Genomic DNA, 72,089 nt, shown 5'->3' on the forward strand with positions numbered 1-72,089 from the left:
CAGGTACAGGCTTATCAGTCCTGAAGTAGTTACAGACATCGGGGGAATTATAGAGAACGGGGATTACACTGATAGGGTTGGTATTTGAAGCTTACCAACGAGTTTACAGAGATAGGGAGGGTGTAGTGGCTGGGCACAACACAGTTGTCATGTTAGTTGTAGCGACAAGTTTACTGAGGGAGGGAGGTTTAAAGGGGCTTGATCAGTTCACAGAACCAGGGAAAATTGTAGGAATTGGAGGACCAGAGCTGCTGAGGATAGTAGGGCGGCAGGATTTCAGACTGTTAATGAGGGCTGTCAAGGCAGGTTTGCAGCATTCCCATCAGTTACACAGAGATGTGGAGTGCTGTTCTGGAGGAGGAAATCGAGAAGGTGGCAGATGCTGTAAAATACTACAAAGACAGGGCGTGGTAGTATTTGAGGTGATTACAGGGAGACGATGCATTGAAGAGTTGGAAAGAAGAAGAGTTTAAAGGGATAGGAACAGTTTAAGGAGTTAGAAGGATTTAAGGAACTGGAACAGATGTGTTCGCCTGTTTCCTTGCTGTATGATTCTATGACATGAAATTGATAGAGTCTTGGAGAGGGAATACGAAACAGGAAAATCCTAGGCAGCATTAATAGTCTGTCATGAGAGTACTGCCTTCAGCTCTGTTGCACTGATCCTCATTAAGACAGCACAGGCCTCGATCAATTCGTGGGAACTCCATATGCTTTCTCTGGAAGGCTCAGTACAGCAGAGCTGATCGTCGTCCTCTCACAAGTGGGTGGAGTTTGAGCCTGGGTTCTTACTGCTCTGTTCTCATCCTTCAGCACTGTGTCTACGTCATGGCTTGTGGGTAAATGTTTCGAGCGCTATAAATGCGCTCTGCCCTTTTGAATGTGAGTGATCTCACCTCGCTGCAGGATTTATTGCAGTCTCCATATCTCCTTGTCTTCTGGCTGACAAACTGCGTTCGATGAGGTGATGGGCAATACAGGAATTAGAAATTGAGTGTCAGGAACTTCCTGAGTAACGACAGTAGACAGAGAAATAGACAGAATGGGAAATTAGACTGAGGCAGTGAGGGTTACACATGGAGAACAGCACTGAGTCGAACTGAGATCTGGAAAATCAAAGTCTTCATCCCTGGCCTGTGATGCCTCGTCTCTTCAAGGCGAAGAATTCTGTTGGCTCAGGATCTGGAGTAGCTGCAAAAAGCTGCAGATAGAGATAGCAATTAGACCATCACAATGAAGGATCCTACATGGAGACATATTGATTGATATATCCATTTGCAGGAAGGTAACAGGATCAAACCACAGTCAGGAAGGACGGGTTTGATTCATGGTGCACTGGGATCAGTACTCAGGAATGAGGCAGCTATCAGTGGGATAGGCGATGGCCTCGTCTTACTCTCATTAGACTGTTCATCCAGAATTCAATGCCAATGTCAGGGATACCCATCTGAAAGCTCAATATCCTTCAAAGATGGAAATCTGTTATAGTCAGTTGGTCTGGCCTACATATGACTCCACGTCCTGATCAAGGAGTTGAATCTCAACTGCACTCTCAAATAATCGAGCAAGCTGCTCAGCTCAAGGACAGCTATGGGTTGGTATGAAATGCTGCCCTGCCATCAATGCTCACATTCCACGTATGAATTAAAACCTAAATCTGCTGGGGCCATAGTGCTGGCCAATCATGTCGGTAGGATTATAGCCAGGGCGTTAAACTCACAGAGAGGATTCTGAGACAGTGTTCAGGTAAAAGAAGCTTTCCAAGTTCAAACACAACATGTCAAGCATCGGAACAGCATGAGGATGTGAATGAAGACAAGCAGAAAGTAATAGGAAGGAAGAGTTTACCTCTCACTGTACATCAGCGAATTGGTTTGTGACAGGAAAGATTTGGAAAATATAAATTATAATTTTTATTTGAATGGAAAAATTCTCTGCAATAAGGTAGATGGACTTGTGGTATAGATATGAAAGAGATTTAGACAGCAGAGAGATACGGTTACAGAAGGAAGAAAAACTTGAACATTTCAATTTAATGGTACGCAACCTAGCGGGAACTCAGGCAAAATGGGAAAGCAGGAAGGGTAACCTGATAGTAGTGGGTAACAAAAGCATGACATAGATAATATTTGGTCTCAGATTTTGCAATAGAATCAGTGTAAATTCTGGCTACTACGTGTCAAAAACACAAGCAGGAGAACAGTTTTTTTTAATGGTGCCGTGCAGGATTTAATTTCCCATCGCTAGATTAAACAGGAATCGGTTGGAATTTTAAATAAAGATAGTATGATAAATTGGGGAGACATCAAACTTTGTATAATCTGGGACAATCACACTGGCAAGAGCGATCCTCGGGGAGGAGTTCAAAGAATATTTTTTGTCAGGGTTTCTGCAACTAGCTAAGAGCATAACTATTTCAGATCGACCGTTGGGTGATGAAGCTGAGTGAAGGAGTGATGTCACACTCAGCGAACCGACGGGAAATTGCAATACAGTGGAAGTCAAAGATATTGTGAATTTTTAAGTGACCGCTGAGCGCACCCAACCATCAGAAACAATGCCAATCCCCTGAAGTTTGAGAGAAGAACTGACCAAGCTAAACAGGGGAAACAGATCGATATAACTGGCTGTAAATGAACTGTGGAAAAGAATTGAAGGAACTGTTAAATATTAAAATATTCAACAAAATGACAAAATCTCAGCTGGACATTCCCACCTGTGCTTCTGAAATGTTTAGAAGACAAATAAACTAACAATTCTGAAGGAACCGTGGAAATATTTCTTAAATGGATTTCAAGGGGTGTCCTCTCAGGAGGAGTGTGGTAGGAAGAAGAAACTTTCTCGGGGTTTAATGAGATGAAAGGAACAAGGAGTGTTAAAGATGCTGAAGGTGGCGAGTGTGTTACAGAGAGTGGTAATGACCAGAACAGTGTCACAAAGCTAGTATGAATTGCTGCAGCTGCAAGTATTTGAAGAGGCAGCAATGAAAATATGTATTTATACTTGTTCATTCATGGATTGAAGAGTCTACTGGCTGGACCAGGGTTCTTTGTCCACAGAAAATAGCCCAGATGTGGCTCAGAGTCAGCCATATTTCTGTGGGTCTGGAGTGACATGTCAGCCAAACCAGGTAAGAATGTCAGATGCCCTTCCAAAGGGACGTACGCGGACCAGCTTAGATTTTTTTCAGATAATGAACAATGCTGTTATGGTGGCTCCACCAATGCCCTGTGCAGCCACAACATGACTTCCCAAGTCTTATTCTCAATGCTCATAACAATGAAGGTAAGCATCCAAACACCAGTTTCACCAGACTGTCCACATGTGACACAACTTTCAAAGAACTGTGTACTCCTTCTCTCTGTTTGACAAAACTACCCAGGGACCTAACATTAACTGGACAAGCTCCCCCTCCCTCCCCGGGTTGTTTTACCAGAATGCAAAACATGCATTTCTCCACCTGCTATTCTGAAACTCACTGGCCCAGGAGCACTGTTGATCACGAACTCTTAGATAATCATCTTCACTGCCCACATTACCACGAGTTTCAGTTTCACTCACAAATGTGATCAGCACTACACCTGTATTCTTATCCCAATCGTTTATATGAAAGATGCACAACAGTGGACCCAGCACCGAACCCCATGGCACACTGTTTATCACAGACCTGCAGTTTGGGCATCAACCCTCTATGAACATGCCCTGTCTCCTACCGTCAATCCAATTTTGTACCCAGGTGGTGAGTGCTTCCTGGTTATGTGTGATCTAGACTTGTTAATCAGCCTGTAATGCAAATCCTTGTCAAAGGTCTTCCTCAAGTTAATGTACATAACGACTACTGTTCTGCCTTGACCTATTATGTGGCTACAACCTCAAAAACTCAATCAGGTTTGAGAGACATTTTTCCCACAAAGCCATGCTGACTATCGCAACTCTGTCCTTGCCACTCCAAATGTATGAAGATCCAATTTCATGATCTTCTTCAACAACATACCCATCATACTGCTCTCTAGTGTCCGTCGATGATCAAAATTTCTTTTCAATGTGGCCTATAATTTCCACCCTAGCTTCTCGCAAGGTGCTGCGATACATCTGACCATGGCCCGATGTTTTTGCTACCTTTTTGCATTTAAAGATATTCAACGCCTCCAGCTTTCCAAAGTGAATTCTGTTTAAGACATCACTATTTTCCCAAGTTCCCGAGTTCTGATGTCTTTCTCCACAGTAAAACCTAATGCAAAACATTTGTTTTGGATCTCGCCCATGAAACAGTGATTCCACATAAACATCCTCATTGACCTTTCAGCGGCCCTATCCTCTCCCTAGCTAACCTTTAGCTCTTGTTGAAACTTGCCAACATGCTTCTGAATCTCCAAGTATCCCCATTCCTTCATTCTCTTCTGCACCATTATCTATTCTAACATTGGAGGTCACACTAAAATATAAAATCCAACAGATTTAAAAATATTTCCCTGTTATAAAACCATGAATCTCTCATTGTTTCTAAGGGACTAGTTATTGTTCATTGTCATCTCCTTTATAATATACTCTGCACGTTCCCAACTTACTGTCAGGCTAACACTGTTTGCTTTCAGACTAACTGCACAAAGGGTTTTGGGAGTCCTTGTGTATCAATGCGAAAAAGGTAGCTTACAGGTTCAGTAGGTAATAGAGAAGATAAACCAAATGCTGAAATTCAGTACAAATGGAATGGTGTCTAAAAGTAGGAAGGTCTTGCTAAAACTGTGCAAAATACGAGTCAGAGCGCACCGACAATATTCTGAAGAGTGTGAGTGTCCTAAAGAAAGATATTCCTGTATTGGATAGAGCCCAGAGAAGGTTCACTCGTCTGATCTTGGAGATGGAGCGATTTTCCAATGAAAAGAGACGGAGTAAGTTGAGTTTGAACCCATTAGTCTTTCGAAAAATGGGCGAGAAATTTTATGCAACATGCAAGATTCAAAGGGGCTTTGCCAGGATAGATGCTGGGAAGTGCGAAAATACAACAGTACAGTCCAGCAATAGGCCCTCAGCCCAACATGGCTGTGCTGACTCTGATGCTATTCTAAACTAATCTCATCTTCTGCACATGGTCCGTATCCCTTTACTCTCTTCCTGTTCATGTGTCTGTCTGAACGCCACTTCAAAACTTTGCAAACATTTTAGCTTCTACCACGTCCTGAGCAGCTTCCACCCTCTATGGAAAAAAAACTTGCCTCATCCATCTCATTTAATTTTTTTCACTCGCAAACTTAAACCAAGGCGGCCTAGTATTTGACATTGCCACATTGGAAAAAAGGTTACGACTATCCACACTATCCACGCCAATCCTAATGCTCTATACCTGCACTAGTTTGCCCCACAGCCTCCAACATTGTCGCAAAACAATCGACTTGTGATCAACCTCCTTATATTAAACACATTCTCATCAAAGCAACATTCTGGTAAACCACTACTGCACCCCTTCTAGAGCTCCATATGCTTCCTATTGTGTGGTGATGAGAACTATATGCAACATTCCAAACGTGGCCAATCTGATTTTTTATCAATTACAAATTGACATGCCAATGTGTCTACTCGATGCTGCCACACTCCTTCTTAATCAGTACATCCTGTTGTGTTGTTATGTTCAGGGAGCTATGGATTTCGTTTCAAGATCCCTCTGCATATCAAGGGTCTGGTCATTTACAGTATAATTTTCTCTTGCATTTGACTTAAAAAATACATCACCTCACAATTATCACGATGAAATTCAATTTTCTGTTTCTCCATCCAACGTTCCATTTGATCTATACATTGCTGCATCGTTTAAAAACTTCCTCACTTCCCACAATTTCATCAACTATCCATAATTAGTACATGCCTATTCAAATGTCTTCTGCAAAAGTGCTCATCTGACTGCTGAGAAATTCATCTTCGTCACAAATATAAATTCCAATCAGAAATCGCAGTACTGATCTTTATGAAACATCTCTGGCCACAGAGGTCCAATCAGAAATACACCCCTCCAGGTTCTGCTGTCTATTATGACCAACAAAATATTGCATCCAACTTACCAACGACCATGGATTGTGATTTGATCTTTCGGGCCAAACTATCGTGGCATAAGGTTTAGTAAAGCCCATGTAGGCACTATCCATAGCCTTACACTCAATAATTATCTTTGCCACTTCCTTTGGTTTTGCTTGTATGAAGATCTGCAACCAAAGGGCATAGAATCCCAGCAAGGGTGCACTTATTCAAGATCGAGGTGAGGAGGAATTTCTTCCCTCAAAGAATAGTGAATCTGTGAGAATTTCTTACTGCAGAAGGCTGGTGAGGCTGGGTCATTAAGTATATTTAGAATAACGATGGTCAGAGTTTAATTCATCAGGGAAACAAGGGCTACCTGGAAAATTCAGCAAAGTAGAGTTGGGGATTACCTGATCAGCAATGATCTGGTTGAATAGTGAAATATAATTGTTGGGCCAAAACGTCAAATTCGACTCCCACATCTGAGTGATCTAAATCATGTTTCACCTCGAAAAAAATGCACAATATTCTGCTTCTCTTTAAACAAAGCTCCTTTTCAATTAGATTATTAGGTATTTCTCAATACACAAAATTTGATATAGAATGGTCCATTCTCTTAATGGCTCATTGACAGGGTATTAATTAAGCTACCTCGTATACAGTTCAGGATTCCATTACAGCACTGATATTCATCAGTTATTTAGTCAAGATATAATGGACTCAAAACAGTTAAACCAATAGTAAGGCATATAGGAACTTTTAAACAGATAGGGAGGATTGTTGGGATTTGAAGAGGTTACACAGATCGGGAGTGATGTAGGGACTGGAGGAGATACACTCATAGGGATTGTTTTAGAGGCTGAACAATGTTAAGCAATAAGGGATTTGCATTGGCAATGCAGGATTCAGCACAGTGGATGATGTGGACCCGAATGAGGTTACATAGATAGCAATAGCTGTAGAATCTAGAGGAGATTGTAATGACTGGAGGAATTTACTCGAATAAAGAAAGTACGAGTGGTAGGCAGAATTAACAAACATGTAAAGGATTGTAGGGGCTGCAAGACGCTACAGAAATGCGAAGTATTGTATCAATTTGATGGTGTACACAGGCAGGAATGTCGTGGCAATTGGAGCAGCTCACCATGAAAGGGAGGGACACAGAGACATGAGATGTTATAGAATTGGGGAGGTTTGAAATCACTGTAATCATCAGGGACAGCGAGAGAGTTGTATGGTCTGGTGGAGACTGCACAGCTGGAAGAGATATAGGGACTTGATGAGGTTGTACATGCAAGTACGTTTGTTGGGACTGAAGATGGGAACAGAAATAGAGAGACCTGTGGGGGGTTACGGAGACATGGAGGGTGGTGGTTGGAAGTTCCTATTAGAGGGATTTTTATTGGAACTGCAAACCATGCCAGAGATAGGGAGGTTTGTAGGGGTTGGAGCCGTTTACAGAGGCAGTGAGAAATATAGCAATTGGACGATACAGTGATGGTGGGACCTGTAGGAGATACTAGAAATTGGAAGGACTGTAGATGCGGGAAGTGTACACAACCAAGGAGGATTGCAGGAATGTGAGGAGTTTACAGAGGTCGGGAAATTTGAGCATTCTCAGTAATTAGTGGTTCGGAGTACTGTCCAGACTGGGGGAGACTTCAGAATGGGAGAGGCACTGAGAAACACGAAAAGGTTGCAGAAAATAGAGGAACGCAAACATGTCACTCCGATGCTGTGCCAATGAGGGTCATCAGGAAGATATTTGTCCCCATTAAACTGTACAGATCCTCAGGGGGATGGGCCGGGTGGATGCTGAAGGGATGTTTCCTTCCTCTTATGGGAGAGAGACAAACAAGAAGACTCCATTTGACGAAGATAGAGAGCGGAAAAGTCATCTTGTTTTCAGTGGCTCAAACCGACTTTAGGTTTGTTCACACACAGTTAAAAGGAATACAATGAGATAGCAAAGAGCAAGGTCGTTTGGGACTGTTAGAGGTATGAGGCGAAGGCCAGGTTGGAAAGCCAAGGGGGAGTGAGAGGAAAGGGAGATGTTCAACAGCTGGAAGGGTTTACAGGAAGTGGACACTGTCAGGAGTGGAGACAATGACACGCTCACTCATGAGAGGGAGGTAACCAAAAGGCATAAGGTCAAATAAAACAGGAGGATTCCAAGCTCTGACCTGACATTTAATCAGTGAGCTGCTCTCACCCAGTCGAGAGCCCAAGCCCCACGTACATACAGCATGAGATTTCCCAGCTCCTGGTGCTCAGGGCCCGGGCACTCACCCCTTCACCACACGGTAGGTAGTTACAAACCTATACATTCTCCAGAAACACTGCGCCCTAGCCGACATAAACAGGTAAATTCACACGCTACCAACCAAAGACCATCGGCACTCCGTGGATATTCCTCTGTGTGATAGTCTTCCTCGAACAGCAGAATCCACGAAATTCCTCTGCACTTGTCAGAGTCAATGATAAAAGTTTCATTCTCTCAAAAACGGAAACTCCCCATTCCTGCATCTCAAAAAACTGTCAATTAAAAATAATGTAAAAATAAAGAGCATTCCGACTGAAGGTTTTTGAGGTGAGCTCTGGTAAGTCATGCAGATCGGGTAGTCATATAGAAGTACCAGGTTAGTATCAGGCACACAGATAGAATGGGCAAATAGATTCACATCTGAACTCACATATCCCAGCCTGGAATCTGTAGCTGTGCTCACCCATTCCAGTAAAGATCTCCAGAATTAGGGCAACAAGATCGGCTGAACGATCCGATCCAAAAAGATCTCTGTTCAAATTGTGACATCCTTCACGTTCCACAACTTATGCCCTGTCTCACCTTGCAGGTTCTAAGAATTCTGTTACTTTTAACCTTGTGAGAATCCACGTCCTTTCCAGCATTTGTATCATTCTCCCTTCTTACCTCCATAACATGGTCCGCATTCTGCAACTCTTCCTTCCCCTGCAATATTCTCTAGAAGGGGACTGGAGAGTGTTGGGAGCTACAGAAATAGGGAGAGATATCAGAATGCAAGGATTTTGCAGGTATTAGGAATATTGAAGTGGCAAAAGAGACTTCAATGATTTTGAGAGTTGCTGCTAATAAAGGAGGAAGGAGGAAGGTAGGGACCTGAGGAGGTTACACAGTTCATGAGTGTTTTGGGACTGGAGGAATTTACCAAATAGGGAGGTTTTAAGATTGAAGGATTCTGCAAGAAACCTTTACAGTGTTAAAGTCAGGATTCTTGGCAGTGTGGAGGAACAAGCAGATCTCGGTGTCCACATCCATCGATCACTCAAGTTTATGGGGTTCACTTTCCTTAACAAAAGGATTGTGTTTACGAGCTGCGAGGTTATGCTACAGCTCTATAGAGCACTGGTTAGACCACGTTTGGAAAACTGTGTTCAGTTCTGGTTGCCACATTGTGAGGAAAATATGAACACTTTCGAGAGGGTGCAGATGACTTTTGCCAGGATGCTGCCTGGACTGGAGGGCATGTCTTATGAAGGAACTGTTGATGATGCCAGGCCTTTTCTCATTGGAGCAAAGAAGGATGAGTAGTAATTTGATAGGGGTAATGAGAGGAACAGAGAGAGTAGATAGCCAGAGACCTCTTCCCATGGCAGAAATGGCTGTCGCAAGGGGACATAATTTTAAGGTAATTGAAAGTTTAGTTTAGATGATAGACGTAGCTGCTTTACACAGAGAGTGGTGGGTGTGTGGAATGCACGGACAGCGGTAGTAGATTCAAATACATTGGGGGCATTTAATCAACTCTTCGATCTGCACAGGCATGACAATGAAATTAATGGTCTGTAGGTTAGTTTAATTTTACAGTAGGATTAAAGGTCAGCACAATATCGAGGGCTGGAGGGCCGGTTGCGTGCTGTATTGTTCTATGTTTGAAATAGGGAGAATCACAATGACAGGAAGAGGTTTCGGAAAGCTGGAGAGAATTGGGTCTGAATGAAGACACAGGACTAGGAAGGCTTGCTCGGATTGTCGGAGGTAACAGAGACAGCAATGGGCTGATCTGGAGCAAACGACTCAGACTGGGAGAGTTGTGGAGACTGGAGGTGGTTTCACAGGAATGAAGGACCACAGAGCCACAGGAGGTTACAGAAACGTGGATAGCTGTAGGAAGCACAGGTGTTCATGGAAATGGGGAGATTGGGAGGGGTGGATCATTATTCAGGGATAAGGGTTTTGGTAGGACAGGGCTGGTTCACACAGGCAGGGACAGTTTAGGGAATGAAGTAGATTAGAGAGATAATGTGATTTGTATAGACTAGAAGAACAAACAAACATGTGGAAGGTAGTTTGGACTGAATATGCTTATTTACATAGGAAAGTTTATGTTCTGCCAGTTATTTAGATGTAGAGGGTTTGGCATTGAACAGGTTGTTTTTTCCAGGAGATAAGTACAGCAATTTTGGTTGGACACAGTTTCACAGATAAGGGAGATTAGTAACCTCCTCCAGTTTGGTCAAAGTGGGTAGGTTTGCAGGGGACGGTGATGTTTACACAGATAGGTGTGTAAGAGCTGGAAAAGGTTATGGAGATGAGTAGATAGATGGAGAGACTGGAGGAGATTACGTTGACGGTGGGGTGCTAGTGACGGGACAGTTACACAGATAGTGAGTCTTTTTGGAACTGGATCAAGTGAGTCACAGGCATTTGAGTGAGGTCGACAGATCACGAGTATGACAGAGACCTGAGTGGATTTTAGGGACTCCACATATTGATCGTGTCTATGAGTGGAAGAGGTTACATAGATATGGATAGCTTAAAGCTTTCTTTTTTTCCTGAACAGAGCCTCCACGTCCTTCATCAGCCAGGAATTCCTCAACTTGCCAGCTTTTTCCTTCACCCTAAAAGGGACGTATTGGCCCTTGATTCCTCATATTACACCTTTAAAAGACTTCTATTTGCCAGTAGTTCCATTTCTTTCAAAATGATTCAGTCAACCGATGACAGTTTATAATGCAGAGTTGCTGGTATTCGACTGGCGTAGGCAAAGTTAAAAATTAAAGGACACCAGGTTACAATCCAACAGATTTATTTGGAGGCATGAGCTTTTGGGGCGCGCATCTTCATCAGTTGGTTGTGGTGCACAAGGGAACCGTAAAGGCAACATGTCCAGTGAATACTGATCAATCGATATCGTGAGTTTGATGAATACATTAGAGTGCAGTAATAAACAGGTGAAGCCCTTCACAAGTATAGAGAGTGCAAGGGGACTGTGGAAAATGCGGGGCAAACAATGGCCATGAAATACATTTTACAGACACGATTGCAGAAATGCCACAAGGTATTTTATCAGTATAATTAAAGGAGGAGGATGCCTAGATGAAGAGTGGGGCCTGTTAGAAACAAAAGGGACAATCTGCATGGAGCCAGGGGAAGAAGGTGAGATCCTCAATGAATACTTCCTATCTGTATTCACACAGGCGAAAGACATTGTAGTCGGGATTTCAGTCGGGATGGTGAGGTTCTAGAACATGTTAATATCAATAAGGAGGTGGTATTAAATGTTTTAACAGGCATAAAGTTGGAAATATCCCCACTGCACAATGAAATGTATCCAGAATGCTATGGGAGGAAAGGGAGGAATTTTCTGTGGCAAAGGTGGGTATACATAATACTTTGCTGGCCACAGGTGAAGTGCCAAATTACTGGATGACAGCTAATGTGGTTGTTTTGTTCAAGAAAGGCAGCAGGGATAGGCCAGGTAATTACACAGCAGATAGTCTGACAACAGAGGGAGGAAAATTAGTATAAATAATTCTGTGGTGCAGGATGAATCAAGTTTTGGAATGGTAGGGGTCTGTTAGACATAGTCAGCATGAATTTGACAGAGGAAGGTCCTGTCTGATAAATTCAGCTGAGACATCTTTGAAATTACAATTGAAAATATTGACGAGGACAGCGACTCCAGTAAGGCCTTTGACAATGTCCCACCTGGAAGGCTGGCCCAAAATGGAAGAGCCGATGGGATCCAAGTCAAGTTGGTAAATTGGATCCAAAATTGGTGGAGGGATGTTTATGTGTTGAAATTCTTTCACCAATTGCTGTTCGTCTGGCATCTATTCAGGAACCATTGCTGTTTATTATATGCATTACTAAATTGGATGCTAACCACAAGGTATCGTTAGCAGGTTTGCAGATGACATGAAAAGTGAGGTGTTGTTCACAGTGAAGCGGATGGTGTCAGAATACAGCCTGATTGTTGAGGCTGGGACAGAACTTCAAGGGAATAATTTAAATAGACAAGGCTGGCAAGAACACATCAGAAAACGAGGAAAACTCATCAATTAAACTGCAATTACGTAGATGTAAAATGCCTGCAATTCAGGCAGATGAAATCACCACATGGATGGGAACATGGGACTGGAATATCAAAGGAATTACAGAACAACAGCTGAGGTAGGGACAGCCAAGCAGCTCAATGTTCCGGAATAAATCTACAACCTGAAGGAAAAAAAGAGAAGATAAGAGAGGTGGGGGAGTGGAGTTTTTGATCAGTGAAAACATCACTGCAGCACTTCAAGGGGATATTCCTGTGGACCATCCAGTGAAGCTATATTAATGAAACGGAGAAATAAGCATGAGTCATCATTTTGATATGACTGTATTCCAGGCCCGCAACAGTCAGCAGGAAATTGAGCAGCAAATATGTCTTGAGGTCTCAGGTATGTGTAAGTATGATAGGATTGTAACTTTCCAAACCTCCACTGGCACTGCCAGCGTGTTCAGAGCTTGGATGGGTTTGACATGTTCAGGGTATTCAAGTAACAAGGTAGGGAAAGGGTCTGAAGTGTTAGTGGGGAAAATAGCTATGGAAAGGGACTGGTGTGCTCCACAAGTGAAAGATCAAAATTGGCCTTGCTTCAATCCAGATGTTATTAGACAAGACATTCAAACATTGATTCATGGAGGCTACTATCAGGTAAAGGACGTCTGGCAAGTGGGATGCTTTCAAAAGAGAGATAACATGAGAGTTCAGGGCAAGCATATTCCTGTTAGTGAGAAGGACAACGCTGACACAAGTAGGAAACACTGAATGAAAAGTGATATCGAGGCTCCGGCCAAGAAAAAAAGGGGCAAATGTCATATATTGCCAGCTGGGTTAAGTGAATCCCTTGAAGAACTTTATTGGTGTAGTAATGCACGGAAATCAGGAGGGCCCAAAGGGGACCTGAGAGAGCTTTGGCAGATAACCCTCAGGACAATCCAAAGGGATTCTGCATGAATATGAACAACAGAAGATGAACTTGGCACCGAATGTGACCCCTGAAAGACCAATGGGAACGACTATTAATGGGTAAGATCCTAAAAGAAAATTTCACGTCAGAACTTACTGTGGCGAAAGACTGGTGAATGTGGATATAAACAGTGATGTATTCAAAGCAGTTTACGTTGGAGGACAGAAGGTGCTGGATGTTTTAAAACGCATTCAAAATAGACGAACACCTGGGAACTTATCAAGTGTGTTCAAGGACATTGTGTGAAGCTAGGGAATCACTTACCGCCATGGGTGGTGACCTGGAAGCCTGGATGGTGACTAATGTGCCAGTATTTAAGAAAGGCTGTGAGGGAAAGCGATGTACAAAAACACCAATTAGCTTGATGTCAGTGGTGTGAATGTTTTTGGAAGCGATTCCGAGGTACAGAAGTTGCATGCATTTGGAAAGGCAACGATTAATCAGGGAGAGTCAGCACAACTTTGTGCGTTAAAATAGTGTCTCTCTGACTTGACTGATTTTGTTGAGGTGATGACCAAAAAGATTGATGAAGACAGAGCAGTAAACGTTGCCTATTCTGTTAACAGCAATCCCTTTGACAGGGTGTTATTGGGTAGAATGGTTAGTAGTGAGTACAAAATTGGCTTGAGAACAGGAGATTGAGGTTGGTGAGAACATGTTGTGGGGGCCTGTGTCCAGCGGTGTGCTATAAGGAGCAGTGCTATGTCCACTGTTGTGTATCATTTAAACAAACGATTCATTGTTAATCATATTGTGGATAAGAGAATTAGTGTTATAGTGAGCAGTGAATGCAGTTATCGAGAGGGACCAGTGGGATAAGCAATGAATAAAGGAGTTGAATTCAGTTGTTGGATTTTGTTAAGACAAACCAGGGAGGACTAACACAGTTAATGGTTGGGCCCTGGGCAGTATTGTGGAACAGAGAGAGACCAAGGGGTGCAGTTATATTGTTCCTTTGAAGTAGCATCAGAAGCGGACAGGATGGTGAAAGAAGCATTTGGTACACCTGCCCTCACGGGGCAGACATTTGAGTACATGAGTTGGTAACTCATGCTACGGCTGTACATGACATTGCTGGGTCTCAATTCGGAGTACTGTGTCGATTTCTGATCATCCTGCTTTAGGAAGCTTTTTTTTAAAACCAGAAATGAAGCAAATATTGACAAAGATGTTACTCATACAGGAGGGTTTGACTAACAAGGAGCGGCTGGAAAAACTGGAAAGCAAAACGGGGAGATGAGACAGCTTTGGCAAATAAGATTAAGGAAATTCCAAAGAGATTCTACGGAATGCATGTACAAACAAGTAGCTAGAGAGACAACAGGCCCCTCGACGATCAATGACGCCATCCATGTGTGCAACGACAGGAGATGGGCAAAGCGTCAATGAATTTTTTATGTCAGAACGTCCTGTGGACCAAGACTTAGAAACAAAGGGAAAGAAACAGCGATGTCTTAAAAAAGGGTCCCCATTACGGAAGAGGTGGTGCTGCAGGATTTACAACACAAATGCAGAGAAAGCCCAAGATATTGAACAAGTGTATCAAAGAACATTGTGGCAAAGTCGTGGTGGGGACCCGAGCAGAGATATTTATATCGTTGTCCTTCCTATTTAGATTGGGCATCGATAGCCGAGGGTTGTCCTTATAAAGGTTTATAATACCATGAGGGGAATGCGTAAGGTGAACAACCAAAGACTTTACCCCAGTTTGGAGAGACCATAGCTGGTGGGTATAAATATGAGGTGAGCGAGGAGATTCGTAAAAGGGATTGGAGGAGAACATTTTCCACACAGAGAATGGTGCACGTACTGAATGAGCTGCCAGGGGAATTGGTAGAGAAAACTACTGTGCCAACAGTAAAAGAAATTAGGGCAGACACATGGAAAGGAGAAGGTTTAAGGGATATGGGTCAGATGCAGCCAAATGCGACTCGTTTAGTTGAGGAACAGTGGTTGGCACGGAGAAGTTGGATGCGTTGTTTCTGTGCTGTATGACTCTGTCGTTAGTTATTGGAGGAGTGGAGACAGTGAAGCAAGTTACAGCAATAGAGATGGTAATCTGGTTTGCAGTACGTTTCGTGGGGGCGGCACGGTGGCCTAACAGTGCTAGGGACCCGGGTTTGATACCAGCCTCGGGTAACTGCCTCTGTAGAGTTTGCACTTTCTCCCTGGGTCTGTGTGGCATTGCTCTGGTTTCCTCCCACAGCCCAAAGATGTGCAGGTTGGTTGAATTGGCTGTGAATTGGTAGGTTGTCCAAGATATGTAAGTGAGGTACATTAGTCAGGGGTAAATATAAGTTCGGCGGAATGTGTCTTGGTGGGTTAGTCTTCCGAGTGTCATGTGGAATAGTTGGGTTGAAGGGCCGGTTTTCATACTGTAAAGATTTTGTTTAAAAAGATGTGGAGGCCCTACGGGAATAAGGGAGATTACAGGGACAGGAACTGTTTGAGGAAATTAAAAGAAAATGAAGACACTGGTCTGCAAGACATGCCATAGACACAGTGTTGAAGGGGGAACACGGAACAGAAAGATCCCAGGCAGCATTCCAAACCTCTCGTGGGATGCCTGCTTTCCCCTCTGTCCACGAAGACAGAATAGGCTTGGATTGAGAAGTGTGGCACTCCCTATGGTGTCCCAGTGCCACAATAACTTACAGTAGTGGTGGTGATTTAGCCTCGGGTGGGTACATACTGTGATTCCCCTCCAGCACTGTATGTAAGTCATACCTTGTTAGCTGATGTTTGGAACTCTTTCATTGCTCTCTGCTCTGTTCAACGTGAGCGATCTTAATTTGCTCCAGGATTTATTAAAGGCTCCAGATCTCCCTGCCCTTTGTCTCCCTGGCTGACCAAATATCTTCAATGTGGCGATGGACAAGACACCCAGCAGTTGGGAAGTTTATTCAGTCACGCACTTCCTGAGTACCTACAGGAGACAGAGAAATAGACAGAATGCCAAATTAGACTGATGTAGTGAGAGTTGCATATGAATAATGGTACTGTGTCTGACAGAGTTCTGGAAAATCCCAGTCCCCATCCCTATCCTGTGCTGCCTCGCCTCTCTGAAGTCGAGAATCCTGTTGGCTCAGGATCTGGAGTAGCTGCAAGAGCGAGAGGCGCTGACAGATGCGGAAATTAAACCCTCACAGTGATGGATACCACATAGAGAGATACTGAGTTCGAGTACCAGATTTCAGCATGATTTCACAATCAAGCAATTGGGTATGAAGAACGGTTTTTGCTTTTGGTGCACTGCTATCAGCGCTCGGGGATGAGCAAACAGTGTGCAGGCGAAGTGATGATCGAGTGGTCTGATCGCCAGAGCATGTTTCCAAAACCACAGATAATGTTGAATTTTGAATCCAGTTCACTAGCTCCACTTGAATGCCATATCCTTTTAGGTTGACCAGAACTCATTATCCAGTTTACCATTCGGAACGTAGAACACAGAACAGTACAGCACAAGACCCTTCAGCCCCTCACATCATGCAAACCTTTTATCCGACTGTACGATCAAACTAATCGATATTTCCTTCATTTTACTATCATCCATGTGCCTATCCAAGAGTGCATGAAATGTCCCACATGTATTTGAATCTCCTACCACCACTGACAGTGCATTGCAAGCACCTGGCACGCTCTGCGTAAAGGACCTACCACTGAAAGCTCCCCTAACCTTCGTCCAATCACCTTAACATTGTGCCCCCTCATAATAGCCATTTATGCCATGGGAAAAAAAAAGTCTCTCACTGTTCACTCTATCTATGCCTCACATCATCTCCGAATCATCACATCGTCTTGTTCACCTCAACCAAGTCACCTCAACCAGGGTTGGCCTGACAGATGGTGAATGATATCTCTGCTGGAACAGTTAAGGAGTAGGCCTTAGAGATGGGAGTGAGATCGCTGCTGGAGCAATTGCAGATTATGTCGGACAAATGGGGAGTCATATCGCTGCTGGAGCTGTTACAGAGTCAACGTGACAGATAGAGAGTAATACACCTGCTGTAGTAATTACAGAGTCAGCATGACAAATGGGAAATGTTTGGTTTTTTTGGAGCGGTTACAGAGTAGGCGTGACAGATGAGGAGTGATACAGCTACTGGAACAGTTACAGAGTAGGCCTGGCAGATGGGGAGTGAGATAGGTGCAGAAACAGTTACATAGAAAGTCTGACAGATGGGAAGTGACATAGCTGCTGGAGGTGTTACATAGTAGGACTGACAGATAGGGAGTGAGATCGCTGCAGTTGCATTTATACACTATGCCAAATAGTAGGGGAGTGATATTACTGCTGGAGCAGTTACAGAGGAGGCCTGGCAGAAGAGGAGTGATATAGCTGCTGGAGTAGTTACAGTTTTATACAGATAAAGGGAGAGTGGCATATCTGGTGGAGCAGTTACAGTGTAGACCTCACATATGGGGAGTCATATACCTGTTGGAGCAATTCCAGAGTTGGCCAAACAGACGGAGATTGATGTAGAAACTGGATCAGTTACAGAGTCCGCCAAACGAATATGGAGTGATGTATGTGCCGGAGCAGTTACAGTGTAGGCCTGACTGATGTGTAATGATCTAGCTGGTGGAGAAGGTACGGAGTAGGCATGACAGATGAGGAACGATGTTGCTGCTGGAGCAGGTGCAATGGAGTCCTGACAGATGGGGAGTGATGTCGCTGCTGGAGCAGTTCAACAGTAGACCTGACAGATGGGGAGTGATATTGATGTGGGAGCAGTTATCGAGAAGACGTGAGGTATGGGGTTTGATTTAGCTGCTGGAGCAGGTTAATAGGCCTGACAAATGGGAAGTGATATAGCTGCTGGAGTATTTCCAGAGTAAGCCTGACAGATTGGGAGTGATGTCGCCGCTGGAGCAGTTAGAGAGTAGGCCTGACAGATGTGTACTGATATAGTTGCTAGAGCAGTTACAATGTAGGCCTGACAGATGGGGAGTGATCTAGCCGCTGAGCTATTGCAGAATAGGCGCGACAGATGTGGCGTGATATATTTGCTAAAGCTGTTACAGAATAGGCCGGACTGATGGGCAGTGATTTAGCTACGATAGCAGTTACAGAGTCGGAGAAACAAATGGAGAGTAATATAGTTGCTGAAGAAATTACAGTGTAGGCGTGACAGAATCGGAGTGATATGGCTGCTGGAGCAAATACAGAGAAGGAGAGACAGATGGGCAGGCTATTGCTGCGGGAGGAGTTACACAGTAGGCCTAACAAATGGGGAATCATACACCAGCTGGACCGGTTACACGGTAGGACACACAGATGGTAAGTGATATCGCTGCTGGAGCAGTTAAAAAGTAGGCCTTACAGTTGGGGAATGATATAGCTGCTGAACCAGTTACAGAACAGGCTACACGGATGGAAGTGATGTCGCTACAGGAGCAGTTAAAGGGTAGGCTATTCATATGGGGAGCTGCTGGAGCACTTACATAGTAGGTCTGACAGATGGAGAGTGTTATAGCTACTGGAGCAGTTACAGAGTAGACCTGGCCGATGTGGATTGATATAGCTGTTGGAACACTTAGAATAGGCCTGAGAGATGAGGAGTGATATGGCTGCTTGAGCAGTTGCAGAGTATGCCTGATAGATGGGGAATGATGCAGCTGCTGGAATAGTTACAGAGTAGGCTGGACATTTGGGGAGTGATATAGCTGCTGATGCACTTACAGATAGCGGGTTTTGAGAAGATTTGTAGCTCAGGTTGAGGTTATGTTTATAGATTTGCTCGCTGAGCTGAAAGGTTAATTTCCGGACGTTTCGTTACCCTACTAGGTAACATCTTCAGTGGACCTCACGCGAAGCAATGCTGAACATTCCTGCTTTTTATTTATATGTATGTGTTTCTTTATGTTGGTGATGTCATTTCCGGTAGTGATGTTATTTCCTGTGGTGAAGTCACGTCCTGATGCTTTTCTCACGGTCTGGAAGAGGAGGTCTAACTCGATGTGTTTGTTGATAGAGTTCTGGTTGGAATGCCGTGCTATTAGGAGTTCTCGTGCGTGTCTTTGTTTGGCTTGTTCTCGGATGGATGTACTGTCCCAGTCGAAGTGGTGTTCCTCTTCATCCTTATGTGAGGATATTAGTGAGAGAGGGTCATGTATTTTTGTGGATAATTGATGTTCATGTATCCTGGTGGCTAGATTTCTGCCTGTGTGTCTAATGTAGTGTTTGTTACAGTCCTTGCACGGTATTGTTTTACAATTTGCTCATTTTCCGTATAGGGTCTTTCAAGTTCATTAGCTGCTGTTTTTGTGTATTAGTGGGTTTGTGGTCTACCATGATGCCCAGGGGGCTGAGTAGTCTGGCAGTCATTTCCGAGATGTCTTTGATGTCGGGGAGAGTGGCTCGGGTTTCTCAATGTCATTTGTCTGCTTGTTTGGGTTTGTTGCTGAGCAATCGGTGGATTGTGTTCATTGGGTGCCCATTCTTTTGAATCCACGGTATAGGTAATTTTCCTCTGCTCTGCGTAGTTCCTGTGCGTTGCAGTGTATGTTGGCTCGTTGAAATAATGTTCTGATGCAGCTTCGTTTGTGGATGTTAGGATGATAGGCCTGACAGATGGGGAGTGATCTAGCAGCTTGAGTATTTACAGTGTAGGCCTGACAGAGAGGGTGTGATACAGCTTCTGAAGCACTTACAAAGTAGGCCCGAGTGATGTGGAGTGACCTAGCTTCTGGAGATGTTACAGAGTAGGCCTGCCAGATAGGGAGCGATATCGCTGCTGGAGCAGTTACAGACTAGTCCTGACTGATGGGGAGTGATATTGCTGCAGTGGCATTTACATACGATGCTCAAGAAGAGCGGAGTGATATTACTGCTGGAGCAGTTACAGTGTAGGACATATAAAGGAGGAGTGAAATATCTGGTAGAGCAGTCAAAGAATAGGCACCACAGATAGGGATTCATATTGTGAATCTGTTGGAGCGGTTCCACAGTAGGCCTAACAGATGGGGATTAAAATAGCTGCTGGAGCAGTTCCAGAGGAGGCCAGACAAATGAGGAGTGATGCATGTGCTGGAGCAGTTACAGTGTAGGCCTGACTGATGAAGAGTGATCTAGCTGCTGGAGCAGGTACAGTGTCGGCCTGACAGATTGGGATGTGACGTAGCTGCTTGAACAGTTGTAGAGTAGGCCTGATAGATTGGGAGTGATATCTCTGCTGGAGCAGTTAGAGACTAGGCCTGACAGATGAGAAGTGAAACCGCTGCTGTAGCAGTTACAGAGTAGGCCTGACATTTATGGAGTGATATATTTGCTCCTGCATTTACAGTGTAGGCCTGCGAGATAGGAAGCGATATCGCTGCTGGAGCAATTACAGAGTACGCCTGACAGATGGGCCGTGAGATAGGTGCGAGAGCAGTTACAAGAATGATCTGACAGATGGGGAGATACATAGCTGCTGGAGCAATTACATTGTCGGCCTGACAGTTGGGGAGTGAGATCACTGCTGGACCGGTTACAGAGTAAGCCTGACTGATGGGTAGTGGTATCACTGCAGGGGCATTTACATAGTATGCCGAAGAGAAGGGGAGTGTTATTACTGCTGGACCGGTTACAGAGTAGACCTGACTAATGTGGAGTGATATCGCTGCAGGGGCATTTACATACTATGCCGAAGAGAAGCGAAGTGATATTACTGCTGGAGCAGTTACAGTGTAGGACATCTAAAGGAGGAGTGAAATATCTGGTAGCGCAGTCACAGACTAGGCACCACAGATGGAGAGACATATACCTGCTAGAGCGGTTCCACAGTAGGCCTGACAGATGGGGAATAATATAGCTGCTAAAGCAGTTCCAGAGGATGCCAGACAAATGGGGAGGGATGCATGTGCTGGAGCAGTTACAGTGCAGGTGTGACTGATGTAGAGTGATCTAGCTGGTGGAGCAGATACACAGTAGGCCTTACAGATGAGGACGGGTATTGCTGCTGGTGCAGTTGCAGAGTAGGCCTGATAGATGGGGAGTGATATAGCTGCTGGAGCAGGTACAGGGTCGGCCTGACAGGTTGGGAGTGATGTCCCTTCCGGAGTAGTTATGGAGTTGACGTCACATATGGGGTGTGACACAGCCGCTTGAACAGTTGAAGAGGAGGCCTGATATTTTGGGAGTGATGTCGCTGCTGGAGCAGTTAGAAAGTAGGCCTGACAAATGAGGAGTGATACCGCTGCTGGAGCAGTTACAGACTAGGCCGAACATTTGTGGAGTGATATATTTGCTCGTGCATTTACAGAGTAGGCCTGACAGATAGGGAGTGATTAGCATGCTAAAGCAGTTACAGAGTAGGCCTGACAGATGGGGAGTGATAAATTTGCTAGTATAATCACAGAGTATGCCTAACAGATGGGGAGCGATTAACATGGTGGAACAGTTACAGAGTAGGCCTGTCAGATGGGGAGTGAGATCGCTGTTGGAGCAGTTAAAGAATAGGCCTGACAGATGGGCTGAGATGTAGCTGCTGGAGCAGTTACAGTGTAGTTGAGGGGTGCGTAGGTTAAGTTGCTCTATTTTGCATTAGGATTAAGTCTCAGCACAATATCATGGGCCTAAGGGCCTGTTCTGTGAGGTACAGTTCTATGTTCTATGTTCTATGCAGGATTGAGAAATGGGGAATGAAGAACCTGTTGTCGCAGTTGGAGTTGGCCTGACAGATGGGGCGTGATGTAGCTGCTGGAGCAGTTACAAAGAAGGTCAAACAGATGGGGAGTGTTATCGCTGCTGGAGCAATTACTGAGTGAGCCTGACAGATGGGGAGTGATACAGCTGCTGAAGCAGTTAAGGAGTATGCCTGACTCCTTAACTCCCCATTGTTACTGTCTACTTGTGGAATGTTTCAGATAACACCTCTGAGAAACCCGCACCAACCAACCAACCCAACCGCCCCGTGGCTGAACACTTTAACTCCCCCTCCCAGTCCGACAAGGACATGCAGGTCCTTGACCTCCTCCATCGCCAGACCATGGCAACACGACGCCTGGAGGATGAGCGCCTCATCTTCCGCCGAGGAACCCTCCAACCACAAGGGATGAAACAGATTTCTCTAGCTTCCTCATTTCACCTCCCCCCACCTTATCTCACTCCCAACCATCGGACTCAACCCCGCCTTCTTGACCTGCAATCTTCTTCCCGACCTCTCCACCCCACTCGCTCTCCGGCCTATCACCCTCACCTTCACCTCCTTCACCCCCAAGTCCCCCCTCCCTACCTTTTATCGTAGACTGCTTGGCACACCTTCCTCATTCCTGAAGAAGGGTTTATGCCCGAAACGTCGATTCTCCTGCTCTTTGGATGCTGCCTCACCTGCTATCCTTTTCCAGCAACATATTTTTCAGTTGGGAGTGATATAGTGGTTGGACCAGTTACTGATTGGGCCTGACAGATGGAGAGTGTTACACATGCTGGAGCAGTTACAGAATAGGCCTTCCAGAAGGGGAGTGATGTAGCTACTGGAACAGTTACAGAGTAGAACTGACCGATGGAGAGTGGTAGAGATGCTAGAGTAATTACAGAGTAGGCATGACAGTTCGGGGGGAATATAGCTGCTGGAGCAATTACAAAGTCGGCCGGAGGATGGGGAGAATAATCGATGCTGGAACAGTTATAGAGTCGGCCTGACAGATGAGGAGTGATATGAAGCTGGGGAATTTATTGAAAAGGTCTGACAGATGGCGAGTGAAATAGCTGCTGGAGCAGTTACAGAGTAGGCCAGACAGATGGGGAGTGATGTATCTGCTGGAGGTAGTTACAGAGTCAGCCTGACAGATGTGTTGTGATAAATCTCCTGGAGCAGTTGCAAATAGTCCTGGCAGATGGAGAGTTGTATCGCTGCTAGATTAGTTACATAGTAAGCCTGACAGATGGGAAATTATACAACTGATGGAGCAGTTACAGAGTAGGCCTGACAAGTGGTGAGTGATATTGCTTCTGGAGCTGATACAGAGTCGGCCTGACAGATGGGGAGTAATGTAGCTGCTCGAACAGTTACAGAGGTGGCATGGCAGATGGGGACTGATATAGCTGCTAGAACAGTTTCAGAGGAGGCCTGAAAGACAGGGAATGGCATCGTGGATGGAACAGTTACAGAGTCGGTCTGCTATATTGGGAGTGATATAGTGGCTGGATAGTTACTGATTCGGCCTGAGAGATGGGGAGTGTTACTCATGCTGGAACAGTTACAGAGTAGGCCTGGCAGATGGAGAGTGATGTAGCTCCTGTAGCAGTTCGAAAATAGGCCAGATTTACGGGGCGTGAATAGCTATTGCATCAGTTACAGAGTAGCTCTGCTAGAAGGGGAGTGATATAGCTGCTATCACAGTTACAGATTCGAGCTGACAGATGGGGAATAAAACAGATGCTGGAGCAGTTAAAGAGTAGACCTGAGAGATGGGGAGTGATAAAGCTGCTGAAGCAATAACAGAGTAGGCCTGACAAAAGGTGAGCGTTGTAGCAGCTGGAGCAGATATGTAGGGTAGCAGGGACTGAAGGAGATACGGAGACAGTGAGTGTACACAGAAGGGGAGGGTGGTAGGGACTGAAGGAGTTATGGAGACAGGGAGTGTTACACAGGTAGGGACGCTATTAGAGACTGAAGGAGATACGGAGACAGGGAGTGTAACACAGAGAGGGAAGGTCGATACTGAAGAACATACCGAGATAGGGAATGTTACACACATCGGGAGGGTAGCAGGGACTGACGGAGAAACAGAGACAGGGAGAGTTACACAGATAGTGACGGTAGTAGGGACTGAAGGAGATACGGAGACAGGGAGTGTTACACAGATTGGGAAGGTCAAGACTGAAGGAGATTCCGAGACAGGGAGCATGACATAGACAGGGAAGGCAGCAGGGAACGAAGGAGATACAGAGACAGGGAGTGTTACACAGATAGTGAGGGTAGTAGGGACTGAAGGAGATACGGAGACAGGGCTGTTACACAGAAAGTAAGGGGTATAGGAACAGAGTGAGATAGGGAGATAGGGAGGCAAAAAGGTTGATACAGATAGGGGGGTGCAGGGACTGAAGGAGATACGGGAACATGAGTGTTACGCAGATAGGAAGGCTGGAAAAAATGATGGAGATTCGGAGACAGGGAGTGTTACACAGATAATGAGGGTAATGGCGACTGGAGGAGATATTCAGACAGAAAGGTTTACACAGATAGGGAGGGTATTAGGGGACTGAAGGAGATACGGAGACAGGGAGTGTTGCACAGATAAGGAGGTTGTACGGCCTGAAGGAGGTAGAGAGACAGGGAGTGCTACACAGGTAGTGAGGGTAGTAGAGAATGGAGGAAATACGGAGATAGGGAGTCTTGCACAGATAGGGAGGCTAGTAGGGCCTGAAGGAGGTAGAGAGACAGGGAGTGGTACATAGGTCATGAGAGTGGTAGTGACTGAAGAAGGTACTGAGACAGGGATTGTTACATAATAACATAGAAACAATGGCAGGTGTAAGCCAGTCAGCCCTACCATCTTGCCCCACGATTCAATATGATCACGGCTGACCATCTAACTCGGTGCCCTGTTCCTGATTTCACCCCCATACAAAGACTGTCAGAACTGGGGCAGATAACCTAGTTAGGGAGGGTTGGATTAAGTGGGGGTGATTACATTGTTAGGGAGGGTGGGATTGATTGGAGGAGGCCCGTGGGCTCTGATCGAGATTAATGACCTGGGAAAGATCATTCAGTCCAGAGAAGATGATGCAAATAGGCAGAGATTTGGATGTTGAAATCAATTACTTAAAAGTATGGTACAGAAATACATGGGTTGGAGAATGCTACTGTGAGAGGGAAAATTATAGGAGGTGCTGTTGGTTATCGAAATAAAATCGTCTTTGTATCTGGAGGACGTAATACACAAATGTTTCTAATGACTCTTTAGGTTTGCATGCACAGGGAGGGGAGTAGAAAGAGGAAGAGTTTACTGAGGGGTGGACTGTGTTGTAGAGATAGAAAAAAAGTCCATTGTAATCATGAGGGTTGTCGAGAGAAAATGATGCAATGCGAGTGTAGAAGGGACAGAATGGTATACAGGGATAGGGAGGAGCTGGAAGAGGTTACAATGAAAGTGAGGTTTGTGGTGATGATTGTCGCGATTAGATGAAGGATGAAATACAGAGGGATGTAGACTCTGCATGGTTCTTCAGACTGAACGATCTTTGAGAAAGTGACACTTGTCGGGACTGGGGTTGGATACAGCAATAAAGAGGACGTTTTAAACACTTGGATGATTTCATTGGCTTCAGGTGGTTACAAACATAGTAAGGCTAGTAGTGATGTAGGTAGGTAGAGTTAAAGATCATTGTGGTGATTGGAGAAGGTCACAGCGATAGACGAGATTGCAGAGACTGGAAACAGTTGCAGGCATGGGTAAGGGTTAATGTGGCTTCTGAGTGCTCTCCACAGGAAGGCCTGTAAGGATTAGAGCAGATTACAAAGGCAGGAATGGCTATAGTGACTGCAGGAGTTCATCCAGATAGGGACGTCTGTGGGGATAGTAGATGGTTACAAAGGTGGTCTGGCGCTGTCGGACGTAAGGCAGGAATGTTTTGGGTCAGGAGAAGGTTACAGTAATATCATGTGCGATAGGCGTTGAGGAAGGCACGCAGATAGGGAGTTTGGTAAGGGTTGGAAGATGTTACAGAAATAAGGTGGACTCTCAGTATTGTGCAAGATGGCAGAAATGAGCATCATGACATTGACTGAAGGTGGCGATGGTTCAGATTGGCCATGTCATCCACATTGGAGCAATATGCAGAGGTTGGGATTGTAGTCAGAATTGGACTAGGTTTCAAATATACAGGGGAATTGTAGGCATTGGAGGAGTTTACAGAGATAGGAACTGTTCTCAGAGTTAGAAGAATTCAAGGCACTGACGCAGATGAGCTCAGGCCTGGACTGATAACTGTAACACTCCCTTTGATGTCTCATGCTGGCTCAGTACAGCAGAGTTGAAAATAATCCTCCCACAAGAGGGTGGGGATTGAGCCCGTGAACATCATGCGCTATGTTTCCCCTTCAGCACTTTTTCTGTGTCATGTCTTTTGGGCCGATATTTCAAGCCCTGTAAATGCGATCTATTCTGTTCGCTCTGTTCCGCTAGAGAGCTGGCCACACCCCCTTGACGTATACAGGGAACTTCGAAAAACATAAATGCTTTGGCCTAAAGTCTCATCTGTTCATGTACAAACAAAAAGGCCTTTCATCTCTTTCCATACTCAGCCGTCTTGGAGCCCAGCCTGTTCATGACCCCTATGGAAAAGAAAATAAGGACACAGTTTCCTTGAGAAAATGAACAGCTTTTAGGTAAAAGGGACGATCTTTGTGACAATATGGATGCTTTGGAGAGGGTGCAGAGCAGGTTACAAAGGATATTGTCTGGTATGGATGGGGTGCAAACTACGAGGAGACGTTGGGTAAATTAGGATTAATTTCATTGGAAAGAAGGCAATTAAGGGGGACCTGATTGAGGCCCACAAAATCATGAGAGCTGTAGACAGGGGGGAACACTCAATTACTCGTGGTCATGATTTCAAAGTGATAGAAGAAATGTTTCGTGGAGTTATACTTGGGAAGTTCATCACACTGAGGATGGTGGGTGCCTGTCCTGCATTGACAGCGGAGGTGGGGGGTGGAATGGGAACGATGATTAAGATGTATGAAGACAGATACGTGAATGGACATGCAGCAGTGGGATACAGATCCTTAGAAAATAGGCGTCAGGTTTAGACAGAGGATCTTGATCAGCGCAGGCTTGGAGGAATAAAGGGCTTGTTCCTGTGCGGGAATATTCTTTGTTCTTTGTTCTCACAAGCCTCTGTGTGAAACGGTTGCGCCTCAGGTCCATTTCATATCTTTGTCCTCTCACCCTGAACCTATGCCCTCTAGTTCTGGACTCACCCAAACCCAAGGGAAAGACGTTGTCTGTTCATCCTTTTTTTTCACAGCAGAGAGCGGCGCGAGCTGGACGGAAGTGAAGGTGGAGCGCAGGGCTAGTCGGGAAGGTAAGTGATGGCTATTTGATTGGGTGTGTTCTGGACCCCAGGCCCTACAATGTAGGGCCTCCCTCCCATCCTCCTCCTCTAACCTAACTTTAAAGTCCACAGGTAAGCTACTCAGTGTTCTTGTTTTGGAGACGAGGTGAAGAGTAATGACAGCGCAGGCAGTGGAATGTTCCTCCTGCAGGATGTTTGAGGGAGGGGTGACCACCGATACTCCTGCCGACTTCATCTGCAGGAAATGCAATCAGATCCTGCGCCTCACAGAACGCGTTAGGGAACTGGAACTGGAGTTGGATGAACTGAGGCTTATTCGAGAGGCTGATAGGGTGATAGATAGAAGCTACAGGGACATAGTTACGCCAGAGAACAGAGGTAGCTGGGTAACAGTTAGAAGTGGGAAGGGGAGGAAGCAGGCAGTGCAGGGATCCGCTGTGGTCGTTCCCCTTAACAATAAGTATACCGCTTTGGATACTGTTGGGGGGGACGGCCTAGCAGGGGTAAGCTGCAGTGACCGGGTCTCTGGCACGAGGTCCGGCTCTGAGTCTCAGAAGGGAAAGGGCGAGAGGAGGAGAGCGCTAATTATAGGAGATTCTTTAGTTAGAGGGATGGACAGGCGGTTCTGTGGACATGGGCGAGACTCTTGGATGGTTTGTTGCCTCCCGGGTGCCAGGGTCCGAGACGTCTCGGACAGTGTCTTCAGAATCCTTAAGGGGGAGGGTATGCAGGCAGAAGTCCTGGTGCACGTTGGCACCAATTACATAGGTAGGAAGAGGGGTGGGGAGGTCATTCAGGAGCTCAGCGTTAGGCTGCAAGCTGAAAGGTAGGACGGAGAGAGTCGCCATCTCTGGGATGTTGCCAGTGCCACATGACAGTGAGGCAAGGAACAGGGAGAGCGTGCAGTTGAACACGTGGCTGCAAGGATGGCGTAGGAGGGAGGGCTTCAGATATTTGGACAACTGGACTGCAATCTGGGGTAGGTAGGACCTGTACAAGCAGGACGGGTTTCACCTGAACCAGAAGGGCACCAACATCCTGGGAGGTAGGTTTTCTAGCACTCTTTGGGGAGGGGGATTAAACTAATTTGGCAGGGGGATGGGATCCGGACTTGTAGTCCAGCAAGTCGGCTAGCTGCTGTCAGGATCTCCAAGAATGTAGGGAGGCTGTGGAGAAGGTAGTACTGACAGGGAATACTTGCTGACACACAGATGGGTTCAAGTGTGTATACTTCAATGCAAGGAGTATCAGAAATAAGGTGGGTGAACTTTAGGCGTGGATCGGTACTTGGGGCTACGATGCTGTGGCCATCACGGAAACGTGGATAAAAGAGGGACAGGAATGGTTGCTGGAGGTTCCTGGTTACAGATGTTTCAGTAAGATTAGGGAGGGTGGTAAAAAAGCAGGGGGGGTGGCGTTGCTAATTAGAAATGGTATAACGGTGGCAGAAAGGCAGTTCGAGGGGGATCTGCCTTTGGAGGTAGTATGGGCTGAAGTCAGAAATAGGAAAGGTGCAGTCACCTTGTTGGGAGTTTACTCTCGGCCCCCCAATAGCAGCAGAAATGTGGAGAAACAGATTGGGAAACAGATTTTGGAAAGGTGCAGAAGCCACAGGGTGATTTCAACTTCCAAAATATTGATTGGAAGCTCTTTAGATCAAGTAGATTGGATGGGGCGGTGTTTGTGCAGTGTGTCCAGGAAGCTTTTCTAACTCAGGATGTAGATTGCCCGACCAGAGGGGAGGCCATATTGGATTTGGTACATGGTAACGAACCGGGACAAGTGATGGGCTTGTTAGTGGGTGAACATTTTGGTGATGATGACCACAATTCTGTGACTTTCACCTTGGTTATGGAGAGAGATAGGTGCGTGCAACAGGGTAGGTTCTACAATTGGGGGAAGGGTAAATAGGATGCTGTAAGACAGGATCTGAGGAGCATAAGTTGGGGGCATAGGTTGTCAGGGAAGGATGTCGTGGAAATGTGGAATTCTTTCAAGGAACAGATACGACGTGTCCTTGATATGTATATACCCGTCAGGCAGGAAAGAGATGGTTGTGTAAGGGAACCTTGGTTGACGAGGGAGGTTGAATGTCTTGTAAAGAGGAAGAAGGGGGCTTTCATATGGTTGAGGAAACAAGGTTCAGACAGAGCATTGGAGGGATACAGGATAGCCGGGATGGAGCTGAAGAAAGGGATTAGGTGAGCTAAGAGAGGGCGTGAAAAATCTTTGGCGGATAGGATCAAGGATAAACCTAAGGCATTTTATGCGTATTGAGAAACATGAGAATGACGAGAACGAGGGTAGGTCCGTTCAAGGACAGTAGTGGGAGCCTATGTATTGAGTCGGAAGAGACAGGAGAGGTCTTGAATGAATACTTTTCTTCAGTATTTACAAATGAGAGGGACCGTATTTTTGAAGAGGTGTGTGTGAGACGGACTGGTAAGCTAGAGGTGATACTTGTTAGGAAGGAAGATGTGTTGGACATTTTGAATAACTTGAGGATAGACAAGTCCCCCGGGCCTGACGGGATATATGCTAGGATTATGTGGGAAGCAAGAGTGGAAATTGCAGAGCCGTTGGCAATGATCTTTTCGTCTTCACTGTCGACAGGGGTGGTACCACGGGACTGGAGAATGGCGAATGTTGTGCTCCTGTTCAAAAAAGTCAATAGGGATAACCCCGGGAATTACAGGCCATTTAGTCTTACTTTGGTGGTAGGCAAAGTAATGGAAAGGGTACTGAGGTATAGGATTTATGAGTATCTGAAAAGACACTGCTTGATTAGGGAAAGCCAGCACGGATTCGTGAAGGGTAGGTCTTGCCTTACAAGTCTTATTGAATTCTTTGAGGAGGTGACCAAGCATGTGGATTAGTGTAGAGCAGTGGATGTAGAATACATGGATTTTAGTATGGCATTTGATAAGTTTCCCCATGGAAGGCTTATGCGGAAAGTAAGGAGGCATGGAATAGAGAGAAATTTGGTCAGTTGGACAGAAAACTCGCTAACCGGTCGAAGTCAGAGTGGTGGTAGATGGTAAATATTCAGCCTGGAGCCCAGTTACAAGTGATGTTCCGCAGGTATCAGTTCTGGGTCCTCTGCTGTTTGTAATTTTTATTAATGACTTGGAAGAGGGAGTCGAAGGGTGGGTCAGTAAATTTACAGATGATACGAAGATTGGTGGAGTTGTGGATAGTGAGGAGGGCTGTTGTCGGCTGCAAAGGGACTTAGATATGATGCGGAGCTGGGCTGAGGAGTGGCAGATGGCGTTCAACCCTGCCAAGTGTGAGGTTGTCCATTTTGGAAGGACAAATAAGAATGCGGAATACAGGGTTAACGGTAGGGTTCTTGGTAAGGTGGAGGAGCAGACGGATCTTGGGGTCTATGTTCATAGATCTTTGAAAGTTGCCAATCAGGTGGATAGAGATTGTAAGAAGGCCTATGGTGTATTAGCGTTCATTCGCAGAGGGATTGAATTCAAGAGTCGTAAAGTGATGTTACAGCTGTACAGGACTTTGATTAGGCCACATTTGGAGTACTGTGTTCAGTTCTGGTCGCCTCACTTTAGGAAAGATGTGGAAGCTTTGGAGAGGGTGCAGAGAAGATTTACCAGGATGTTGCCTGGAATGGAGAATAGGTCGTACGAGGATAGGTTGAGAGTGGTAGGCCTTTTCTCATTGGAACGACGAAGGATGAGGGGTGACTTGATAGAGGTTTATAAGATGATCAGATGAATAAATAGAGTAGACAATCAGGAACTTTTGCCCCGGGTACAACAGAGTGTTACAAGGGGACATAAATTTATGGTGAAGAGTGGAAGGTATAGGGGAGATGTCAGGGGTAGGTTCTATACCCAGAGATTGGTGGGGGCATGGAATGCGATGCCTGTGGGAGTGGCAGAGTCGGAATCATTGGCGAACTTTAAGTGGCAATTGGATAGGTACATGGATGGGTGCTTAAGCTAGGACAAATGTTCGGCACAACATCGTGGGCCGAAGGGCCTGTTCTGTGCTGTATTGTTCTATGTTCTATCTTCTATGTTAACCAGGGGCAGAGTTGTTTCCAGGCTATTTAATTTACAAAGTCAGAGAGAGAAATCATAACGTTGTCACAATTTTTAGTTAGTATTAAACTTGGCAAATCATGCAAGGTTGAAAGGTGAAGATTATTTTACTCAGTAAAGTCTGAGCATCGGGATCGGTTCTGCATGCAGATTCAGCAGTCATTCTCAAATAGATTTGGAATGTAATTTTTGAAGGATAGATTTGGACAGCTATGAACAAATGGAAGGAGAGTTGGAACAGATTTGCAGCATCTCCAGAGGGAGAGAGTACAGCCCCAAAGGGCTGATTATCCGCCAGCCCTGTCATCTGTGACACTTCCCCATTTATTGTGAATGGTGAGTGTCATCCCAGGGCAAAGAGAAGGAGGATCCCACCACTCACCTCACAATGGGGCCTGGCTGATTGACGGTAGCGCAAGACCAATAGGAGGTGAGTTGGTGTGGATAACACGTGGCCCTGAGCTGTGCAGGCACAATGTCACTGTGAGGGAAATTCAGTGAATGTGAAGGGAGCGGGAGAGACAGCAGACACTGTGTAGAAATGGCGTTAGTGTTAACTGGGAGGGTTTATAAACACATGGTGCAGAAACTCCAGGTAAATTAGAAACAAATGAACTGTGGATTCTGTAAATCAGAAACAACAATCGGAAGATACTGGAAAAGTCAGCAGGTCTGGCAGCATCTGTGCAGAGAAATCAGAGTTAACGTTTCGGATCCAGTGAAACTTCCTCAGACCTGATGGTATGAAAATGTCGGTTTCTATGTGGAAGGTATATTATATACAGCGAGAAGAACATTTAGATCAAGGAGTAGATAAAGGTCTGGTTGGGAGGGTGAACAGCTCTTAATGGAGACTGTTAGTGGCTAATCATAGGCATTGTGTAATGGTGAGTTGTGTAATGACAAGGCCTGGTGTGTGAGTTAGGGGAACAGGACATGGGGGAGTGCAGACCAGATAACTAGTGAACTCAGTGTAAAGTACGGAGCGCTGCAGCGTTCCCAAGCCCAAAACGAAGTGTTCTTCCAGCTTATGCTGATCTCCGCTGGAAGACTGCATTACGCCTGAGTCAGATGTTAGCGAGAGAACAGGGTAGGGTGTTAAAGTGGCAGCAACTAGAAGCTTGGGGTTACTTGCAGACAGAGTACAGATCATCTGACGTCATTTCTGTTAACTCCAAGATGCCACCATCAAACATTCCCCTCCAATTCCTTGTCCACCTTTTGCAGGGACATTCGCTCTTGGACACCCTTGCCCACTCCTCATTCACTCCAAACAGGACCCAGCGCCAATGCAGCACATTCCCCCATAACCGCCCAAGGTATAACACATGCCTATTGACTTTCTTCTTTCTCAGTAGCCAAGAGCCACAACACACCTTCTAGCTCTCTGTCGTTTTAACACACCACTCTGTTCTCTTGCAAACATCTCTGTTTAAGGCTTGCTCCAGCATTACAGTGAAGCTCAGCACAAGCTGGAAACGCAGCTTCTAATATTCTGCTTGGAGACTGTGCAGCCTTACCTACTCAATATCATGTTGAATAATATTAGGCCTTTCTCCTAGCCCCTGACCCAACACACTATGTCTTGATATAACATAGCCTGCCATTGCACACTACATATTGAATATTTGCAGGGCCTAAAACCTTTACACCATTTGTCCATTTCATATTAGATGGATATAGTTGATGTGTATTAGCTACACCTAGGTCACAGGAATGGCTAATGCAGAAAAAAAAATCATGCAACAAAAAACGTGATTCCTCGAACCGTCCCGGTAAATCAAATTAAACTCTATTTGCTTCTCTTCAGCCCATTCTCCCAATTGATCAAGATCCCTTTCTAATCATAGATAATCTTTGTTACGGTCCACGTTAACATTTTTTTTTATGTCACGCAAACGAACCATACTTTGTGTATTCTTAACCCCAAGTCATCTATATACATGGCAAATAAAAATGGACACCGCACCGATTGCAGTGGAACACTGCTGGTCACAGACGTCCAGTCTGAAAAGCAACCCTCCACTATTGCTCTATCTCTTGCTTTTCAGCTAATTTTCTATCCAGTTGGCAAGTTGTCCCTGAATCCCATGTGATCGAACTTTACAAATTAGTTTCCCATGCAGAATCTTTTCAAAGGCTTTACTAAAGTCAAAATAAAAATGTCAAGTGCCCTGCCGTCATTGATTTTCTTGGTGACTAACTTAAAAAACCTCAATCAAGTTTTGATTTGGAGATGCTGGTGTTGGACTGGGGTGTACAAAGTTAAAAATCACAAAACACCACGTTATAGTCCAACAGGTTTAATTGGAAGCACGCTAGCTTTCGGAGCGACGCTTCTTCGTCAGGTGATTGGCGGCTACAATCACCCGATGAAGGAGCGTCACTCCAAAAGCTAGTGTGCTTCCAATTAAACCTCTTGGATATAACCTGGTGTTGTGATTTTTTTACCTCAATCAAGTTTGTGAGACACCCTCTTACATAACCATATGAATATCCCTAATCATTCCTTAGCTCTCCAAAAATACGCAAATTCTAATCTTCAGAATCACCTCCAACAGCTTCCACACCTCTGAAGTCAGGCTCAGAGGTCTACAGTTGACAGGCTTCTCCTGATATCCCTTGTTTAACAAAGGTGCAACATTCGCCACTCTCCAGTCATCAGGCAGCTCACCCGTTGTTGTCAGTTGTACAGATGTTTCTCCATGGTGCCCCCAATTTCCTCCCACCCAAACTGTTCCCTTACTATCACTTTAGTTCCTTTCCCTATCTTATGTGCCAAGAAAATGTCAGGTGTTGCTCGATTTCTGTCAGAAATATTGCATAGTGATAAAGAATATTGTGTTGAACTCACTTCACAAACTCTGAACCAATCAAAACTTTTACACTATGGTAGTCTTAGTCAATGTTTGAAAAAAATGAATCACCTACGATTACAACATTATTTTGACTTTATATCAGAGATCTCTGTTTCTATTTGTTCTTTGAGTTCTCTCTAAATATTGCAGCGTCTATAGTGCCATTCAACTAAGGTGATCTTTTTAATTACTTTGAATACACAATTTCTTTTGAAATAAAGCTCTCATCCACAATTTAAAAATATATCTTTTTTGTTTATTCACTCCGAAAATGTAAGTATTTTCCCAGAAGGAAGTTGAGAGTCAGCCACATTGCTGAGGGTCTGGAGTCAAATGTTGGCTAGACCAGGTGAGGTTGATAGTTTCCTTCCCTTAAAGACTTTAGTAAACCAAATGTTTTTTTTTCTTCCAACAATTGACAATCGTTTTCATGGTCATTAGACTTTTCATTCGAGATTTTATTGAATTCAGACTACACCATCAGCCATGTTGGGATTCTAACCCTAATCCTCGGGACATTACATATACTACTCGTCAGTCAAGAATACCATTCGGCCATTGCCTCCCTTTTTACTAAGGTTCAAAACAAAAAGGTTCCTCATTCTGCGTGTACAATTTGGGATTACGCACTGAAACGTCCACGTATCGGCATCTCCAAAAGGTCATCTCACAGAAGTCTGCATGGGGGGAGAAAATATATCACTTTGTTGGATTTTTATTTTATATTTTTGATTTAAAAGAAACAAAAAAGGAATCGAAATAAAAATCTTATATCACAGACATGTAATCCCTGAAACTGGAGGGGGGGGGGGTGGATTACAGAGATAGGGAGGGATGTGAGACTGGATGGACATTACAGAGATAGGGAGGGCTGTGAGGCTAGAGGTGGATCATTGTCCAAACATCGTCGGTGTACATGGACTGCAGCATTTCAGGAAGGCAGTTTCCACCACCTTTCTCCAAGTCAAATAAAATGGCCAATAAATACTGCTCTGTGCAGCAAAGGCAACCCTCAGCGAATAAAACGACAGCAGGGAACTCTCTCAGCTGACTGGCTATGAAGTTAGAAACTTCTCTGGAAATGGAGCTGGGAGAAAAGAGACACAAAGTGTCGTTTCACAACTGCTCTCAGAAAGACCTCAATCTCAGAACTACTTCTAGCCAGGGATCATCTCAGTGGGTATCAATCTCTTAAAACATCAATCTTATTCTGTTTTAGTTTGATCCGTCTACAGTAGTGAGTAAAGTGTTGGTTTCTTTTTAACATGTCTTACGTTTTCTTGATTACATTTTTAAAATTTAAAACATAGGCATTAAGTTAGTCTCGGGCAGTAGATCAGTAAGATTGTCTTTTTCTGGATTTGTAGATTGTTAACACGGAGAGATGGCCTGTTTCGAGTGACATGCTGCTCCTGTCGGATGTGTGAGATTAAGGAAAATTTCAATGATCCTGATGATTATACCTGAAGGAGGTGTGATTGCAAGTCCTATCGGATTTCATGGATTGGTTGAGGAGGGATTAAATTATTTGGAGACGCCGGTGTTAGACTGGGGTAGATAGAGTTAAAAATCAGACAACACCAGGATATAGTTCCACAGATTTATTTGTAAGAACTAGCTTTCGTTGCGCTGTTCCTTCATCAGATGATTGTGGAGTGATTAAAGGCAGTAAGGAATTGACAAGAGCCAGGGGGTGTGTTAGGTGGCAGTCTCTGTCTGGTAGGATATTGCAGATACGGTCAGGTAGATGGGTTACCTCCACGAAAGGTACAAGGGTTAATCAGATAATGCAGGAGTCTCCTGTGCCTGTCCCCACCTCAAAAAAGTATTCTGGTTTGGAAAATGTAGTGGTTAATAGATATTCAGGGAAATGTAGCTCTAGCAGCCAAGTTACTGGTGCTGGAACTGGCTCATACTCTAATGTCAGATATATCAAGTTCCAGATAATCAATTGTGATTGGGGACTCTCTAACAAGGGGCACAGACTGCCGTTTCTGCAGCTGACAGTAAGACATCAGAATGTGGTGGCGCCTCCCTCATGCCAGGATCAAGGATGCCTCAGATTGGGAGCAAAATATATTCAAAGCGGAGAATGATCAGTGGGAAGTCATCTCACAATGGTACCAATGAGAAAGGAATGGGGTCCTGATGAGAGAGTATAGGAAATTATGTAGGAGGTTAAAACACAGGTTCTCAAGGATAGTAATATCTAGATTACTCCCGGTGCAACATGCTAGTGGGAGTAGGAATAGCAGGATGAAGGAGATGAATGAGTGGCGAAGGAGCTGTTGCAGAGGAGAAGGAAAGACATATTTGGATCATGGGAATTTCTTCTGGTGTATATCTGACCTACATAACAAGGACAGATTGCACCTGCATTGGAAGGGGACTAAAATCCAGGCAGGCAGATTTGCTAGTGCTGCTCAGGAGGCATTAAACCAGTGATGGAGTTGGGGTAAACCCAAAGAGTCAGAGAGAAAAGACTTAAATGTGAAGCTGGTACTGTTCAGAGGTCAGACAAGCAAGAGCAAGCCACAGAATGAGGTGCGACTGACCAGTTACACTGCTTTTATTTCAGTGCAAGAGTCTTGACCAGTCAGGCAGATGAGCGCAGGTTATGGCTTTGAACATGGCACTGGGATATCATCGCAACTACAAAGGCATGACTCAGGGGTGGATAGGACTCGCAGTTCAATGTTCCAAGGTATTGATGTTGTAGCAAGGATGGAAAGGGAAAACAGAGCAGGGGGAGTGGCGTTTTTGCTTAGGGATAACATTACGGCTGGAATTTGGGATGACATTCCCGGGAGCCCATCCAGGGTACGTTATTTGATTGGAACGGAGAAATAAAAAAAATGATGACCTCCTGATTGGGATTGTGCGATCGGCACCACCCAAACTCACCACCCCCCCCCCTCCCTCCAACAGTCAGCGGGGAATTGACAAACACATTTACCGGAAGATCTCAGTTATCTGAAAGAATAATGTGTTTGTAATGATAAGGAGTTTTAACTTTCCAAACTAAGCCTCGGAATCCTGTGAAGGACTTGGATGGAAAGGTGTTTGTTCAGTGTATACGAGAACATTTTTGGTTCATATTTTCGGATGTACCTACTAGAGAAGGAACAAAACTTAACCTTGTTTTTTTTTTCATTTATTCACACGATGAGGACGTCACTGGCTGGACCAGCATTTATTGCCCATCCCTAATTATCCAGAAGGCAGTTAAGAGACTACCACGTTGCTATAGGTCAGGAGTCACATGTAAGACAGATCAGATATGGATGGCAGATTCCTTCCATGAGCGAGATTAGAGAACGACTTATACACATTACTTGGCTGTGAATATATGTGGTATGATCAGTAGGTTAAAGATTATATCAAAATTGGAGGTGTAGTGGACAGTGATGAAAGTTAGTTCTGATACAGCAGGATCTTGATCAGATGGGTTAATGGAGTGTGAAATGGAAGATGGAGCTCAATTTAGATAGATGTGAGCTGCTGCATTATGGAAAGGCAAATCAGGGTAGGATTTATGCAATCAATGGAAAGGTCCTGGCGAGTTCTGCTGAACAAAACGACTATGGAGTGCAGGTTCATTCTTCCTTGAATGTAGAGTTGCAGGTAGGCAGGGAATTCAAGGCAGCATTTGGTACCCTTATACATATTGGTCAATACCTTGAATACAGAAGCTGTGACGTCATATTGTGGCTGAACAGAACATTGATGAAGCCACTTCTGGAATTCTATGTCAAGTTCGAATTTCCCAGTTCTCGGAAGGATGGTGTGAAATGTGAAAGGGATCAGATAAGACATTGCCAGGGTTGGAGGATTTGGGCGACAGGAAAAGGCTAAATAACCTGGATCTATTTTCTCCGGAGAGTGAAAGACTGAAAGCTGACCTAATGGAGATTTATAAATTCATGAGGGGCATGGATAAGGTCCTCAGGTTAGGTGGGTCCAAACAAGAGCAAATGGGTTAAAGTTGAGAGGGCAACTTTAAGGGGCATCGCTTTCCAGCTGAGTGTGTTCTATGTCTGGAGTGAGTTGCCAGATCAAGTAGTGGAGGCTGATACAATTACAACATTTAAAAGGCATCCGATTGGATTCATGAATATGAAGGGGTTCGAGGGACATAGACCAATAGCTGGCAAATAGTAATCCATTTGCTTAGAATTTCTAGTTGGCTTGGACGAATTGTGCTGTACTTCTGTATGACAGAAATGAATTAAAATAATCTGCATTCCCCTTTAATGGAGAGCCAGCAGAAGCACAGATAATTGTCCTTAGAGCTGAGAAGGTTAAGCAATGATTTAGACCAGGTGCAGATTTGTTTCCAGGATATTTAATTTGCAGACAGAGAGGAATTGTTAACACTGACACAATTATTAGAAACCACTTTCAGATAATTGATAAATAATGCAGGGTTGAAATGTGAAGATTATTTTACTCAGTAGATTCTGAGCATCAGGAACCGTCTGAATGGCTGCTGGAGACAGATTCAGCAGTTATTCTCAAACAGATTTGTTATTCTCATTTTTAAGGAACGATTTGGAGGGCTATGGGCAAATGGCAGGTGAATTGCGACAGATTTTCAACATCTCCAGACGGAGAGACAACAGCCCCAATGGGTTGTATAGCCCCTAACCCCTGTGCTCTGTCCTACTTCCCCATTTCAATAACGAAGCTCATCGCAGGGCAGAGAGAAGGACGATCCCATCACTCACCTCACAACAGTGCCCGGCTGATTGACAGCAGATCACCAACTAAGAGAAGGAGAGTTGGTGAGGCCCTGCAGTCAATGAGAGTGAACAGCAGCATGACGCGTGACCATGATCTGTTCAGGCGCAGAGTCACTGTAAGGGGGCATTCAGAGAGTGTGAAGCGAGTGGGAGAGACTGCAGAGACTGTGACTGACACTGCTACACATGAATTCGTAACTCCCGGTAAATTAAAACCAAATGAACTGTGAAGACTGTAATCAGAAACAAGAACCAGGAGGTTCTGGAAAAGGTCAGCAGTCCTAGCAACACATGTGAAGAGAAATCAAAGATAAAGTTTCAGATCTCAGCGACCCTGAGCTGATGTTTCTGGTATAATAATATTGGTTTCTATGCAGAAGGTAGGGTGGGGGGGGGGGGGGGGGGTGGTGGTGAATATAAGGAATAAAGGATAGTTGGGGATAGAGCGATGAGAATGGTTGGGTACAGGAATGGATAATGATGTGGCGGTGAGGGTGGTTAGCTGTTAATGGAGATTGTTAGTGGCTAACCATAGGTAGTGCATAATGGTAGGCTGTGATAAGAAGGTGTGGTATGTGGGTAGTGGGCAAGGATAAGGTGTTGTTAACCTTCTGTTAGCCACTAATTCTGCGCCATTTTCATTCACTGTAATTCATTTTGCACTCCCTGAAACATCAGCTGTGTTTCTCCCTCCACAGATACCAATGATCAATGCCACGGTGGCCTGTGGAGAATGTGATGTTTGACTTCCTTGTACTGCTGCAGTTCCTGTGATGAAGGTGTTCCCACAATGTCGTTCGCTCAGAGATGTTACAGATTATTCACTCAGCAATAGTGAAGAGGTGACAACTTATGTGCAAGTCAATACAGTTTGTACATTTCCTTTTTTATAACTTCTGACACAAGGTATATTAGGTCAAGTGATGAAAAACATTGCCAAATAAGTAGGTATTCAGTTATAGCTTCAAGGAGGAAAACACACCTGAGAGCGTGAGGGTGGGAAGTCCACACAGTGTTGCCTTGGCAACAGTAGAAAGAGCCAGGCAGATGAAGCAATGCATAAATATGGTTGGGAGTCTGAAAGAAAAAAAGTTGTCGAGATCTCAAATGTTGTGTGGTGCAGGTAGGTCGCAATGTTCAGAGCCAAGAATTAAATCAAGGGTGAGAATTTTAAGTTCTTGTTGCTTATGAATAGGAACCTTTTGATGGATCAACAAGTTTTGGTACAAGTGAGCACTTGGGCAGCAGAGTTTTAGATATCCTTGAGGTTACATGTAAGGTGAATGTGAGAGTCTGGCCAGGAGTGTGTTTGGATAATAAAGTCTGGAGATAGCATTGCGATGGATAAGAGATTCACCAAATGAGCGGAGACTGGGGTGGAATTGGGCGAAGTCACTGATGTAGAAATAGCGGTTTTGGAGTTCGATTAGGCTGTCACCCTTAGCTCATCTCTGGGATTCAGTTGTTTGTCAGTTTGTAAATCAACTCTGCAAAAAACTCAGGAACTGAATGTCCCTGGCAGAACCTAAACTGGGCATTACTGAGCAGGTTGTTACTGAGCAGCTGCTGCTTGAGAGCACTGTTGGCGACACCTTCCATTACTTTACTACTGATTGAGTGTGGACTGATGGACGGAAATTGGCTGGGTTGGCTGTTTCCTGTGTTTCTGCATTGAACATACCCAGCAGTGTTCCACATTGTCAGTCGATGCCAGTGCTGGAGCCGAATTGGGGTTGGGGTTGAAACATTCTGGAGCACAAGCCATCATTACAGTAGCCAGAATGTTGGCAGGGCTCATACTCGTTTCACTCTTTGTCCATTTCTTGATATTATTTGAACTGAAACGATTGGTTAAGCATCTCTGTTGGGGACCACTGGAGAAGGCTGAGATGGAAAATTGCTGCAAACGCTGTTGTCTTAGCTTTTGCATGAATCAGTAAGGGTGGGGATGTACTCCATTGAGTTGTTTCATTGTCCATCCCCAATCATGACTGGATGTTGCAGAATTGCAGAGCTCAGATTTAATCCATTGGTTTTGGGATCGCTTAGTTCTATTTCTTGTCGCTTGTGCTGTTTGGCATGTTGGTTTGTTCGGTCTTTTAGTTATGATACAGTGGTGCTGGAAAAGCACAGCGCATCAGGCAGCATCTGTGGAGCAGGAAAATCGAAGTTTTTGGCAGGATCCTTTCATCCTGTTGGAAGGATCCTGCCCAGAACATCGATTTTCCTGCTCCTCAGATGCTGCTTGACCCGCTGTGCTTTTCCAGCACCACACTAATTTTGTCTCTGATCTGCATCACCTACAGTCCTCACTTTCACCTACCTCTTTTAGGTATGCCTGACGGTCTTCCTGGCATACCATCCTGCACTTTGCACTGAAACAGGATTGATACACTATTTTGATGGTAATGGTTAAGTGGGGGTATGCCAGGCCATGAGATTTCAGGTTGTGCTGGATTGCAATTCTGCTATTGTTGTACCACAGTGCCTTAGAGATGCCCCGTTTTGAGGTCCGCCATCTGATCGAGGTATATCCCATTCAGCAAAGTGATAGTGTCTGTAAACACACTGGACACTACTCTTCACTTGAATGCAAGGCATTGTCTCCAAAGGACTGTGCGATGGTCGTTTTTACTGATGCTGTTATGGACAGATTTATCTGCTGCTGGTCATTTAATAACAATGAGATCAAGAATGTTTTACCCTCATCTTGTTTCTCTCACCACCTGCTGCAGGCCAAGTTGAGCAGCTACGTCCTTTAGGACCAAACCAGCTGAGTCACTATTCCTGTTGCTGAGTTACTGTTAGTGGTGCATATTGAAAACCCATACCCAGAGTACGGTTGGCACCATTTACACACTCAGTGCTTCCTACAAGTGTTGCTCAACATGAAGGAGTACTGATTAATCAGCAGAGGGAGGACGGTATATGGTAATCAGCAGGAGCCATGAGACATCCTGCTGTTTTCTGTTAATGCTGAGTACTCCCTCGGCAAGTCCTTCCTGTCTGTACACCACTGTGTGCCACCACTTCTGTCTGGTCTGTCCTGCTGGTGGGATAGGACATATCTAGGAATGGTGATGGTAGATTCTCGTTATTGTCAGTAATTTGATTCCGTGAGTAACACTATGTCAAGCTGTCCACAAATTCGCACGAGCGCCAGATGTTAGTAAAGAGAAATTTGCAGGGTCGAGAGGGTTGATTCTGTGCTTGTATTTTCTGGTGCCTTGGTAGATGTCATGTGGTCCATCCAGTTTATTTTCTTTGCTGAGACTTTACAGTGATGAGGACAATGAGTAGCTTGCTGGGTCACTGCTACACTGGTAGTTATCTTTCCCGGGAGGGCATTAGGGATTTATTCTGCCATTGGCAATTGTTCCATGGAGATCAGTCGAATCTTAATTTCAGTTGTATTTTTTATTGAATTCAAATTCCACCATCAACCGAGGTGGGGTTCAAATCCGGACCTCAGTTGTACATTTTAATATTCCGGATAGATGCTAAATACATCTGTTTTTTTCACTCATTTTAAATATCACTAACCCAGGATTTGTTTCTTTATTAAATACTGTCCATCATCCTGCCTTCGCCATTCTCCCCAACAAGTGAGGAGCACATGCAGTATCTCTGTCACTAATATTGAGACAATCCGATCAGCTGCCTCTGCTGCTTTCATCCCTTCCATTGGCCTACCAAGGCAAACTGCCTCATGTGATGCTCATCGTCTTAGTCTTAAACTAACAGCTTTCTCTATTTTCTTGTCAAGCTTAATTAGAGCTCATCTTGACCCTTTCCGCTAGCATCACTAAAGTACAGACACTACAACTTTGTCTTATTCTCCTCCTTACCACATCACAGATACTGTTCTTTGTTCTGTCTGTCTGTCTTTTCTAGTTATGTCCTTCTCACCCATTCTTCGAAATCTAGTATTTGACCTCACTGTTGTTGGAAACTCTTGCTCCATCTCCACTCTCCCTTTCCTTTCTGAATTCCTTTATTGGGTGTCCCTCCAGGAATAATCCTTAGTCCCTCCTGTTTCTCATCTTCATACTTCCAGGAGGTGACATCGTTCAAATTATCGTGTTGGGTTTCACACGTACTTTAACAATGCCCGGCTGTACCTCATCATCATTCTCACCAGGTGGCATAATGGCACTGTGTTTAGCACTGCTGCATCACAGCACCAGGGTCCTGGTTCGAATCCAGCCTTGGATGACTGTCGATGTGGAATTTGTATATTCTCCTCGAGTCTGCGTGGGCTTCCTCCGGGTGTTCCGGTTTCCTCCCACAGTCCAAAGATGTGCAGGTCAGGTGAATTGGCCATGTTAAACTGCCCGTAGTGTTCGGTGCATTAGTCAGATGGAAATCGGTCTGGTTGGGTTCGTCTGGGAGGGTCGGTGTGCACTGGTTAGGACGAAGGGCATGTTTTCACACTGGATGAAATCTAATCTATTCGAATCTCTCTCCATTGCTGCACTGTTACAGTTATCAAATTGATTATCACGCTTTTTCTATCCGATTCAGTGGAAGTTCTTCCAATGAAACGTTGCAATGTTTGAACCCAATGCGTTCAGTTGCTATTACAAATTAATTGCCCTTTCAGCTGAGCCCCTCCCTCTGATTGGGATCTCTCTGAGGCAGAACTACACTCTGCAAATTATTGCACGCAATTCTGACCCCAAGGTAAGCTTCTGATCAGACATCTACACAATCACAAACACCAGGAATTACAATCTCTTAAATGTTGCTTATCTCCTCCTCACCCGAGCTCCATTGCTACAGAAACCCCCTACCCGTGTCTGTGTAGCCGTTAGCCTGGTGAATCCGAAACAGAACAACTGATTCCGTAAATGATGCAGAATCTGTTTCTGGACCCATCCATGTTTGGAAACATCTTCTGAGTATTTCCCCTGTCAAACCCCTTAAGAATCACATATGTTTCAATCGGATCACCTCTCACTCTCCCAAAATCCAGGGAGAAGATTCCCAATTTCAACAGCCATTGCTTAAATGATAATCCCTTCAAATCAGGGATTATCCCAGTCAATGTTCTCTGAAATGCCTCCAATGAATTGATACATTTCATTAAACAAATGGACCAAAACGTCTTACATTACTCCAGATGCGGTCTCATTCGCACTTTGGATAGTTGCCCTAAGTATTTACTCCGAACACTTACACTGCAAAACTCTTGAAATGAGGAACAACATTCTTATTCCCCTTCTTGTTGAATTGTTGTAACTGCGCGCTAGTTTTCTGTGTTTTCTGCACAATTACCTGTAGCTTTCTACAGTTTACCCCATTTAAATAGTATGCTGTTCTTTTATTATCTCCCCAAAATGAACAACTTCACAATTTCCCAAGTTATATTCCATTTTCGAACTTGTTGCTCACTTCTCCTGTGAATATCTCTCTGTATTATAATCCTCTTGGAACATTAATGTTCTGCTTTTCTCGGAGATTTCCCACCTCATTCTTCTAAACATTTCCTGGGAGCTCTGGGCAGTGAGCAGCATGATCAGTTGTTATCCTTTCCGGGATACTCTATGGAATGACTGCAAGGACATTGCTGACCATTCTTCAGAATGCCGATAACCTGCCCATCAAGCTGCACTCGCCTTTCACACCCAATGTCTTATTCGTGAAGTGCAGCGGCAGCTCGGAAGGAATGAAATGAAGCAAATCCTTCTCACTGCATCTCACCAACTCTTGGAATATTCTGTTCCATCTGTCAAACATCTGTTCTGCTCAGTCACATGACGTCCCAAGGTGCAAACTCAGAGAAACCCACATAGATTTTCCCCTGTATTGACTGCTGATGTCCTCCTGCGGCAGGAGGAGGGGATGGTTTGAGATTCCAATCTTAACTGACAGTGACGGGTTTTATAAAATTGTATTACAGGATATTACAGGTGAACATTCAGCTGGTAATCTCAGTAATTGCAACACCAAACTCTAACAGAATTACTCAATTCATCAGGACCTGGATATTTGCATTGTATGTGAGTATTGCTTTCCAGTTCGTTCTCATTTGCTGCATAAAAGTTTTCCTTTGAATCAAACCATTCTCGAAATAGATCTCCCCGAAATCTTCAAGATCTGTCCTGTAATCCTTTTATGATGAGCTGTGGGTGTGTAGTTTATCAACTTGATGGATATCTTTTGTAAACGGCTATCTCACAGCTCTCCACAATTTCCTTTGCTACAAGGAGAACAATTTCAGTTTCTCCACACCCCTGATTGCCCAATGTCAGTTTGCTATCTATAAGGTCACAACAGGTTGTGTTGGACGATTCGCCACTTGTTTGCATCAATGCAGCTCCCAACAATATGAAATAAAGTGAACATCCTCCATGACAAAGCACTCTGCCTGAATAGTGTATGATTCACCACCTTCAGCATTTCGCCTCTCCACCTCCGATGCACTGTGGCAACATTCTGGAAAAGGTAAAGACAGCATTGTCTTAGCAGACCGTAAGGCTAATCTCTCAGAAGGGAGAGATGACTGGTGCTATTTTAGTCTGAAGGTTATACCAGCCCAGGCAAGGGGAGAGGTTGAGAAGGAGAGTCCATCTCTTGCAGATGGATATACTTCATAGTTATCATCAACACCCATGTCTCTGCAACTAAAATTCCCAATTCTTTGAATCATCCTGGTAAATCTCCTATGCACTCTCTCTGGGATCCTGCCAAATTTACCAATGTGTGAGTGATCTCTGGATGGACAGACCCAGCTGCTCCGTATTCTTGTGGGTAATGCCATCAAAGAGCAACAATTGCACTAAACCTCACTGTCTGTAAGGGTGGGAGACAAGGAATCCCGAAAACATTTAATATGTATTTAGGTGTACACTGGCGATGCCATGACAGTTAACACTTTGGGCCAACTACTGGAAAATATATTTGGATAGGTTGGTAGTAGTTTTCTTTGTCATAGATACAATAGACCACACAGTCCTTTTCTGTCTTGTAGACCACTGAGATGATTGACAGAGGAATATGACAAGCCACATTTGAAATCAGGTCAGAGAGGTGATATTAGAGAAGATGAAAAATGATTAGTTGACGATTTTGGGAGTAAAGTTAGATGGAGTGGTTCAGAAGGAAATTCTCGAGCCGGGGAAGAGGGTGCAGGAATCTGATAGTGCCGTTATCACATGCGAAGGAAAAAGTGGGCATTCCCAAGGTTGGAATTACACATACAGCAGTGCTTCGAGAGACTCGAAGAGATTCGGGATCGGGAGGATAATGAAGCTGGAAGAGATTAGAGTTAGGGAGGAGTGTGAGGTTCGAGAAAGTCACAGCGATAGAGATGATTGTGACAGCAGAGCTCGTGTGGGTTTTGAGCCTGCAGAATAATTAGGAGTTCTGAGGCTGGATGAAGTGACAGTGATAGACTTGTGAAGAAAGAGGAATTCACAGATAGTGAGAGTTAGTCTTAGAGATATACAGAACCAAAACAGACCCGGTCATCCAACCAATCCACCTCAACAATCACTACAAATTGAACTATTCCCACGTGCCTCCACTTTGTCCAAACCCATGCAAACAACGTCGCTGCCCAAAGGTCGTTCTCAAAGAATCCCATTCCCCTAGTCTATATCCACCCATGACTAATTCACCTAACCTACACATCCCTGAACCTGGAAGAAACCCACGCAGACACGGGAAGATTGTGGAAATCCCACAGAGACAGTCGCCTTCGTCTGGAATCGAACCTGGGACCCTGGCGCTGTGGCAGCAGTGCTAACCACTGAGCCATTGTGCAACCCTACAATTGTAATTGTATTCACAACTACCACTTCCTCGGGAAGCTCATTTCACACATGAACTACTGTCTGTTCAAAATAAATTAAAAATCCCGAACGTCTTCTTAAAGCCATTCTCCTCTCACCTTAAAAAGTATTTACCCTGTCTAGAATCGCGCATCCTCCTGGATGAGGTGACAGTGATAGAGTTGTGAAGATAGAGGAATTCACAGATAGCGAGAGTTAGTCATAAAGATATACAGCACAAAAACTGACCCGGCAATCCAACCAATCCATGGAAAGGAAACCAGCTATTGACATTATCCGTCCCCCTCTTGATTTTATCGACCTCGAATACGATCACCCCTCAGACTCCCTCACTCCAGTGAAAGTAGTTCCAATCTATTCAGCCTCTGCTTATAATTCAAATCATCCATTCCCATCAACATTCTGGTAAATCTCTTCTGAACCAGCTCCAATTTAATAATAACAACCCGATAACAGCACAACCAGAATTGGACACAAAATTTCAGAAGAAGCCTCACCAACATACTGTATAAACACAGCAAAACGATTTCCTATACTCAAAGATCTCAAAAATGGAGGTATGTGTTTCTACACCTTTCTAACCACCCTGTCTACATGTGACGCAAATTTAAACGACCTGCACCCCCTGGTGTCTTTGTTCTCTATCATTAATCAAGGCTTGACCGCCCTCGTTTGCTTTATCAGGACGTAAAAGTTTGCATGTATTCAAATCCAAAATCCAAAAGATCCTGGGATTACAAAGGCAGTAGAAGCAACATAAGAGGGAAGTCAAGACGGCAAAAAGGGAACATGAGATAGCTTTGTCAAATAGGTAAGAATAATCCAAAGGAATTTCTGTTATATAAATGCCTTAAGAATAAAACGGTAACTAGAGACAGAACTCGATCCCTCAAAGAGCAGCGAGGCAGCCTATATGTGGAGCCACAGGAGGTGGAGGAGATATTAACCGAATATTTGGCATCAGTGTTTACTGTGGAAAGGGAGATGGAAGGTATGGATTTGGGGAAATAGATGGTGACAATTTGAAAATATCCAGCATATAGGAGATGTCGGGTATGTTGTAAGGCATAAAGTTTGGTAAATTCCCAGGACATGATCAGGTGTACCCTTGAATTCTGTGGGAAGCTGGGAATGTGATTGCTGGGCCCCTTGCTGAGATATGTGTCTCATTGATAGCCAAAGATAAGATGCTGGAAGACTAGTAATTGGTTACGAAAGGTAGTAAGGACAAGCTATGGAACTATCGAACGGTGAGCCAGATGTAGGTGCAGTGCAAGTTGTTGGAGCGAATCCTGAGGGAGAGGATTTACAGTATTTGCAAAGGGAAGGACTGATTAGTGGTAGCATGACTTCATGTGTGGGAAATCATGTCTCACAAACTTGAGGTTTTTTGGAGAAGTAACAAAGAGGATTGATGACAGGCGATTTGTGGACATGATCTATATGGACTTCAGTAAGACGATTGACAAGGCTCCCGATAGGAGACTGGTTAGCATGGTTAGATCTCATTGAATACAGGGAGATTTAGCGATTTGAATACAGAGCTGGCTCAAAGTTAAAAGACAGAGGATGGTGGTGGAGAGTTGCTTTTCAGATTGGAGTTCTGAGACCAGTGAAGTGCCACAAGGATTGGTGCTGGGTCCACTACTTTTCATCGTACTTATAAATGATTTGGATGTGAACATAGGAAGTATATTTAGTAAGTGTGCAGAGGAAACCAAAATTGGAGGTGTAGTGGACAGTGAAGAAGGTTACTTCGGATTACAATTAATTGGATGGACCAATGAGCTGAACAGTTGCAGATGATTTTCAATTTAGGTAAATGAGAGGTGCTGCATTTTGGAAAAGCAATCTTAGCTGGACTGATACAGAGAACATAGAACAACACAGCGCAGCACGGCCCTTCAGCCCTCGATGTTGCGCAGACCTGTCATACCAATCTGATGCCCATCTAACCTACACTATTCCATGTACGTCCATATGCTTGTCCAATGATGACTTCAATGTACTTAAAGTTGGCGAATCTACTACCGTTGCAGGCAAAGAATTTCATACCCTTTCTTCTCTCTGCGTGATGAAGCCACCTCTGACATCTGTCCTGTATCTATCATGCCTCGATGTAAAGATATTCCCCCTCATGCTCGACGTCACCATATTTGACAAAATAGCTCTGTCCACCCTTTCTCAGCCTCTGATTATCTTATATTTATATTTAATAGAAAATTCCTAGGTGTTGTTGCTGAACACATAGACGTTGCAGTGCAGGGTCATATTTCTTTTGAAGTAGAATCGCAGGTAGATGGAATATCGAAGAAGCTGTTTGGTCTGCTTCCCTTTATTGGTCAGAGCATTGAGTATAGTCGTTGGAACGTCATGTTGCATTTGTACGTTACAATGTGAGGATACGTTTGGAAAAATGTGTGCAATTCTGTTCTCAGCCTATCGGAAGGATGTTGTGAAACTTGAAAGAGTTCAAAAAAGAATTACAAGGATATTGGCATGGTTAGAGGGTTTCAGCTGTAGGAAGTGGCCGAATAGGCTGGGACGTTTTTCCCTGGAGCATCAGAGGCTGAGGGGTGACCACATAGAGGGGTATAAAATCATGAGGGGCTTGCATAGCATTATCAGAAAAAGTTATTTTTCCTGGGGTAGGGTAGTCCAGAAATAGAGGGTGTAGGTTCGGTTGAGAGGGGAAAGATATAAAAGGGAATTAAGGAACAACTTTTTTCACGTAGAGGGTGGTGGGTGCATGGAATGAGCTGCCGAAGGAAGTGGTTGAGGCTCGTACAATTAGTACTTTTTAAAGGCACCTAGATACTTATATGAAACAGTTTAGAAAGATATGGCCCAGATGCTGGCAAAAGGGACGAGTTTAGGTGAGGATATCTGCTCGGCATGGACAAATTTGACAGAAGATTCCATTACGTGCTGTTCACCTCTGTGACTCACAGCTCAGTGGGTTTCAGTCTCTTAAAATATAAACCTTCGTCTGTTTTATTTTAGTTAAGCTATAACATTCAGTGCAGTGAGGGTTTATTTCTTTAAGTACACATCTTATGATATTTTGATTAAATCTCTAAAATATAAAATATTAGTTCTAATATATTCTAGAGGAATATTTTGTGAAGCAGCAAGACTGCCTTTTTCAGGGATCTGTGGAATGTTAGGGTGCAGAGACGGCCATTCATACAGTGATGTATCCTTTCTGTCGGACTTGGGAGATTAGGGAGAGTTTTAATGATCCTGATGATTGTCTGCAGGAAGTGAGCGTGCAAATCAAAAAGGATTTCATGGATCAGAGGGAGCGGTCGTTAAATGTTATGAAGAATTTACAGGAATCAGGGATTTCTTAGTGGCAATTTCAGAAAGGTAGGAAAACTTCGTATCCAGTCAGTTAGATGGGTACACTCTCTGAAGGGTAGGAGTAGAGGACAGTTAGTGCAGGATTCTCCTATGGCTATCTCCATCTCAAACATGTATACTGTTTGAGAAAACGTCGGGATCACAGACTTTCAGAAGAATGTAGCACTGAAAGCCAAGTTACTGGTACTGAGACTGACCCGAATGCGATAAGTGGTATATAAGCTTCCAGGTAATCAATGGTGATAGGGGACTGTCTAGTCAGGAGCGCTGACTGCCGTTTATGTAGCTGAGAGTGACACATCAGAATGGAGTGGTGCCTTAGAATCAGAGTGAAGTATGTCTCACAGAGGATGCAGAATATTCTGAAAAGGGAAGAATAACCCATAGGAGATCATTGTACATTGATACCAATGACACAGGAAGGAAAAAAGGATGAAGTCCTGATGAGAAAATATAGCAAAATAGCCTGGAAGACAAAAAGGAGTTCCATGTGAGTAATAATATCTGGATTGCTCCCAGCACCACAAACTAGTGAGAATAGGAATATCAGGATAGAGAGGATGAACGTGTGCCGAAGGATCTTGTGCAAGGGAGAAGGTTCCCTGCTTTTGGATCACTGGAATCTCTGCAGTGGTGGAATTGATCTGCATAAGAAGGACGGATTGCATGTGAATTGGAATGGAAGATTTGCTGAAGCTACTCGGGAGGCATTAAACCAGTGAGGAAGTTTGAGGCTGATACTGTCCAGAAATCCAACAGTCAAGGCAGGCAAGGGTAAGACATAGAATGAGATACGACTGACCAGTTATAATGCATTCATTTCAATGCAAGAGGCCTGACATGGAATGCAAATGAGCTCATGGTATGGTTTTAATTATGGGACTGCGATATCATGGGCATAACAGAAACGTGGCTCAGGGATAGATAGGACTGGCAGCTTAATGTTCCAGGGTATAGATGTAAGAGGAAGGATAGAAAGGGGGAAATCAGAGACGAAGCTGAGTGGCTTTTTTGTTCAGGGATAGCATTATGGTTGTGCTTAAGGAGGATATTCATGACAGTACGTCCAGTGAAAATATTTGGATGGAACTAGGAAATAAGAAAGTGATGATCACTTTAGAACGTAGAACATAGAAAGGTACAGCACAGAACAGACCCTTAGGCCCACGATGATGTGCCGAGACCTAATCCTAATGTAAAATATAGTAATCTAACCTACGCATCCCTCAGCTCACTGCTACTAATATGAGCTTAAATGTCCCTAATGACATTGCTTCCACCCCCTTAGCTGGCAATGCATTGAATGCATTTACAACTCTCTGCGTAAAGAACTTACATCTGATGTCTCCTTTACACTTTCCTCCTAATATCATCAAACAATGACTTCTCGTATCTGTCAATCATGCCCTGCGGAAAAGTCTTTGGCTATTGACTCGATCTATTGTTCTCATTATTTTGTACACCTCGATTAGTTCTCCTCTCTTCGTCCGTCTCTCCAGAGATAAAAGTCTGAGCTTATTAAACTTTCTTCATAAGGCAAGCTCTCAAGTCCAGGCAGCATCATTTTAAACCTTCTTTGCACTCTCTCCATGGCCTCTGTGTCTTTCCTACAGTAGAACAATAACAACTGGACACAATCTACCAAGTGTGGTCTCACTAGGGACTGCAGCAAAACCTCGTGGCTCTTAAACTCAATACCCATGTTAATGAAAGCCAAAACACCATATGCGTTCTTAACAATCCCATCCACTTGGATGGCAACTTTGAGGGATCTCTGTACTTTCACACCCAGACCCCTCTGTCCCACCACATTGCCAAGAATTCTGCCTTCAATCCTATATTCAGCATTCGAACTAGACATTCCAAAATGTATCATTTCGCATTTATCCAGGTTGAACTCCATCTGCATTTCTCAGCCCTGCTCTGCATCCTGTCTATGTCGCGCTGCGCCTGCAGTATCCCTCTATACTATCGGCGACACCTCCAACCTTTATGTCATCTGCAAATTTACTAATCAAACCCTCAACTTCTTCATCCAAGTCATTTATAAAAACTACAAAGAGCTGAGGCACAAGAACAGAGCCTGCGGGACCCTACTCAAGACTGACCTCCAGGCGAAATACTTTCCATCTACAACCACTCTCTTCCTTCTGTCCACCAGCTAATTCTGAATCCAAATAGCGAAATCTTCCTGTATCCCATACATCCTGACTTTTTTGAATGAGGTTACCATGGAGAACTCTGTCAAATGCCTTGCTGAAATGCATTTACAGTGCATCCACTGCTCGACCTATGACGACCCGTCTTGTTACCTCCTCTAATAACATAATAATATTTGTGAGGCATGACTTGCCCCTCACAAAGCCACGCTGACTGCCTTTAATCTCACTATGCTTTGCCAAATAGTCATAAATCCTATCACTCAGAATTATTTGCATAACTTCGCTGACCACAGTTGTGAGACTGACCGGTCTGTGATTGCCAAGGATTTACCTATTAACCTTCATGCAAAGTGGAACAACATTTGCTTCCTTCCCATCTTCCAGTACGACTCCCATGTAGAGTGAGGAGGCACAAATCCTTGCCAGCAGCTTAGCAACTGCCTTTCTCGCTTCCCGGAGCAGCCTTGGATAAACGTGGTCTGGCCCTGGGGTGTTATCAATCTTAATGTTTTCAAAGATTCATAGCACATCATCTTCATCAAAATTGATCTGGTCAAGATTGTATCCCAGCTCCTCTAAGTTTTCATTTGCAACAAATTATCTTTCATTGGTGAAAACCGAATAAAAAAAAACCTCTTTTCGGGCTTCCCCTGTCTGCTCAGACTCCACACATAAGTTTCCACCACTATCCCTGATCGGCCTTACCTTCTCTCTTATCATTCTGTTATTCCTCACGTAGTAGTGAAACGCCTTTGGATCCTCCCTAATTCTTCTTGCCAAGCCTTTTTCGTGCCCCCTCCTGGATCTCCTCAGTCAATATTTGAGCTCCTTTCAAGCAAGCCTGTAATCTCTAAACTTGTGCTAGATCCTTGCTTCCTCCAACTTACATAAGCTGCCTTCTTCCTTTTGACGAGAAGCTCCTCTGTTCTAGTCATCCAAGGTTCCTTCATCTTAGTTTTTCTTACTTTTCTCAGAGGAATTGATTTGTGCATCACTCGCAAAAACGGCTCCTTAAATAGTGTCCACATGTCTGCTATGTCCTTTCTGTGGAAACAATTGCTCCCAGTCTGTACTTCCCAACTCGTGCCTGATATGGTCATAAATTCCTTTTCCCCAATTAAATACCTTTCCTCGGTAATTGCAAATTCACTCTCCTAGACTATGCTAAATGTAAGGCAGTTGTGATCACTTTCACTAACGTGCTCTCCCACCGCGAGATCTGAAACCTGTCCTGGCTCATTGCCGAGCACTAAATTCAAAATGGCCTCTCCCCTCGTTGGACTGTCTACACACTGAATAAGGAAACCCTCCTTAACACACCTGACAAAAAGGCTCCATACGATCCATCTGCACTGAGGAGGTTCCACTTGATATTGGGAAAGTTGAAATCATCCATGACAACAATCCTGCTACTTTGCATTTTTCCAGAATCTACCCACCTATGAGATCTTCAGTCTCTCTCCTGCTATCAGGTGGTCTCGAGAAAACTCCAATGCGGTGGCTGTTCCCTCGTTTCTTTTTTAAACGTGCACTAAACCCTGAAACATCAAGCAAACATCCCTGCCCCTGTGAAACCCACGTTTCCGTTATGGCCACAGCATTGTAGCCCCAAGTCCAGATCCATGCTCTAAGTTCGTCACTCTCATGCCAGACACTCCTTGCAATAAAGCAGACACACTTTAACTGATCCCTTTGTTTCATTGCGTAAGAAACCTTCCGATAGATTCAATATATCCTGTCACTGTACTGTCTGCAACTGATCCCCTCTCAGACATGTGGCTCCGATTCCCACGCCCCTGCCAATCTAGTTTAAACCCTCCCGAATCGGAAGAGCAAATCTCCCACCCACGACATTTGTTTCCAACCAGTTCAGATGCAACCCTTCCTCCATATACAGGTCCCACCTTCCCCAGAAGTTATCCCAATGATCTACGTGTCTGTAGTCCTCCCTCCTGCAACAGCCGTGCAGCCACGTGTTAAGCTGCATTCGCTGATTGTTCTTCATCTTACTGTCTCGTGGCACCGGTAGCAAACCTGAGATCCCTATTCTACTCGTCGTGCTCTTCAGCTTCCAACCTAATTCTCTGGAGTTACGTTTAAGATTCTCATTCCCTTTCCTTGCTCTATCATTGGTGCCAAAATGTACCACGATTTCTAGCTGCTCACCCTCCCCCTTCAGAATCTTGTAAACTCGATCGCCGACATTCCTGACCCTGGCACCAGGAAGGCAAAATACCTTCCGGGAGTCCCGTTCCTGACCACAACTTCTACTGTCAATCCGTCTAGCTATTGAGTCCCATACCAGTAGCGTTTTCCTATTGCTCCCACGCCCCCTCCTCTTCTGATCATAGTGCCATGCTCAGTGCCAGAGACCTGAAAACTATGTTTTTTTTTCTGGTAGGCTGTCCCCACCAGCAGTATGCAAAACGATATACTTTATTGGCTGACTCGTGGTTCCTGCCTATCAGCGTGATGTGTTGAGTAGTCTCCTCATCTTCCTGTGTATTAGCAGACAAACAGGAGGGTATAAGAAAACCAGTAGCTTGGCGGCATCAGGGGGTGCAGAAGTCAAAATTTTGGGTCTAACCGTTCTTCCTGACTGAGGGTGAGAGTTGGGGGATCCGCAGATAAAGAGAGTACGAGGTGTTTGTGGTGGGAAGAACAGCACGTTGCTGAAGTAGGGATAGGGGGACACAAGTGATAGATGCAATATGGTTGGTCGATGAGAGAGAAACCGGTTGGTAAATGAAACAAAGAGTCATTAGGCAGAATGGAAAGGAGGAGGTGGACTTGAAATGGTGTAGGTTCATGGCTGGGAAGGCTATTTCAAATTGCAGAACTCATTGTTGTGTCCTTCCAGCTGTAGGATGCCCAGGCGGACGATGAATTGTTGTTCGTCCAATTTGCCGTCTGACTCACCGTGGCAACAGTGGAGCCCAAGGATGGTAATGTCAGAACGGAATTCGGAAGGGGCTTTGAATTGGGTCGTGAGAAGATCGTATCAGGAGCGCAGGATGCAGTTAAGTAGGATAGAACAGAGGCAAGTGAAATTCTGTCTCACCTGGATAGACACAGAGAGATCTGTAGGGAGGTGAGGGGAGTGGTGTGCTGATGGGTGATGCATCTATTCCAGTTGCAGGGGATGTTTCGGGTGGGGGGAACTGGAAGAGTAGGTGGGAAGTGTGGCACAAATGTTAGCGAAGCGAACAGCCCTTGTGGATTATGTGCCAGGTGGTAAGATCCAACCTAATGTACTGTATCTGGTGCTCAGGATGTGGTCTTAAATACATCGGGGAGACCAAACGTAAACGAAGGGAATGTTTTGCTGCACATCTCAGCTGGGCTTATCAGCGCTGACCTGACCTCCCAGTCACTACCTTTTTCAATTCTCCTTCCCAATCTCTTTTCAACACTGAGTTCCTTGGCCTCCTCCATTGCCACAACGAACCAATCCGCAAATTGGAGGAACAACACTATATCTTCCTCCTGGGAATCCTACAGCCTGGAGAAATCGACAGTGAGTTCTCCAACTTCAAATAGTCTCCCTTCCAATCCCCCGAATACTTTCCCAGCCCGTTCCATTACTTCCATTAGTCTGATCAAACCTTTTTCCAGCCACCAACCGGATTCAGTCCTCCCATCGACAAGCCTGATGGTACCCTCTACCTGTGTTCATCCATCCACACCTCAGCACACTGCCTCCTCCTCCATCACCCGCCTCTTTATCGATAGCTCCCTTACTCCCACCCCCCTCTCTTGAAGATTGGCGTTGTCTTCTTCACCTCCTGCTGCTGTCTGGCTTGTTGTGTTCTTCCAGTCTCCTGCCTGTTTCCTTTGGATTTAACATTTGCAGTTTTAAAAAAAGTCTTCTTGTGTATTAGGCAGGAAATAATGAATGGGTTGTGCCTCTTCTTATCCAATAGTTTCGATGGGCTGTAGGGCTTTCTCACATTCCTGTGAAACCAGCTTGAGATGCTGCATGCGCGTCTCTTTATTTTCTGTGGAAATGTGCAGTGTCTAACGGTACAGTTACACGCATATTTGCTACTCGTTAACAGCACACGTTTGAATGTTTTCCGGGTTTTGACACTTAAGCACCTGTGTCGTGATAAATTCTTCTGAACATTGTGTGATAGTCACTGAACATGCTCACCTCTGATTGTATGATGCAGGAAAATACATTGACGAAGCAGCTGAAGATGTTTGTGCCAAACAAGCTACTCTGAGGATCGCCCACAGCAATATCCAGGGACTGAGAGGATTGACCTCCACCAGCCACATTGTGTTCTGAATTACCCAACCAGTTTACACCTATTTCCTATTAAGTTCATTTTTTTTTGCTTAGGTCCCTTAACACCTTGCTCAGTCAAATCCTGCTGTGATGTTATTGCCAGTCATTCTTACACAATGTTCATATCGTTGTTCATGTCAATACACCAAAGTATATGTGTGGAGAACATTTCCTTCTCTCAGAGGTTAGTAACTGATGGGGTCTCACTATCCCAGACAGTTACAGGAGCTGTATCACTGAAATGTTTGGTGGGATAGGGTGAAGAGGGTGTCAATGGTATTTGACGCATCAGAATTGAGGGCGACAATGAACTGGGAAGAAACAGAATTTCGAGGCCTACAGCAGATCAGCCCTGACGTTACTGAAAATGAAAGGAGGGTTGAGGGGCGAAAGGATCTCCTGTTACTCCAGTATACCACATATGCCAGTCTATTTGTGGACTCTTTCTGTTCTTGTCTAACAGACTTGAGGAGCTGAATGGACTGATCTTGTTTCTGTGTCCATGAGTAGTGGTGCTGAATGGCCTAATCTGGAACAGTATTATAGGTTTGAGGCGCTGATTGGCCTGTGAATGTGATTGCATATCAGATTTCAGGGGTGAATGGCCTCATCCTGTTCTGGTGTATCTGAATTCCGTATAGACTAAGTCTATGACGCTCGGAGAAATTGAGGACTGCAGATGCTTGAGGTCAGACTCGAAACGTGTGGCACTAGAAAAGCACAGCCTGTCAAGAAGCATCCGAGGAGCAGGAGAATTGTCATTTCAGGTATCCACACTTCATCAGAAATGTCTGAACATCCATTCTCCTGATCCTCGCATGCTATCTGACCTACTGTGCTTTACCAGCACGACACTTTTTGACTTCTACCTGGTCAACCTTTCTATTTACTTCATCAAATAACTTGAACAAATTTGTCAGGCATATTCTCCCATGAGCAAAGCCATGCCAGCGATTCCTAAACAAATCCTGTCTTCCCAAATGCATATATCTCTTATCCCTCATAATCTTCTCAAGTAGCATACCTACCACCAATGTTAAGCTTAACAGTCTACGGTTCCCAGGCTGTTGTTTCCTTTTACAGCCCTTCATGAAAAAGGGAATAACATTTGCTACCCTGCACTCACTGCGGACCTCACCTGTGATTAATAGTGATCCAAAAATATCAGCCAAGGCTACTGCAAATTCTTATCTATCCACTTGCAGCGTGAATCTTGCATTTATCTGATCAAGGCCAGGAGATTTATCTAACTTCATGCATTTCAACACCTCCTCTACTGTGATATGAACTGTCGCCAATACAGCACCACGGACATCCTCAAGTTCCGAAGTCTTCATGTTTTTCTGCATGTTAAACACAGGGAAGAAATATGCATTGAGGACTTCGCCTATCTCCTGCAGTACTACAAATACATATTCTCCTTGGTCCTTGGGAGGTCCTAGTCTCTCTGTTTGGAGATGCTGGTGTTCGACTGGGGTGTACAAGTTGAAAAATCACACAAAACCAGGTTATTGTCCAACAGGTTTATTTGGAAGCACACTAGTTTGAGCGTCGCTCCTTCATCAGGTGATAGTGGAGGACTCAATCCTGAGAAAAAGAATGTATAGCAAAAAATAACAGTGTGATGCAACTGAAATTATACATTGAAAAATAACTTGATTGTCTGTTGAGTCTTTCATCTGTTTGAATATCATGATAGTTTCACTTCATTCATGTGTAAATCACAAAAAAAAAATAAAGTTACATTGTCAGGTTAGCTGTTACAATGTGTGATAGCTAGACCAGTATGTTGAAGGTGTTCGCCCCCTGTGTTCTGATGCCATGATGTTCAGATTGATTCTAATCTAAAACGTGAGATAACAGAGGATTACATGAATTCATGCAGTTTTTGAACAAAGTGCAATGTAACTCTGTAAGTACAATTTCAACCCACAGCATTTATGTGTGCATGTGGGTCTTTGTATGTGTGTGTCTGCCGGGTTGGAGGTTGTGATTGTGAGAGAGAGTGTATGTGTGTGTGTAGTGAGTGTAGAGTGGTCTACGTCTCTGAGAGGATGCCTGTGTGATTGTGGGAGTGTGTGTGTGTGTGTGTGTGTGTGTGTGTGTGTGTGTGTGTGTGTGTGTGTGTGTGTGTGTGTGTGTGTGTGTGTGTGTGTGTGTGTGTGTGTGTGAGATAGAGAGAGAGAGAGAGTGTGTGTGTGTGTGTCCCGGTTGAGGCCCTCTCTATGGGTATCAAACTTAGCTATCAGCATCTGCTCGGCCACTTATTCACTCTACAATCACTACGCACACATACACATACACCATCTGTCACGCTTACAACCCCTAGCCCTCCACCCCCCCCCCCCCCCCACACACACACACACACAGACAAAGACCCACATGCACACATATATTTTATGGGGTGAATTTGTACTTGCAGAGGTACGTTGTACTTTGCTCAAAAATGGCATGAATTCATGTAATCCTCTGTTATCTCACTTTTTACATTTGAATCCATCTAAACATCATGGCATAGACAGAGAACATAGGGGGCTAATACCGTCAGCATATTGTTTAGCTATCACCTATTTTTACAGCGAACCTGAGAATGCAAATTTTAAAAAAAGGTTGTGTGATTTAAACATGAAAGAAGTGAAACTATCATGGTATTCAAACAGATGAAAGACTTAACAGAAAATCAAGGTATTTTTCAATGTATAATTTCAGTTACATCGTACTGTAAATTTTTGCTATAAATTCTGTGTCTTAGTATTGAGTCCTCCACTATCACCTGATGAAGGAGTGGCGCTCCAAAAACTAGTGTGGTTCCAATAGAACCTGTTGGACGATAACCTGTTGTTGTGTGATTTTTAACCTTCTATTCTCTCTAGGTTTTGTTTCTTTAATATACTTAAAGTACCTATTTGGATTACCCAATCTTCTCACCCAATACTACTTTGTGCCCCCTTACGGCCCTCCTGATTTCCTTGTTCAGTAAACTCCAGTATCTCCTGTACATCTCCCCTTTATCTCAACTGCCTGTACTTGAGCCATGCCTTCCTTATTCTGGTCAAAGCCTCAATTTTCGTGTCACCCATGGTTCTCTAATCTTCCCAACATTGCCGTTCGCCCTCACGGGAACATATAAACATTGAACTCCCGCGATCTCACTTTTAAATGCCTCCCACTCGTGCTTGTGCCCTTTGCCTGCAAGCAAACACTTGAATCAACCCCTACTCCTGTCTAATTCCGTCAAAGTTCACGTTGCATGAATTTAAAACTTGAACATGTGGATCAGTTTTGTCCCTCTCAACAATGACTTAAAATTTAACAGAACTACGCACGTTTGTCTTCCAATCTAAAAATTGGAAATGAGTCTGATTTTATGACGGTGTTGACCTTTCGATAATCCACGCAGATTTGTTGAGTCTTTTCCAGTCTGAGAACTAAGCTGTTTGCCGAACTCTGTTCTTTCAGGCTTGGTTCAATGATGCCCTCATCGTGCAGACCTCTGCCTCCATCTGGATCGGTCTAGCTTTGAAAGTAATAAGCTGATAATGGTCTTGTTTTATCAGAACAATATTCCCGATGTCTACTTCATGTATGGCAGCATTAGTCTTAACCGTCTAACTCTTACATATGTCCTTCTCATGTAGTCACAGATCTTTCAACTGCGTTTTATCCTCATGAGGCATATATTTGACAAACCTATCCCACTCCTGAAGGACTCCTTCGTTTTTAATCGATTTTGAGACACATCAAAAACCACATCATCTGGATTTGATTCCGCACTGTGCAGAGAAGCAACTCACACCTGTTTCTCCAGTTCGTTTTCTCACCTAATTCTCTGGAGGGGACCTACACAATCAACAATCACCCGTGTGAAAGGTTCTTCAAATCTGGGAATTGGCAACAAACGTGCGGGTCTTTGGCTGTGGCTTACCCAGCATTTGGCATGTATGACATGTACGCAAAAGATAATCACATCCTTATGCATTCCAGGGGAAAAAAAACTGTTTTTGTAACTTAACCGTAGTCTTTCATGCACGTAAGTAATCTCCTATAGGTAGTGTGTGTGTTATCAGTAAGACGTCCTGTCTGTATCCAACCGGTAACATAATCTGGTGCACTTCGGCCCAATTTCTATTTTACACTGATCTGCTGTTGTCTCCATTACTGTCTTCGCATTTTATCTTTCAGATAATAACTCTCCAGAATATTCTCTGCCAATTTTCTGAAGTACGCATCCTAAAATATAATTTTGATCATCTCGTCGTGCTGTTGCAAAGTCCTTAGCCTTTCAGGACTACAAACATCTGTCTGATCCTCTGCCTGTTCTCATTTTTGCTGCACCGTTATGTCGACAGGATATTCGCTAACTGCACCTCAACTCCTTCATCTTTTAGCTAGTTTTGAGAAGCTTTGTAGCTCAGATTGAGGTTCTGGACATAGATTAGCTCACTGAGCTGGAACGTTCATTTCCAAATGTTTCGTCACCCTATTAGGTAAAATTTTCTTTGGGCCTCTGGGCGAAGCACTGTTGATAATTTCTGCTACATATTTATAAATAGAATAAATTTAAAACATATAAATAGAAAGGCGGAATTATAGAAAGTGCTTTGTCCAGAGTGCCACTGAAAATATTACCGAGTAGGGTGAGGAAACTTCTGAGAATGGATCTTTCAGCTCAGCGAGCAAACCTCATTCAGGTCCTTTATCTTTCTCTTCACGTTTCGCTTCGGGCTGTGACTTATGATAGTGGGACCAGTTACGACACAGTCTGGGAAGACACCAGGATATTTCTATTTTAACTCCTCAGTTTCGTACTCTTCCTTGGGCTTCTCCACAGCAAGTGTTTGATTCTCCCACCTTAAAATTCTGCCAAATCATTCCAATGAACGAACTGACTTCCTGGAACTGACACTCTGTCAATGATTCGTACTGTAAATTGTCCAGTCTTGAGTTGGCACTCCAACCTAATCTTACATTGGGAGGGCTAAATATCTGTCCATCTATCCCACAAATTGCCACACTCTCGTGCAACAGATCAGAAAGAGTGCAAATTCACTTATCCTTTACTATCAGCATTAGATCCTTTGTCTCTCAAAATCATAACTTCTTGTCATTTCCCTCGTTCGTTAGAGTACACTTTAACCACGGAGGGGAAATATTTGTATCGATCAAGCACTAACTTCATGCGCAGAGCATTGTTGATAATTCCTGCTATCTACTTACAAATAGAATAAATAGAAAAACTTATAAATATAAAGGAAGAATTATCAACAGTGCTTTGCCCGGAGGCCCACTGAGAATGTTACCTACTCGGGTGAGGCTGTGCTCTCTCCTGCACTTCCTCGGCTCCTCTTGGGGTCTCCTTCACTACCTTCACTAATGCCACTGTGGTACGTTATTTTTTCCACATCTTTTCTCACAGCGCCTTTCTTTAACGACCCACACTGTGACTTTACGTGTCTGACGTTACCACAGTGGAAAACCCTGAGACCATTCCAACTTCTTAGCTTTATTTTTTTTATCCTGTGATAACACCTTTCCAGTGTTCTCCACACTTTGTTCGCAGTGAGGGAGCTCCTTTTCTCCCAACGTCTTTCCATCACACGATGAAATGCAGCCCAGGAACTTGCCTTGTGCATTCCGATATATTATCTGCTAATTCTGCTGTCGTTTTCATTTCCTGAATTTCTGTTCCTCCATTGAAATTATTTCTATCTCTGCAAGTGGCATTGTAAACCCCTCCAATGTATAATCGTTCGAACGGCCTCGAAGGTTCTAATGTATTTTTAAAGCACGCACCCATCCATCAAATTGACTATGTTTAATTCCTTCCAAGTCAACATAAGTCTGAATTGGTTCCTACTTTATGTTCCTCAATCGCAGTCTATATGCTTTTGATGCCAGTTCAGAACACTTAAAATAACCTGATTGACCTCTTCATAATGCCTTGACCGCTCATCTGACAGTGCCACAAAAACCTCACACGTTCGGCCTGCAAGTTTATTCTGAACTAGCAATACTCATAAATCCTCTGACCGCTCCATATACCTCGCCAATTTTTCAAGTGTGATAAGTAAGGTTTCAACGTCTTTCTCATCGAAATGTGGCAGAGTTTTGACATATTTGCATATATGACGACCATCCTTTAATCTTCAACCGGTTAACATGACTTTGCTGACTAAGTTGCAACTTCTCAAGTTCGAGTTCTCTTTCTTGTTATTTCTCCCTTTCTTCTCTCTCTCTGACCAACTAAGAGCCATTTCTCTCCCTGTCTTTTTCCTCTCTCTGTCTCTTTTTCTCTATCTCTCTCCCTCTCTTTCTCTTTGTTTATCTTCTAACTCCATTTTCCTCAATTGTAATTTCTGTTTTTTTTTCTAGTGCACGTGCCTCTTTCTCTGACACACATAAGTGTTTGTGTAACTTACTTACAATTTCAACTTTACTTTGGCTTTAGTTGAACAGAAATCTAACTTCTTAGTTAAATCAAAAAATATGTTCTTTTTCTTTATTTCTAAACTTTCTGGAATAATTTGAGAATCATCTTCAAATTCTTGAACTGCTTTCACAAGTTTAAGAGCCATTTCTCTCACTTTTAATTGAAGCAACCACAAGTCAAAAAATTAAACAAATGCTCTCACCTAAATTTTATTGAAAGATCCAGGGCACTAACTTGCAAGTGTTCAAATCTGCTGGTATTATTGTCGTTCCTTGAAATCTGTCTCAACCAGTTTAAATCTCAAATGAATGACCACAAGCTGATTAATTCCAGCACCGAGACCCAAGTTAAGACATGGGGTTAGCCCCAAGCACTGCCGCCCCTATCCCCCTGATTTAAACCAGAAACACAGAAATTATCTAACCAGAGTCGTAATCTGTGAAAGTTTGAGAAGCCAAAACCATTCAAAATGTCACTGTTTCAAGTAAAATCTAGCAATACTTGTCAGGTCTAACAGAGAACAATTAATCACTCCATCTAATGCTCTTTTAGGGAAATTATTAACCCTATTGTCGCTGCACGTCTCCCCTCTCACCCTGCATATTTATTCCATTAATTCCAGTTGTCTCTTTGGGGACCTACAGCACAAACCCGATAACGTCACCATCCCGTACTTATTTCTTAGCTCCACCCACAAAGCCTCATTTCGGTTATTTTATCCATGATCACGGCTGTGATGCTCACCTTAACCTAACATGCAACACCTCCTCCGCTCCTTCCTAGACGTCTGGCCCTCCTTAAGCACCTGTATACTGGTTCATTAAGTTGTCAATCCTGTCACTCGCTTAGCCATTTTCCTGTAATAGTCATGATATCCCTATCCAATATATCTGTCCACGCTCTGAGTTTATCCGTCTTGCCTATCAGCCGTCTTGCTTTGAAACAGAACCAATTTAATCCAATAGACATTCCTTGCTCACTGTTGTGTTCCAGCCTGACCTGTATGTCCAAATTACTATTTTTTGATTACTATGTCTGCTTCTTGCCTCGGTCTTGCTTCCCAGCTGTTTAGGATCCCACTTCTCCTACTAATTATAGTTTTAAACCTACTTTGCAGCCTCGGTTCGATGATATGCCGCCCCCCCCCCTCCAATCCAGGTACAGACCGTCCGTCTTGAATAGGTCACCTCTGCCGCAGAAGAGATCCCAGTGATCTAACAATCTGAATCCCTGCACACGACACTAATTCTTCAGCTACGCATTTATCTGCCATATCCTCCTGTTCAGGCCCTCACTAGCACGTGACACTCGAAATAATCTTGTACTATCATTGTCATGGTCCTGGTTTCTAACGATTTCCCTCGCTATCTGCAGCAACTCCACACGACCTCATTGATATTTCTATCTATGTCATTGATACCAAATGTACAATGGCGTCTGGCTGCTCACGCCCAACACCCACATCCACACCATCCGAGGACGTTCTGCAGCCACATGTAGATAACGTTTACCCTGGCACCTGGGAGGCAAAACTCCATGCTGGATTCCGATTTGCGGCCACAACGTTTCCTGTCTGCCCCCGTATCTAGAGAGTCTCCTATCTCTAAGCAAACCCCCTTACTTTTACGCTTTCCTGCCTTGCCCCAGAGCCAGTTGTAGTGCAAACCGACCTTGCTACCGCTGCTTTCTCCTGAATAGTCATTCGCCTAACATTATCTGAAACAAATTTATTTGTTTATGAGGGGAATGGCCACAAGGGATTCCTTCAATCTGCCTTCTCCCTTTGCTTTTCAGGGTGGTCACCCAGCTACTCTCTGCCTGGAACACGACAAGTGGCAAGGAACACCTGGTTGTTTAAATTGCATCTATTTCAATGCAAGAGGGCTGAAGGGAAAGGCTTATGAATGCAGGGCATGAATTGGTATGTGGGACTGGGATACCACAGTCATTACAAAAGGAGGAACGTGGGTGTGATCACCTCACTAAATCTCTTGTCTATGAAGTGCTCAGCATCTCGAATGATCCTGAATGCATCCAGCTCCAGCTCCCAAAAACGTTTTCCCCCGACCTGCTGATGGATGAACCTCAAACGCAGGTAGTCATCAGGGATAGTGGCAGTCTCCCTGAGTTCCTACATTCAGCAGGAGGAATACGCAACTGCTCTAATTACCATCTCAACTCCTGTAAGACGGAAGTTTAAAGGACGTTACATGAGCTAACCTGTACTTTTGGCTGAGCTGCCGCTGTCTGAAATCTCTTGAACCAAACCCTTACTTCTGACAATGTTACCAAAAATCTTAGCGAAAGCATATCACTCCACCCCTCCACAACTCCACTCCTCCACCCGTCCGTTTAGATTTGGTTTGGGAACGAGGGAGACACTGTAATGATGTAGTGTTTGGACATTCAGCACTCTTCAACTACAGGCCCAGGATGTCCTTCTGCACACTGCATGTCACTGGTTGGCCTTGGAGGGTGTTTGCCTGATGTCTTCCATACCAATCTGCATCATCACAGTCCTCTGCTTGTCCTTTCTGGCTATTAGTATTGCATTTATGAATTCCTTGAATCCGTTGATTGCATTCCAAACTGTGCCTCACTCCAGATGGAGAGAGGTTGATGTTCCAGTGAACACAGGGCTATTGGAAAGAGAATATCAAAGACATAGGAGCAATAGCATTCCTTCCCCTCACTGAGTCTGACTTTCCTTTCAATAACATTGTATTTATTCTGACAATCCCCTTTTCCACTTCCCTGCAATTTTACCCAGAACCGTTGTTTAAAAAATATTTCTCTCTCAGCCTTGATTATATTTAATGTTTCCATAAGTCCATAAGAAATAGGAATAGAAGGAAAGGCATTCGGCCAATCGAGTCCACTCCGCTATTCAATCATTGCTGATGGGCATTTCAAAGCCAGTTACTCGCACTGTCCCAGTATCCCTTGCCCTTGTGAGATTAAACATTATATTAAACTTTACCTTGAAGACATTTACTGTCCGCTGCGCTCTGTGGCCATGAAATCTCCAGGCCCACCACTCTCTGGCTGAAGAAATGTCTCCTAATTTCCGTTTTAAATTGCCCCCCTCTAATTCTAAGGCTGTGCCCACGAGTCCTGGTATCCTCACCTGACGGAATCAATTTCCAGTGTCCACCCTTTCTAAGACATGCATTAACATATAAGCTTCTATCAAATTTCCCCTCTAACGAATACAACTCCCGGCTCTTCAGCCGTTCATCATGTGTCATGCCTAACATTCCAGGGACCATCCGTGTGAATCTCCGCCAGACACGCTCCAGTGCCTGTATGTCCTTCCTGAGGGGGTCCAGAACTGGACACAATATTTTAAATGCTGACTAACCAGAGCTTTATAAAGTATCAGTCGTAATTCACTGCTTTTACATTCCAACCCTCTCGAAATAAATGACAACATTACTTAACCACGGACTCAACCTGCAAGTCATCCTTCAGAGAATCCTATACAAGCACTGTTAAATACCTTTATAGCTTGGATTTGGAGATGCCAGTGTTGGACTGGGTGTACAAAGTTAAAAATCACACAACACCAGGTTATAGTCTAACAAATTTAATTGGAAGCACGCTAGCTTTCGGAGCAAATCTCCTTCAATAGGTGATTGTGGAGGGCTCAATCCTAACACAGAATTGATAGCAAAAATTTACAGTGTGAAGTAACTGAAATCATGCATTGAAAAATTGATTGTCTGTTAAGCCTTTTATCTGTTAGAATGCAGTGATAGTTTCACTTCTTTCATGTGTAAATCACAACATCTTTTTAAATAAAAGTTGCATTCTCAGGTTAGATATTAACAATGGTGATAGCTAGACAATATGTTGAAGGTGTTAGCGCCTTGTGGTCTCTGTCTATGCCATGATGTTTAGATTGATTCTAATCTAAAAGGTGAGATAACGGAGTTTTACATAAATTAATGCAGTTTTTGAACTCAGAGGTCTACATGAATGTATGCAGTTTTTGAGCAAAGTACAATGCAACCCTGCAAATACAAATACACCTCACAAAATATATGCATGCATGTGGGTCTTCGTCTGTGTGTGTGTGTCTGTCTAGGGTGGGGGTTGTGACTGTGAGAAAGTGTATGTGTGTGTAGTGCTGCAGAGTGTTTTGAGTCTGTGAGGGGGTGCATGTGTGAGTGTGGTAGTGCGTGTGTCTGTAAGCCTGTGTGTGGGTGTCTGTGTGCGCGTCTGTGTGTATGCATGTCCGTGTGCATGTGTGTAAAGTATTGCCTGTGTGTGTGTGACAGTGTGTGTGTAGGAGTATCCTTGTGTGTGCATAGTGCAATGGTGGTCACCTGTAATGTGACATCAACCCAATGTCCCAGTTGAGGCCACCCTATGGGTAGCTCACGTCGAACACCATGGGCCCTCACCTAACTCAGCAGCCTCCAGTGAGGCATCTTACAAAAGATGTTTTGGAAGTCTAGTTAGGTAACATCCACTGGGTTTCTCTGGTTTAAGTTACTTGTTATTTCTTCAAAGAATTCTAATAGATTTGTCAGGCACGTCTTCCCCTTACTAAATCGATGCAGACTTGTTCTAATTCGCCCCTGTACTTCCAATAATTTTTAAATCTCATCCTTAACGATGGATTCTAGATGTTTTATCGCCAACCGAAACTAGTCTAATCGGTCTATAATGTTCCATCTTTTGTCTTGATCCTTTCTTGAACAAGAGGATTACAACAGAGATTTTCCAACCACCTGGGACTTTCAATGAATCCAGTGATTTTTTGAAGATTAAAAACAACGCCTCCACTATTCCTTTAGCCACATCTCACAGAACTCTAAGGCGTAGCCCATCCAGGCCAGCAGATGTTTCAGTTTTAGACCTTTCAGCTTATAAGTACTTTCTCCTTTGCAATGGCCACCATACTGAACACTGCCCCTTGCCTCTCCTTGATTGTTGTGATATTACTCATGTCTTCCACTGCGAAGACTGACACAAAGTATTTATAAAGTTCTTCAGCTATTCCCTTTTCTCCCATCACTAGACTTCCTGCATCAATTTGGAGAGGCCAATCTCAACTTTCCACTCACTTGTTTCTTATGAATTGAAAGAATGTTTAAATTTAATTTCTAATATTACTGGCTAGCCTACCTTCACATTTGATCCTCGACTTCCTTATTTCTGTCTTTGTTATCCTCTCTTTGCTTTTGTAGCCTTCCCAATCTTCTGATTTCCCAGTGCTCTCGTGACTTTATAGGCTCGCTCTTTTTCTGTGGTACTTTTCCTGAGTACTTCGTCAGCCATGATTGTCTAATCCCAACCCAGGTAGTCTTTCTTTTCTTTGGGAATCAAACTGAACAGCCTTCAGAATTTTCTCAATTGTTTCCCGACAATTAATGACAGAATTGATAGTCTTTATTTCAGTGGCGTATTTCTCACAATCTGAAAATTGAACCTGCATTAGATGTATCTGTCCTATCAAACCCCCTCAGTGACCAGAGGCAAAACGAAAAGGATAACAAAATTCAAGAACCTGTAATCTCCTCGCTCATCTCCCACATCATCCGAAGATGCAGCTCATCCAGATCTGCGGATTTGCCTACTCTTTATCCCGCATAAACTTCCAATTCTTCCTGAGCTTTTGCATCAGTCTGTTCGAGGATCTCACTGTCATTCTCCCTGAATTCAGTCACGGCTTCTCCAAAATGAAGTCAGATATGAATTGCGTGTTTAACTTATTTTCTAGCTCCGTGCACATGCTGCCTCCTTGGTCCTTAATACAACCAATTCTTTCACGTGTTATCCTCTTCCCCTTCACAAGCCCATGCAATATCGTTGGATTGTTGTTAACTTTACCCGTTAATGTTTTATCACATCACCTTTTTGCTTTTCTACTCACTTTCTTAAGTTCAGCCCCACACTTTCTGTACTCTTCTTGTACCTCCCCTGATCTGCTCACATTATACCTGCTTTAAGCTTTCATTTATATCCTCTATTCCATTTTGAAAATTTGTCGACGTTCTAGGGTCTCTGCGCTGGTTTTCCAAACTTTCAGCTTCGATGTAACATGTTGGGCCGGCACTGACATCATTTCTATTTAAATCATGTGATCCCATCTCACCCTGTTCTGCTGCAATGTTAAATAGACATAACTGCACTTTAGCCAGCTCCTGTCATTTAAAAAAAATAAAATCTGCCTCCGCAATCCAAAAGCATCTAATTTCTCAGCCCTTTTGTTTTGACGTTTCTTGGACAAATTGAAAATGTATGAGACATGGTTACTGGTCCTATAATGGTTTCCAAATCCTGCCTAGAATAACAGACTGGCTTCACTCCCCACAATGAGGTCCCAGTATTCCACCACCCCTTGTTGAGGCTTCTACATTTTAATATAAGAAATTCTCTACAATAAATTTCAAACCATCTGGCTACACTGAAAAAAAGATATCACGGCCCCAATAAATGTTGGGATTTTAACTATCTCAGTATAACCATCATATTACTGTTTTACACACCTCAATGATTTCTGTTTATATCTGCTCCTGTATTTTCATTCATCTGTCATCGTTTTAATCCTAAACTCCAACCACAAAGTTTCGCTTGAAGATTCTTCCAAGATATCATCCCTCCTTAAATCAGTAACTCACTCCATGATTAATAAACAAATCCACCTCCTGTGTTACCCCTCTTCTCCCCTGGCTATGGTTCCTGTACAGTAGAATACTGAGTAACCAGTCCTGCTCTCCCTCAGCCACATTTCTGTGATGGCAAAAATGTCACACCTCCACATCTCAAAGAACAAAGAACAAAGAAGAACAAAGAAAACTTACAGCCTAGGGATAGGCCCTTCGGTTCTCCAAGCCTGAGCTGATCCAAATGTACTGTCCAAACCTGCCGTTAATTCCTAAGCATCTGTATACCTCTGCTCCCCACCTACTCATGCATTTGTCCAGACGCATCTTAAATGAATCTACCGTGCCTGATTCTGCCATCTCACCTGGCAACGCGTTCCAAACGCTCACCACACTCTGTGTAAATAACTTACCGCTTGAAACCCCCTTAAATTTTCTACCTCTCAGCTTGAAAGCGTGACTTCTAGTTATTGAAACCTTCACCCTAGGAAAAAGCTTGTCTCTATCCATCCTGTCTTTGTTCTTCATGATTTTGTAAACCTTAATCAGGTCCCCCCCAATCCCTTTTTTCTAATGAAAATTACCTAACCTACTCAACCTTTCTTCATAGATATACCAGGCAACATCCTCGTAAACCTTCTCTGCACCCTCTCCAAGTCGTCCACATTATTTTGGTAATATGGTGAGCAGAACTGTATACAGTATTGAAATGCGGCCGAACCAATGTATTGTACAGTTTTAACCTAACGTGCCAGCTCTTATACTCAATATCACGTCCGAAGAAGGCAAGCATACCATATGACTTCTTGATCATTCTATCTGCTTGTGCAGCCACCTTCAGGGTAACAATGGATCAGATCTTCCAGATCTCTCTGTTCATCGACTTTTCCCAAAGCTCTTCCATTTACAGTATAGTTCGCTCTCGAACTAGACCTCCCAAAATGCAGCACCTCACATTTGCCCGGATTTGAACTCCATCAGCCACTTCTCCGCACAAATCTCCAGTTTATCTATATTTTCCTGAATTTTTTAAAAGTCCCCTGTGGTTTCTGCTACTCCACCAATCTTGGTGTCGTCTGCAAACTTACCAATCAGACCATCAATGTCCTCTTCCAGATCATTTATTTATATTACAAACAGTGGCCCCAGCACAGATCCATGCGGAACACCACTGGTCACGTTTCTCCATTTCGAGAAACTCCTTTCAACTACTAGTCTCTATCTCCTGTTGCTCAACCAGGTCTTTATTCACCTCGGTTGAAGACAGTGCGCACCATGTGACTTCACTTTCTTCATTAGTTTACCCTGGGGAAACTTATCAAACTCCTGACCAAAGTCCAAGTATATGACATAGACATTACATCCTTCATCTATGAACTTGGTCACTTCCTCAAAGAATTCTAATAAGTTGGTAAGGCACGAACGCCCCCGCACATAATCATGTTGCCTATCACTGTTGAGATCATTATCTACCAAATAGAAATGGATCCTATCCCTCCGTACCTTCTCCACCAACTTTCCCACCACTAACAGGCACACAACCCTGTCGTTACCTGGAATATCCTGAGAACCCTTCTTGAACAGGGGAACAACATTAATAATGCTCCAGTCCTCTGGAACTTCACCTGTGTTTAAAGAGGCGACAAAGATCTCTGTCACAGCCCCTGCTATTTCCTGTCTCACCTCCATCAGCAACCTGGGATTGATCCCATCCCGTCCTGGGGATTTACGTAGAACATAGAACATAGAAAAATACAGCGCAGTGCAGGCCCTTCAGCCCTCGATGTTGCGCCGACTGAAGCCCAACTAACCTACACTAGCCCAATAACCTCCATATGCTTATTCAATGCCCGCTTGAATGACCATAAAGAGGGAAAGTCCACCACTGATACTGACAGGGCATTCCATGAACTCACAACCCGCTGAGTAAAGAATCTACCCCTAACATCTCTCCGATACCAACCTCCCCTTAATTTAAAGCTGTGTCCCCTAGTAACAGCTGACTCCATACGCAGAAAAAGATTCTCACTGTCAACCCTATCTAAACCCCTAATCATCTTGTACACCTCTATTTAATCTCCCCTAAACCTTCTTTTGTTCAATGAGAACAGCCCCAAGTGCCTCAGCCTTTCCTCATACGATCTTCCTACCATGCCAGGCAACATCCTGGTAAACCTCCTCTGCACCTGTTCCAGTTCCTCCACATCCTTCCTATAGTATGGCGACCAGAACTGTACACAATAGTCCAGATAAGGCCGCACCAGTGTCTTATCAAACTGCAATATGACCTCAGGACTCCGGAACTAAATTCCTCTACCAATAAAGCCCAGTATGCAATATTCCTTCTTCACAGCACTATTTACCTAGGTGGCAACTTTCAGAGATCTGTGTGCATGGACACCAAGATCCATCTGATCATCGACATTACCAAGTAGCCTACTATTAGCCCAGCAATCCATCTTTTTATTACTTTTACC

The sequence above is a fragment of the Chiloscyllium punctatum genome, chromosome 27 (genome assembly GCF_047496795.1).
Source record: "Chiloscyllium punctatum isolate Juve2018m chromosome 27, sChiPun1.3, whole genome shotgun sequence".
NCBI classification, from domain to species: Eukaryota; Metazoa; Chordata; class Chondrichthyes; order Orectolobiformes; family Hemiscylliidae; genus Chiloscyllium; species Chiloscyllium punctatum.